This window comes from Eptatretus burgeri, chromosome 10 (assembly GCF_056783735.1).
Source record: "Eptatretus burgeri isolate ZD-2024b chromosome 10, Ebu_testis_v1, whole genome shotgun sequence".
NCBI lineage: Eukaryota > Metazoa > Chordata > Myxini > Myxiniformes > Myxinidae > Eptatretus > Eptatretus burgeri.
Window position 1 is genome coordinate 30,616,918 of NC_140970.1, and position 71,445 is coordinate 30,688,362.

The following is a 71,445-nucleotide window of genomic DNA, read 5'->3' on the forward strand; positions in this document are numbered from 1 at the left end:
TAGCAATTCAATGGTGGTAAATTGTCTAGTAAATGTCCATTTCTTTAAGGGGGATAATGATAATTGTCACGTAATTAGATAGGGAGACGGGTTAAGACAAGTAAGACAAGTGACAAGGAAAAGAAAAAAGCAATCTGATTGGGAGAGGAAGCAAGAATGAGTGAGAAAGGAAAAGCTCTTGTCGAGGTGGCACCACAGAGCTCTCTCTGGTTGCGCTTGTTAGTTCCTCGATTTGTCGCGTCTCGTGGCCTTGCTGTGCCTCGTCTCGGTTGGCCCTCGGGTTCTGCTGGCTCGGAGTACGGGACCGAATGGCGGGTGGACCTGCCTCCCTCTCCTGCACACATCTTGGCGCTAGAATTGGCTCCCTGGCGGCTGTGAGCGGTCTTGGGCCAACACGAGGTCGACACCACCAGGAACCGCAACACGGTGGCTGGTTGGAGCCCACAGGCCGGAAATCGCGGTTCTGCGCAGGAGGGCTGACGGAACCTCGGCACCACCGTGTCTCCTGCCCCTGATGGGTGCAACGCCAACTCGTCCGAAACCAATCCAGTGACTTTTATGTCGATACCATGGGCAAGCCTGACTACGAGCTACATTTTGCGTGTGTGCGCGTGTGCGCGTGTGCGCGTGTACCTGGCGCCTTAGAGGGTTTGAGATTTGTTTATCCATTGGAATTGTTTGTTTCCCCCCCACGCCCGAACCCACACCACCTCCCATCGAATCGCCCCCGGATCCCTCCTCTTATTATCGTTCTGGTTTGAGAAATAAACATTATTAACTCAGTGAAAAGCGACTCGTGCCACCTTCCTTGTCCCGTTTGCTGGAGAGCGATTAAAACCGCTATCCTTGGGTTATAAAAAAATAAACCCCCTCCATAGTTTCGGCTCATTCTACGTTGGCGGGACTGTTCAAGTCCCGTGGACGTCACAATATATATATATATATATATATATATATATATATATATATATATATATATATATATATATATATATTGTGGTTGACCAAGTTCGCAAACCACCATTCAGGTCCCTAAGGTGAGGTATCTCGGTAAGTATACGTGTAGTTAGGCCCAAACCCGTTGTCTAGAGGGAATAAATGTCATTCATGCGTGCTGCGACTTCAGGATAGCCGTTTTTCTTTTGTTATCTTTATTTTGGACCAACCGCTATTGTTACCTCCACCAACCACGTCTCAACAGTCATCACAACATCAACCACCCACCACAGCGCCGCTTCACCACAACAGCCGCGACCTTTGCCGTCACACCTCGCAACCGTCGCATCGCCACCGTTCTTGCGCCGCTTGTGGGTACCAGTATTGGACTCGTGCAGGGCGCGCGCCGAACAGCGTGTACAAAACCACGGACTTTCCGCAGAAAAACGGATCAAAAACGACTCACGCCCACTTTTGTTCCGTCCAATCGGTGAGCGAGGGGCGATTTGGCCCCGCCTCCAGGGCGTTGGAGGGCGGTCGCTATATGCAAATTCATGGATCAAAATGCATTCACGCCCACTTTTTCTCGGGCCAATGGGGAGCGAGGTGAAAGGTCGAAGGCAGGGGGTCAAAGGCGAAGCCACGGGGCTTATATAAGCGGCTGCGTTCGTCAGAAAAGTGTCGTCGTGTGCGTTGTCGTCGTCGTGTGCGTTGGAGTTGAGTGCAGTTGGGAAGTTCGCAGGAGGAAGAGTTCGGAGTTGGAGTCGGAGCGAAGAGGACGGAGCTGTGGAGAGGCGGCGGCGGCGAAGGCAGACGAGGGGGTGCTCGCGTCGGTGCCAGGAGCTGCACACCAGGGAGGCCGACGGCACGACGCTCGTCGCGGGACCCGAGACAGAGTAAAAATCCTCCTTTCCCCGAGCATCAGCAACCCCCTCCTGTTTCCCCCCGCGCCGAGATAGTGCGACCAAGGGGGCCCCCTTCCCACCCCCTACCAGACACTGTCCGCGAGGCCCGCGGAGTTGAGGCACCACCGCCGCTCCGCGTCTCATCACCAGACGGGTAGGCCCGACACGGTCTCGGCCCCAGGCCCGCCTACCCCCTCATCCTGGAGGGTGGTTCTCTTTTCTTTTGCTTTGGGAATGTGTGTTGTCGGCACCGTCTGTGAAGTAAAATTGTATAAGTGTTGCCGTGTGCTCGCGTAGTCGGTATGATATCTGCATTGTCGCATTTGCTTTTTGTCTTCTTCTTTTCTATGTGCTTTTGGTGGAATTGTATATGTGTGCTTTCCGTTCATCGCGAATAAATGTGCTTTATGTTGAACTGTTTTCCCCGCTTCACTTCGTCATTTCTTTCATTGAATCCTCATCTTGCTTCACGTAAAGGGTTGGTAGTGGGCTGAATACGCCCGATAATTAATCGAACCGTCGAGGCCGACGATAACACCGCTCGGTTATCCCGATAGTACGGAACGGGTCGCTTAAGTGGCCCGTGTCCGAAGTCGACCTGCGGCGAGGTGCGACCGCCCGGTCTACCCTCCGTGTGGGTACTTAGGTAGGTCGAATTTGGCGAGCAACCCTATCCCACGCGGGGGCTGATTGGCTCGATCGCGGTGAGACCGAAAGGTCCACCCGTGACTGGTTCCCGGCGTTAGTCCGAGAGGGTCACGACTGGATTGTCCGTCCGGTGGGCGACGTGCCGCGATTCGAGTTACGTGGCCGTCAGCACGCCGGCGGGCGCGAATTCGCGACACTGGTGTCAGGACGTGCGATACAAATCCATCGCCCTCCTCGCGGCACTGGTATCGGAGAACAGGAAAACGGGCTCTCCTGTCTCCAGCTAAATTCACGGGAATCGGTCCAGGGGTGAGAGAAGCGACCCCCGATTCCCTCCAAATTACGAGCGAGCTAAATTAACCCTTTAAGAGAAGCAAGATGGCGTCTCAAGGCGAGCGGGAGCCGGGGGTATTAGGTATGTGTCGTCATGTAGGATCCATGGCCCAGGTCGGTTCTTTTTATAATTATAACCCCACCACTAACTGTGGTCAGTGGGAGCGGCTTGAGCACGAACTTTGCCGGCAAACGGAGTCGCACAATGGCAGCACGGAGCGGGCTGATATTAATGGCACAGCACGAGGCGTGAGCTCCCAGTCACCGGTTCAAGGCACGTGGTCACGGCATGTGCCATGGCAGGCGTGGCAGGATGACTATGCGAGCATTGGCAGGCTTCAGGCACAATTGGGGGATGTCTTGGAAAAGGTGAAGCGTTATGAAGAATATATCGAGGAGGTGCAACGTGGAGTGGACGAGTCACAACGGCACGCAGATGCGCTTCAGAAAAAATTACGTGTACGGGGGGACACAGCGATTGGACGATTTACTGGAACGAATTCGGTGGCAAAAACATGACTTGGCCAATAGAGTCGACAAATTATGTGGGAAAAAGAATTTGGTAGTGTTTTATACCCATCAGTTGGAATATGCGAAGAGCAAACTGAACAAAAGAATAGAGGAACAGCAGATTGGTATCTCCCAGGAAAGGAAACAATGGGAGGAAGAATGGAAAACCGAGCTCGAAAAGAAACAAAAGGAGCACGACTTGGAAGTAAAACAATTAATGGAAAAATTATTGGAGCAAGCAAGGCGGTTCAAAGAACTGGAGGAGAGAGTAAGGGAAATACTGTTGGAAGAGAAAAAATGTGAACACGATGGGGAGTTGGAACAATTGAAGGAAGAGATAAGAACAGGCAATCAGGAAAGAGAAAGCCTAGAATGGAAGATAAAAAGAGGAGAGAGACAGCTCGCGGAAAGGTCGGAGGAATTGCTGGAAAAGTCAGAACAGTTCGAAGAACTGCAGGGAGAATTGAGGGAGGAAGGAGAAAGGAAAACAAAGCTCGAAAAGGAAAAACGCGAACAAGATGGAGAATTGGAACGACTGAAGCGAGAGGTAAGGGCAAGCCAGTTCAAAAGAGAAATCCTGGAAGGGGAGATTAGAATGGGAAAGGAATGGCAGAAAAAACTAAATGAATACAGTAAAAAAAAGGGACGAATTGAGGAGGGAAGCGGTGGAAAGGAGAGATGAAATGAGTGAAGAAGCACGCAAATTGAGAAAGGAATTGGAAACAAAAACTTCTGAGATACTGAAACACGAAAACAAAGAAAGAGGATTACAAGACGAACTGAGGATGTTAAAAGAGGAAAGGAAGAGAACAGAGAATGAAACGTTAAGGAACCACACTGAGCAGATTGAACAATTAGAAGCCAAAGCAAAGTCGGAGTGTGCAGAGATGAGAAAGGAATTGGAAAAGAGTTTGAGTTACAGAAACACCAGAACAAAGAGAGGGAACTACAAAACGAACTGAGAGTGTTAAAAGAGGAAAGGAAGAGAACGGAAAATGAAACTTTAAGAAACCACACTGTACAGAGTGAACAGCTGGAAGCGAAGGTCAGATTAAAGAATGAGGAACAAGAAAGAGTACTGAAAGAACAAGGAATGAGACAGGAGAAGGAAATCAGCGAACTGAAGGAAACCACGAGATTGCAGAATGAGATGCAAGAAAGAGTAATGATGGAAGAACGAATCAGACAGGAGAAGGAAGTCAGCCAACTGAAAGAAATAACGAGATTGCAGAATGAGGAACAAGAAAGGGTACTGAAAGAACAAGGAATGAGACAGAAGGAAATCAGCCAACTGAAGGAAACCACGAGATTGCAGAATGAGATGCAAAAAGGAGTAATGAAGGAAGAACAAATCAGACAGGAGAAGGAAGTCAGCCAACTGAAAGAAATAACGAGATTGCAGAACGAGGAACAAGAGAGACAGTGGAATAAAAAACTGAAAGTATGAATTTGAAACTGAACGACAAAAGGAAAAAAATAGGTTGGAATACGAGGAGAAGTTGAAGGAGCAAGGAATGAAGCAGGAAGGAGAAATCAGGAGATTGAAGGACACAAGGAGATTGGAGAGGGAAGAACGAGAGGAACAATGGAATAGAAAACAAAAAGAACATGAATCTGAGGTTGACCAATTGAAAGAAAAGCTGAGGCTGGAGTACGAGGAGATAGACAAAGAACAGCGAATGAAACACAAAATGGAGATGAACCAAATGAAGAAAACCATGAAACTGGATAAGGAAAGACAGGAGAGGAAACGAGGAAGAGTAATTAGACAGCAGCAAATGAAACACAAAAAGGAGATTAACCAAATGAAGAAAACCATGAAACTGGATAAGGAAAGACAGGAGAGGAAACGAGGAAGAGTAATTAGACAGCAGCAAATGAAACACAAAAAGGAGATTAACCAAATGAAGAAAACCATGAAACTGGAGAAGGAAGGACAGGAGAGGAAACGAGGAAGAGTAGTGAGAGAACAGCGAATGAAACACAGGAAGGAAATGAGCCAATTGAAAGAAACAATGAGATTGGAAAACAAAGAGCAGGAGGAACAGTGGGAGAGAAAACAACTATACGAGTGTGAAATTGAACAACTAAAACGGAGAGCGAGACTGGAGTCAACGGAGATTGAGGAGCTACGGAGGGAGAACGAACAGCTAATGGGGCTCAGAGAGAAAGAACGACTCAGATGGGAAGGAAAAAGGAACCAGGAAGAGACAGAAATAAGGAACAAGGAGAGAAAATGTATAGAGACACGGGAGACAAGAGACGAGGTGAAAGGAATTGCGAGGGAGAGAAGAGAACAATTAAGACGGAAAGCAAGGATGAGGGACGCGGAGATCGTGAAAGAGCAAGGAGTGAAAAACATGGAAGGACGGGAGCGACTTAAAGAGAAAGCAAGGTTGACCTACATAAAGATAAGGGAAAGACGCCAGAAAGAAGCAGAGACCAATAGACAAGAGGAGACGACAGAAACTTATAAATGTATAGAGACACGGGAGACAGAAAAAATAGAGGAGAGACTACACGATGAAGACGGGGTAAGTGACGCACACACACACACGGAGGTAGTGGAGGATAATGGGGGTGAGCTGGCGGACCGTGCAGGGACCCGGTGCGAGCAGCGGGATGGCCTCCTCCAGGAACGAGGGGAGGGAGTATGCCCCCTTGAGGCGAGTCACGACCAGGTGAGTTCGGTCGTGCTTTGCGAGGTTGAGGGGACGGGTGCTGTGGACAGGTGCACGGAGAGCTTGGGGGGTATAGAGGCCCCGGAGACCCTTGTGGGGACACGAATCCCCAGTGTAGTTGTCCCTGTGTGTGTGGTGCAAGGTGTGAGTGTGTCCCCGTGTGTGGAAGCGACCCCGTGTGCGAGTGGTGTGGTGGCGATGGTGCCGGAGTACGTGCTTCCCAGCACGCCGTGTGTGGATGAGGCACCGTGTGTGGAAGAGGCCGTGTGTGTGGATGAAACGGCCAGTGTGGATGAGGCACCGCGGGTGAGTGCCCCCGCGTGTGTGAGTGAGGCACGGAGTGTGGATGAGGCACCGCGGGTGAGTGCCCCCGCGTGTGTAAGTAGTATGGTTTGTGTGAGTAGTGAGGCACGCGTGAGTGAACGGCCGAATGCAAGGGAGACCGTGTGTGTGAGAGCGGTATGTGAGGGAGATGTCGGTTGGCATGCGGGAGCACGCAGCCGCGTCTCCCGGTGTGAATGTGATGGAGTGGAGTGTGTGCGTCGTAACATGCAGGTGTGCGTGGGTCGAATGGCGACGACGGCGACATGGGAGAAATGAAAGCCGAGTAGCGGCTGTAGTTGTTTCGGGGACCGTGCCGGGTTCACCCAGCAGTGAGCACGAGGTTCGTGCTGTGCAACGCACGAGACCGCCACGTGCTCGCTTGCGAGAGTGAAGTCCCGGTCCGGAAACGCCAGCGGTGGATTTCCCCATCCCGCGGACGGACAAAGTTTAGGCAGGATTTCGGATTTGGACCGGACGGGTTCTCCACGCGATCGTGTGTGTTAAGCTCCAACGGGCAAAGCACACGTGTTCGCGTGGGGAACCCCTCGAGACGTGGGGCTTGTGTTTTTTTTATGCGCACGGTGACGCCATGGCTGCACGTGGGGTTGGAATCCGGCAGGAGGGGTATCCCTGCCGGATGGTACCGTCCAAGGAGGGACGAGGAACACGTGCAGCTGCATGACGTCACGGGCAGGTGCAAAGTGCGCGAGTTGCCGCGCTGGTGCTGCGCATGAAAAAAAAAAAAAAGAAGCAAGCCTCACTTTCGGGTGCACAGGATTCCTGGGCAAGGGGTGGAAGACCCCCTTACCCTGGGCACAGGATGGAAACTAGTTAGGGGGAAGGGTTAGCTTAGTTAGACCGACTTCATGGGGCAGGGGTAAGTCCTCATGGAGTCCGTGGAATGGATTAGGTAGAGGGATTGTAGCGAGATTTAGGTTGGGAAATTAATTTTTGGGACATTTGGAGACAGTGACAGACTTGTGAATGTGTAGAGGGGACGTAGTTTAGCTACGTAGTGTTAAATGGAACGTGCTATAGTTTAAGGGACGACGTGGGAGCACGAGTTAGTTAGGGGAGGTAGTTCGGAGGATGGCAGAGTTCAGCGGTGTGTGTGTTGGCGAGTTGTGAGGTGAGTACTTTTTGAGTGAGTGAGGCCAGCGGGTCTGTGTGAGTGGAGCGAATGGGGAATGCATGGTGCGATGAGTGATGAGTGATTGGGGGGAGGAGTGACTCCCGCGGTCAGTATAAAGTGAGTTAGGGGGTTAGTCAAATTGAAAAATAGAGGTCGTTTTGTTGTTGGTGGGTGTGTAGGCTTGAAACCCGTTTGGAGGGGTGCAGGAGCCCTGTTGACGGGCTTGGGAGCGTGGCTGCGAAAGGTGAGTATCGCTGAGTGGGTACCCCGGGCACCAGGCTAGTCGGCCACGGTAGGCCATGGGCCCATGGGGGGCCGGGATAGAGTAGTGGGCACGGGTGTGCCTGCTTGGTGCGGGGGCCTGGGGCGCCATTAGCCGCGTGGGCAGTGTTGTGGGCACAGGTGACCCTCGGAAAGGGGCCCGGGAAGCCAGCCTGCCACATGTGCGTTTCAGGGGAGGTGCCATGGGGGGCACTCCCCGGTGTTAGGGAGCTGGTAGGCTCGGAGGCAGTGTAGTGCCCAGGGGGTGCCATAGCGGGAGATTCGGCAGAGGGTCGTGCCTGCCAAAGGGAGCCACGTGTCCCAGCCATGAGACCGTGTGAGGGCACGGAGAGAAAATTGGGGGGCGAGGCCCGAAATTGTGAGGACACCAACACAGGCGACGGGAATCTGGGTTGTTAGAACCAATAGTTTAAGCGAGAGGCGCTTGTTGAAAGCCCCGGGGTAGTTTAACAGTTAAATGGTTAGGGTAGATTAGGAGATGTACCCCTCCGCACCATCCATCCCCTCGCTGTCGTTGTGGGCCGCTGGACCCACTTTGGTTATAGATCGCTGAACTCTGGGGAGGCCATTCTGAGGCTTCGTTGGGCCTCGACACAGGACGTTAGCTCTCCCTTATTCCCCTCCGGTAAGGGAACGTAGGGGTTGGGAGTAGGCTAGGTGACAGAATAGGTTAGCCGAACAAGGACGATAAAGGGGGTTAGGGGACGATTTATAGTGGGGAAGTAAACAAAAAAAAAAAAATAATAAGTTGGGGCTAAATTGGGGTTTGACAAATTAAGGGAGTGGGTATGTACAGTGACAGGCAAAGGCGATAGGTTGGGAGGGAGACAGGTAGGTAGGTCCGAGCGGCCAGCACCACCGCACTCCCTCCACCAACCTCCACTGAATGGCAAAGGCCGGCCCACTTCATCTGCAGCTGCTGTGCTGCAAGGCCTGTGCCGGCTGGATCGTCTGCAGCTGCTGTGCTGCAAGGCCTGTGCCGGCCGGATCGTCTGCTGGCTGTTTTTCTTCAAGGCCTGTGCCGGCCAGTTCATCTGCCGGCTGTGTTTGCCTGCAGCGGCCTTCTTCGGCGGGCTGTGTTTGCCTGCTACCTTTGCCATGCCATGCCCACTGCCCCTGTTCACCAGCCCCGTTCAATTTTTGCTTTGCCCCCCCCCCCCCTGTTCATTGCCATGTGCGCCAGGATCAAGGCAACAGTTTGCAAGCTGCAAGAACTGCCCCGTTAGCAGCTACAACACGGGCCTACAGTGGCGGCCCGTGCACCGTGTTTGTGTCCATCCATCCATTCGTTGTGTTCATTGCGTGTGCCACTTGAGCTGGCACGGAGACTACGTTTGTGCAGCCCGTGCACCATTGTGGTTCACTGCGTCCAGTTCAAAAAGGAAGGCCTTGGACTGCGTGTGAGCAGCCAGCCACGTTCCCTGTCACCGGCATTGTTTTGAGCCAGAGACTGCATGCGAGCAGCCTGGCTCCCTGCTAACTGCTTTTCTTTTGCAGAGTTCATTGATCCTGGGCCATGGTTTAGTGTAAAATTTGTAAGTTCAGGTTAAGATGTACTGTAAATATGAGTGCGCCCCCGGCATGTCTGTCCTACGCCGGCAATTTTATTTAAGTCGTCCGTGTGAGTGAGTTTGTTTAGGTAGTTACGCAGCCCTCACGTTATTTATTTTGGGGACACGAATACCATGAATGTCGCACTCAGGGATCCGTCGGTAAGATGTACTAGGGGAAAACTACACATGATGGCACACGAAAATTTGACGACTCGGGACGAGTCTGTAAAAAGGGGAGGGGGTAGTGTTGTGGTTGACCAAATTCGCAAACCACCATTCAGGTCCCTTAGGTGAGGTATCTCGGTAAGTATATGTGTAGTTAGGCCCAAACCCGTTGTCTAGAGGGAATAAATGTCATTCATGTGTGCTGCGACTCTTCAGGATAGCCGTTTTTCTTTTGTTATCTTTATTTTGGACCAACCGCTATTGTTACCTCCACCAACCACGTCTCAACATCAACCACCCACCACAGCGCCGCTTCACCACAACAGCCGCGACCTTTGCCGTCACACCTCGCAACCGTCGCATCGCCACCATTCTTGCGCCGCTTGTGGGTACCAGTATTGGACTCGTGCAGGGCGCGCGCCGAACAGCGTGTACAAAACCACGGACTTTCCGCAGAAAAACGGATCAAAAACGACTCACGCCCACTTTTGTTCCGTCCAATCGGTGAGCGAGGGGAGATTTGGCCCCGCCTCCAGGGCGTTGGAGGGCGGTCGCTATATGCAAATTCATGGATCAAAATGCATTCACGCCCACTTTTTCTCGGGCCAATGGGGAGCGAGGTGAAAGGTCGAAGGCAGGGGGTCAAAGGCGAAGCCACGGGGCTTATATAAGCGGCTGCGTTCGTCAGAAAAGTGTCGTCGTGTGCGTTGTCGTCGTCGTGTGCGTTGGAGTTGAGTGCAGTTGGGAAGTTCGCAGGAGGAAGAGTTCGGAGTTGGAGTCGGAGCGAAGAGGACGGAGCTGTGGAGAGGCGGCGGCGGCGAAGGCAGACGAGGGGGTGCTCGCGTCGGTGCCGGGAGCTGCACACCAGGGAGGCCGACGGCGCGACCTGGTCGAGGTGGAGACGCTCGTCGCGGGACCCGAGACAGTAAAAATCCTCCTTTCCCCGAGCATCAGCAACCCCCTCCTGTTTCCCCCCGCGCCGAGATAGTGCGACCAAGGGGGCCCCCTTCCCACCCCCTACCAGACACTGTCCGCGAGGCCCGCGGAGTTGAGGCACCACCGCCGCTCCGCGTCTCATCACCAGACGGGTAGGCCCGACACGGTCTCGGCCCCAGGCCCGCCTACCCCCTCATCCTGGAGGGTGGTTCTCTTTTCTTTTGCTTTGGGAATGTGTGTTGTCGGCGCCGTCTGTGAAGTAAAATTGTATAAGTGTTGCCGTGTGCTCGCGTAGTCGGTATTATATCTGCATTGTCGCATTTGCTTTTTGTCTTCTTCTTTTCTATGTGCTTTTGGTGGAATTGTGTATGTGTGCTTTCCGTTCATCGCGAATAAATGTGCTTTATGTTGAACTGTTTTCCCCGCTTCGCTTCGTCATTTCTTTCATTGAATCCTCATCTTGCTTCACGTAAAGGGTTGGTAGTGGGCTGAATACGCCCGATAATTAATCGAACCGTCGAGGCCGACGATAACACCGCTCGGTTATCCCGATAGTACGGAACGGGTCGCTTAAGTGGCCCGTGTCCGAAGTCGACCTGCGGCGAGGTGCGACCGCCCGGTCTACCCTCCGTGTGGGTACTTAGGTAGGTCGAATTTGGCGAGCAACCCTATCCCACGCGGGGGCTGATTGGCTCGATCGCGGTGAGACCGAAAGGTCCACCCGTGACTGGTTCCCGGCGTTAGTCCGAGAGGGTCACGACTGGATTGTCCGTCCGGTGGGCGACGTGCCGCGATTCGAGTTACGTGGCCGTCAGCACGCCGGCGGGCGCGAATCCGTAACAATATATATATATGTATACATATACATATACATATATGGGGTGGTCCAAAAAAGTCGAAAAAAAATAGAATGTTGCTCCACAAGCTTAAAATTATTCTAATATGATCCAATAACGCGCATAAATTTTTTTAGCTTGGTCGGAGGTGATTTAGAGGTCGCTCCATATGACGACTTTTAGTCTCATGACTTGAAAAAATTAGGGATTGGTCAGGTACGATTGCGGGTACTTCTGGATGTCCGAGGTGGAAATGGAGTGCATTTTCGAACTCTATGGGGTCGATTTACTCTAAGAAATGTTTAGACGGACAACAAATTAATCATAGATTAGAAAATATCGAAATGAGTAGGATTAGTTACTCAACTCCAGTAATGATAAATCTTGTTTTCGGTCATATTTTCGAAATGGGAGTGAATTCAATGTCAGTGCAGTCATTTCTTAGAGTAAATCGACCCCATAGAGTTCGAAAATGCACTCCATTTCCACCTCGGACATCCAGAAGGACCCGCAATCGTACCTGACCATGCCCAAACTTAACCAGCTGATGAAACTAAAAGTCGTCATATGGAGCGACCTCTAAATCACCTCCGATCAACTTATTTTTTTTATGTGCGTTATTGAATCATAGTGGAACAATTTAAGGCTTGTGGAGACATCTGAATTTTTTTATATTTTTTTGGACCACCCTAATATACACACACACACACACACACACACACACACACACACACACACACACACACACACACACACACACACACACACACACACACACACACACACACACACACACACACACACACACACACACACACACACACACACACACACACACACACACACACACACACACACACACACACACACACACACACACACACACACACACACACACACACACACACACACACACACACACACACGGTTGTGGAAAAATCACAGAACACCATTGAGGTTCCCCGAAGATCAGTTATGTAGATAAGTGTGTCCAGATAGATTTCCCCACCGATGTCTAACGGGACTTATTCGTGAGCCGGGCTGTGCATCTTTGAGGTAGGGTTATTCTTTCCTATCGTTATTTTAAACATCTTCTCACCACCTTCGCCACAACGAACATCTCACCTTCATCTCCACAAACGCCGCCATCTTTGCCAGCAACGGCATTCCGGAGAAGAGCGGCATCTCCGCCGACAGACACGGGGACCGACAGACGTTGGGGCGAAAGCTGGTGATTTCTACCACGTCTGCGTTGAACGGCAAGATCGGATCAGAATTGACAAAAGGGGCAGAGCCAGCGGGGGGGGGTGAAGGGTCAGAGGTGAAAGACCAAACACCCCCCCCCCCAACCCAATAAAAGGCAGGACGAGGCCCCGGGAGTTCAGTTCGTCTGGAGTCTGGGTTCGTGGTCCAGTTTGGGTTCGGAGTGGAAGTCGGGGCCTGGAGTCCAGCCAAGCCTGCAGTGCGGAATTGTGGGTCGGTGGTGGCAGACGGAGAGAAGTCGCCAGCCAGCGGCATAACGGTCCGAACGACACTGAGGAATGAGCGGGTTCTAAAGAGCATCAACTCTAAAAGAGCAAGGCCCATTCACTCCTCTGAGGCGTCGTCTGCTCGGCCCGATCGACCAGGCCGCACGACTGGGCCTGGACCAACCGAGCTGCCGCCATGTTGACGAGACATAGAGGGTCGCCCAGCGAGTCACCACGAGGGTGGCAGGTAACCAGTACGGTCTCGCAGAGCTCCTTCGGTCTCTACAGCTCCGCGGAACATTAAAGGCCTACGGGCCCTGTTCTCCCTGTTCTTTTCTTTCTGGGTTTTTGCATGGAAGTCTGTGGCGCCTTGTCCGCTAAGTATAACTACTAAGTGCCTGTACAGTACGTAGTAAATAGACAACGGCTGTAGGTCTTTTTGCTCGTGCGTGTCTTGTTCCTTACCCCCAATGCTTCATTGACTGCATGCGTGTGAAATAAGTGTCATGGTTTGAATATTCACCTGCTCGTTGCGTCCCTTCCTCCATTGAGCTGCCGTAATTGCGTTCGGAATAATAGTCGATAAGATAATAGTCAGACGGGTTTGGCGATAATAAACCGCTCGGCAATCGCAAACGACTCGAACTGCTTAAAGCGGCTCGTGTCCGTACGGGTCCCGTCAAGGTGTAAATCCCCGGCATTTTTGTCTGCGCCAATAATTAGGTAAATCGACAATTCGGCGATCAACCCTGTCGCGCGTGAACAGAAGAGTTGACCGATTTACGGTGTGGTTAAAAAACACCCGTAGTTGGATTTCGGCGTTGACCCGAAAGCTGCGACTAGGATTGCCATGGTCGGTGGGCGCGCGGCCGCAATTAGTTAAAAGCGGTGAGAATCCACAACGAGAGAGAAGAGGAGAGAAGAAGAAGAAGAGAGAAGAAGAAGAAAGGAGAGAGAAGAAGAAGAGAGAAAGAAGAGAGAAAGAAGAGAGAAGAAGAGAGAAGAAGAGAGAAGAAGAGAGAGAGAGAGAGAGAGAGAGAGAGAGAAGAGAGAAGAGAGAAGAAGAGAGAGAGAGAAGAGAGAGAAAGAGCGTAAAATAAATTCAGAACTATATAGCCATTGATGCACCATCTTTAGTATGTTAAATTATTTATCCATTTGCATTTGTGTCCTTCAGGACCTCCCGAAAAAACAGCAAGTTTCCTGTGTGGAATGTTTTTCAATGTTGTTGGACTGCAAGCCTTCTTTTTTTTTTAAGCTTAGTAATATAATTAAATTTACTCCTCCATATGTGCAAACAATTTCAAAGCCAGAGTGCTACTCAAACTGCATGTTCATATTCTACAGTATGTAGTCAACATACAAGATTCAATCGAAATAAAGTACAGTAGCTCCTCGATCATAGACTGCAAAATTGCTGAACGTAAACGAACATTTATTGAATACTATCAACTTGGCTTGCTTGCTTGCTCATACACATCACAGCACAATAGACTGACTGCAAACATTATGTTAATCAACACTTATACAGGCAACCAGCCACAAATCTGGGATCCTGAAATCTGGTTTTACCTGTCATTTTTTCAAGCAAAAACTATTGTTACAGTTGTGGGAGGTAGATGGAGAAATTTAAGAGGAAAGTTAGGATTGAATAGAGTTGTTTGGTCCGTGGACATCTCGATGTAATCAAGTAGGGAAACACTGAGCCAAGTGTTACGTGTCACCACACGGGCGATGGTGCCGTGTTAATTAGGTAGGGTTTAAGACCAATTGCCCCAGTACGTAATCACCCTCTGTGAATTTTTTCTATGTTTTGAATTCCAAGATTGGCAATAAAGGTGGGGAACACGTCCATAAACTACACGCAGGCAGAAGCCCCGCCTTCCCGCTTTTGTGCGAGTAGGCCACACCCCGGAGGTGGAGGATTGATGGGTGTGACGTAAGGCGCATGAAGAGGGCGTGGGAGCAAGCAGATTGAATAGGTCAATCAGAGACAAGGGATTGGGAGAGCGCACACCAAGGTCAATGTGAAGAGGAACAGTTGAGTGAGAACGTAGCTTGGAAATGGCCTGCAAGAACAGGGCTTTACGGCTGGCTTTCCTTCAACGCATGTAGACTGCATGATTCTTGTATTCGTGTTGAGGCAAGACACTGGCCCTTGCTTGGGTCGTGAGGAACGGACAATGAGCCTCATACGTCAAATAGCGTGTCAATGAGGATGATCAACGCACAAAGCAGCTGCAAGGAGTCCGAGCCTTGTGTTGAATACCGCTCACGAATTGCCCGATGAACATTCCTGCTGCGAGAGAGCAGCTTGGCACAATTTTGTGTCTGCATGTGCAAATATAAGCATAAAAGTGCCTCAATTCCAAGTTCCACAAAGACCATCTCTGGGCCAAGCTAAGTACCAGAATAAAGGAAGGGTTTTCATTTATTTTGTTCCCCCTTGTCTATGTTGAGGTGCCTCGATTTAGACTTTAGGAATAATTTACCTCACGTATGATTATATTCTGATTATTGTCCTTTGTAAATATCTGTATTTTTACCTCCGCCATCGAAGGTGAAGGAGGTTATGTTTTCACCCCTCTGTCTATTAGTTTGTTTCTCTGTGTCTGTGCAGGATACCTCAAAAAGTTGTGGATGGATCCAGATTAAATTTGGTGGACAAGTTGGGTGTGTGACAAGGCCAAACCAATTCAATTTTGAAGATCCAAATCCGGTTCTGGGCCTGATAAAAATTTTTAAGGTGATTGTTCACCTTTGAGAGATAGGGCTGAACCGATATAAAAACACGATATCTCAAAAAGTTGTGGATGGATTCGGACGAAACTTGGACAGGTTAAGTGCATGGCAAGGCCAAATTGATTCAATTTGGGTGAAGATCCGAATCCGGATAAGAGATTTAATTTTTAAAGTGATTCTTCACCATTGAGAGAGATGAGCCCAATACATTTTTGAAATATCATGCTACACAACACTATATGGTTTTTGGCCCTGATGTGTTCTTGTGGATCAGGAAATACGTGGCGGAAGTATGTGCAAATATCACAGCTCTCAAATTTAAAAAAAAACTAATCCTGTAATACCGCAATTTTCCAATTATAAACGATGGCTTATTCAGAAATTTGTGGTGAAAATCATCCATTGCAGTTAATAAATGAGTATATTTCGTCTGGTGTCAATTTGTTCCATTTCTCTATCACTATGCCACAATGGAATCATTGCTATCCAAACATGTCATCGACACTAGATAGTCTATCAGCATTTTCTCTTCACTTAAATGCGACAAGTAAACAAAGTATCCAATCAAGAGGAAGTCTTTTCCAGGAGTTTTTTTTGAATATCAAAAGTGATGGAGTGCAGCTGAAACGTGATGGTTTTACAACTGGAAAATTACAGTACACATGTTCTGAGAATCAACATTTTGGGTCATAAACATACCAAAAGCTTTTCTCTTAGCCTTATTTTTGTGGAATATATCACTATAAAAACTTGTGCACTTTTCAAAAATTTTCATATTTAAAAGACAATAATGCAGAGCAATCCTAAAAACTCACTCACCTGAGCAGCCTGAGAATAAGCTTGTGATCCGTAGGTCCCATACCTGAAGAATATAATACATGTACAAAATTATTGGATAGAATATTTACATTTTAATCATATGAATGGACAGAGTTCTGGAATCAGCTTGTGGTCAGTGTAAATCGGTAAAAGGAGGGGGAGGGGGAGGGAAGCAATGTCATGTGTCGTGTGAATATTTATATATATATATATATATATATATATATACACATATATACACATATATCAAGATGTCAACTGCTTACGCTTGCGTCTGAGACTGCTGAGAGGGAGGTTGGCTGTAACTGCTGTAATCTGGAGGATTAAAAAATATATAAACATGTATTAATAAACAACAATCAAATCAGCAACAATTATCAGGAGAATTTCAAGTGCAGCATTGAAACGAATTTCATTCGGCTTTGCGATCCAACATTAAAATGAGATCATCCATCAGTAATGGCCTTGAAATGTTAATCCAGCTCAAAACAAAAAACAACCAAAACATCGCATTCACACAAAAACCTCAGTGGATATTCAACTGAACTCTTACATGACTTCAACGACTAAATTCCTATACATCTTCCACAGTTTCAAGATCACCATTAAGGCTCTCATCCCTCCCTTTGTTAGTCCAATGGCATTTGCTAGGAACCCACACCACCTCTTGGGATCTTATTGCGAGTCCTCTTATGGCATTTTCACAAAAAGTGTGGGGCATGTGGATGGGTGTCGAGCTACTTGGGGATTGTGAAGAGTTAGGATTATTGAGGATGTGAGAATACAATGATGGAGGGGGGGCGAGGAGGGGCGCGAGGAGGGGGGGCACGCACCTTCAATACCTCAAAACTCAAAGCAAAAGGAAACTAGATACAGGTGAAGGCCATTCAGCCCATCAACACCACACCAATAAGAAAATGTAAAAAAAAAAATTTTTTTAATGTTCTTCTCCCCCCCCCCCACTTCTTTTCATAGAAGGGGCATGGGCTCGATTAAAAATAAAATAAAATAAAAAACCCTTGACAAGACCCCCACCAACAGCACCCCGTCCACGTGCACACAATCACCCATCAATGCTCAAACTACCTAAAAGTCACATCAACATCCCCATACCCCTCCATCTCCACAACTTCCAGGTACCTATCCAATTCCAACTCATCCACCTTTTCTGCTGCCACTACCTTTCCAGAGAGACCATTCCATGCAGTAACTCCTCTGAGTGAAAGTCCCCTGCCTTGCTTCCTTAACTCTCCTCCTATGGCTCCTGGTCCTTTCACTATCTACTGATCTACTCTGTTGAATAATTCATCTGCACTTATTTTATCTCTACCTTTCATTATCTTAAACATCTCGATCATATCGCCTCGTAACCACCTCCTTTCTCGTGTACAAAGCCCCATCTCCACATAGTTGGGTTTAGCTAGGCCCGAAACCAATCTCGTCGCCCTGCGCTGAACCCTCTCTATGACATCTTTGTCCTTCCTGAATTGTGGTGACCAGAACTGCACACAACATTCTACTAGATGTGACCCTCACTAAATTCCAGTACAATGTTAAAACCTCTTTTGATTTAAAAATGACGCCCCTCCGAATAAAACCTAAAACCCTAATTACTCGTTTGCCTTATGAAGAATAAAACGCTTCGTTCTTCCCCCATTACCATAATCGGACAATCTTAAGCCTCCAGAAAGACAACGAAAAAATTTTTTTTTTAAATATAAAGAATAATATTCCACAACCATGCTGCTGAAGAACTCCGCACGAGAACCAGAAGATGGCGGAGCCGCCATTTTGCGTGACAAAATAAAATAAATAATACCGCCAATTCGACTTCTTCAAAACTCTCAACAACAAGCCAAGCAACCAATATCATCCAAATCCACACACATTACACAAAGGAGCGTCACACGAAGAGAACACATCGCTTACACGCAAACAAGACACCACAGCGTCCTTATATCGAGGTACAAAGCTCCATTTTAAAACAATATTTATATATTTCTCGTTTCTACTCGCAAAACATTTATTTTTCCAACAAAACAGTCTCGGTAAGAGTAGAATAAGCAAAACGACCTTACCAAATAACAATAATAATAATAATAATAAAGCCAAAGGTGGTTAACAACCTTTAACAATCATCCTTTTTTTTTTTAAATTTACTTCATAAATAAGAGGAAATTTAAAGTCGATTGCTTTGATTAGCAACAAAATGACAAATATCGCGTCAGATTAGTGACAAAAACAAATGCGTGTCGTACAACAAAAGAGAAGGAAAGGACGCCCTTACCAGTGGAAGCCATTGCAAGAACTCGAAGGAATCACGTCGAGAGAATCGCGCACGCGCACTAACAGCCGAATAATCTACGCACGCGCACTAACAGCCGAATAATCTACGCACGCGCACCAACAGCCAATGAGAGATGCGCACCGAAGGATCTTTTTTGGCGAGGCACCCGCGCACCAACAGCCAATGAGAGATGCGCACCGACCGATCTATTTGGCGACGCACCCGCGCACCAACAGCCAATGAGAGATGCGCACCAACAGCCAATGAGAGATGCGCACCAACAGCCAATGAGAGATGCGCACCAACAGCCAATGAGAGATACGCATGCGCACCGACGGCCCAACTGGAAGTGAACTCAGCACGTGCGTGAACTGAAACACGTGATTACTGATGACTGATGCAAGGCGGGTCCTTCTTGTTCGAATGCTTCTTTTTACGAGGAGATTTTACAAGAAAATCCAACACAGATGGAGGCCATTCAGCCCATCATTCCCGTACGAACACCGTACTCGTTTATCCACACAAGATTAATTGATTTCATTTAATCTGAAAATTTAATTCATTATTTTTTTTATTACATTTCTTTCTTGGATCTTGTGAAGATGGGTTGGTGTAGTGTTCGCACAGTCGTGGTGGGCTGAATGGCCTCCATCTGTGTTGGATTTCCTTGTTATTCCTTGTTGGAAGATCCAAGGAAGAAAATGCAAAAAAAAAGGTTTTTAATTAATGAAATACAAAAATGTTTGTCTGGGTTTTTTGTTTGTTTGTTTTGTTTGTTGTTTTGTTTTGTTTTAGTTTTTTTTTTTTTTCTTCTCAGGGAAGGGGGCATGGGCTTGGTTAAAAACACACATCAAGCACATAACCTCCCTTTACTTGACAAGACCCCCACCAACAACATTCCGTACACAACCACCCATCAATGCTAAAACTACCTAAAATCCCTGTCAACAACCCGACACCCCTCTACCTCCATAACTTCCAGGTACCTATGTAATTCTAATTTAAACTTATCCACTTTTTCTGCTGCCACTACCTTTCCAGGGAGACCGTTCCATGCATTAACTACTCTCTGAGTAAAAGTCCCCAACCTTGCTTACCATCTTAACTCTCTTCTTTACTCTCAAGCTATGGCCCCTGGTTCTGGCCCCTGGTCCTATGACTGTCTACGCTGTTGAATAATTCATCTGCACTTATTTTATCTACACCTTTCATTATCTTAAACATCTCTATCGTATCTCCTCGTAACCACCTCCTTTCTGGTGTATAAAGCCTTGTCTCCTTCATCTGCTCGTCATAGCTGAGTCTTGCTCGGCCCGGAATCGATCTAATAGCCCTGCGCTGAACCCTCTCTTTGGCATCTATGACCTTCCTGAGTTGTGGTGACCAGAAGTGCACACAATATTCTAGATGTGACCCTCACTAAATTCCTGTACACTGTTAACACCACCTCTTTTGATTTATAAATGATCCCCTCCTTATACAGCCTAAAACCCCATTTGTTTTACCTCGAGTTGCCTGGCACTGTGCTGCCTGCTTACCTCCCATATCGATTACCACCCCCAGATCCTTCTCCTGTGTGACACGCTCCAAAATTACTCCTTGCATCCTGTAATCTCTGTTTTCATTGTTCTTCCCCATCCCCAACACCTTATACTTGATCAGGTTAAATTACATCTGCTAGTATTTTGCCCAATCTACACAAGTATCAATACTTTCCTGAATCTGATCACCACCCCCTCTGCCATCCACCTCACCTCCAAGCTTTGTGTCATCTGTAAATTTGGAAAGGTTACTCTTTACCCCATTATTCAAATCGTTGATGTAAATAATGAATAGTAATGGTCCGAGTACTGATCCCTGAGGTGCCCCGCTACTTACATCTTCCCAGCAAGACATCCTCCCACTCACAGCCACTCTTTGCTTCCCATCACTAAGCCAGTTTTCAATCCAATTATCTACCTGACCAGCCACTCCACAAGCCCTCACTTTGGCTAACAACCTCCGATGTGGTATCTTATCAAATGCCTTCTTAAAGTCTAGATATACTATGTCCACTGCCTTTCCCTCATCCACCCAACCAGACACTGCCTCCTAGAACTTTAAAAGATTTGTTAAACAGGAACTACCTTTGGTAAACCCATGCTGACTACCTTTAATTAACTTGTCCGATGTTAACCTAATGACTTAATTTCATTGGGAGGAAAGATAAACTTGGTGTTGGTTTAACCGTTAAGGTGGCTAGCTCAAGATCATATCGGGTCTTGAGTTCGAACCCCTGTCCGCCGTTGAAATAACACCAGGTGGTTTCACTCAACCAGTCATCCTTCCGAGTTCGGCAAAACGAGTACCAGCTGACTGTTAACAGGGGCACTGCAGCAGCATCACAGTCGTGTTTCCAGAAAATAATGCAACCAGCAGGCACAAACATATTGCATAATCTATCTATGAGTAAATCTCAATGAGGATGAAAAATACAGCAAAACGCCCGAAAAACGGACCTGTAGTAGTAGTTGTAGTAGTAGCAGTCGTAGTAGTAGTAGTAGTAGTAGTAGTAGTAGTAGTAGAAGTAGTAGTAGTAGTAGTAGTGGTCGTAGTTGCTGTTGTGCTTCTTCTGTGTACTATTACATATTTTTGTCTTTCTTCGATGTTTCCCACTTGAAACAATGAGCTGTATAACTAAAAACTCCTTCATCGACACTTACCCAAAAGTACACACGTGGCTCTGAGGGTCTTCCTGGCGATGTCGGTAACTGCTACATCTGGAGAACGTGCTATTTGTAAAAACTGAAGCTCATAAAGAGTTTCGTTGAGGAATAGCACCGGGAGAGTGGTTAGTGATGAAAGTGAGATGGCAGGCTAATTAAACATGTATTTTTCTTCAACTTTTACACAAGAACAGTCAGGAGAATTGCCAATAGCTGAGAGTATTTATCGAGGAGGTGAGGAAGGGCTTTTACAGAAGATCCAGGTTGGAGTGGAGGAAGTAAAGGAACAGACAGGTAATCTAAGAGAAGATAAGGCTCCGGGTCCAGATAATATGCAACCGAGAGTATTGATGGAGGTGGTTGAGCAGATAAGCAAGATGTTAACGGATATTTTCAATAGTTACCTGGAGTCAGGACAGGTACCGGAGGATTGGAGAATAGTAAGCGTAACACCATTATTTAAGAAAGGATCCAGAGAAGGGCACTCGGTAGAGCGCACACCTCCGCCACGTCATGCCTGATCCGCAAGTACGTATTGGGCCCACTACAGTTTTTGAGATATCGTGCGATATTTCTTTTTTGGCTCTATCTCTCAATGGTGAAGAATCACTTTAAATTACTCGGATTCAGATCCAGATTCGGATCTTCACCAAAATTGAATCAATTTGTCATGGTCACACAGCCAACGTGTCCACCAAGTTTCGTCCGGATCCGTTCACAACTTTTTGAGATATCCTGCACACAGACAGACAAACAGACAAATAAACCAATGTCACCCGCAGGGTGACCCGTATCTTGCCAAAAGGTGACCACGTGTGACTTCTTTAAGGTCACACTGAGGTGATCAGAGCTGCCATCCACCAGGAGCGACTCCTTGAGGAATATCTGCCTACGAGAGATTCCGATGAGAATCGTTCTACAGAGTAACCATGAAAAATATGTGTTTGCCTCATAACGTCACCAAATGACATCATAATGTTTCAAGCTTGACATATCTAGAAAGCACTCATCGAGGTGTTCAATTTGAGGTACTACACGATATGGTTCCTAAAGCTTGAAAATTTGACCTTGGGGTCAAATATGTTTGACCTCAGGCACTAACCATGAAGGTCAAGGCCAATTGCCACCAAAAACTAATCAGCTGAGTGCCAGACCATATACTACATTCCCATAAAGTTTGGAGATGATTCGATTAAAATTACTCAAAAAATAAGGGTGTCGTCGACTCCTCTGATTTGCGACAAAGTGACCTTGACCTTTGACCTTGACCTTCAAAATTTTGTGCGCTGAAAGGGACCTCTATAGGCCTCTGATATGCGAAGTTACAAAAATTTCGAATGATAACTGTGCTCTGCAGAGTGATTTATACGTGATTACAGACAAAAAAAAAACAAACAAAAAAAAAAAACATCTGAAGGTCAAGGCCAATCGCCACCAAAAATTAATCAGCTGAGCGCCAGACCATGAACTATATTCCCATGAAGTTTGAAGACGATCCGATCAAAATTACTCAAAAAATAAGGGTTTCGTGAACTCCCCTGATTTGCGACAAAGTGACCTTGACCTTTGACCTTTTAACTTCAACATTTTGTGCGCTGAAAGGGACCTCTATAGGCCTCTGATATGCGAAGTTACAAAAATTTCCAATGATAACTGTGCTGTGCAGCATTTTTTATACGTGATTACAGACAAACAAAAAAAATAAAAAATAAAAAAACATACAAGCTGACTAACATATCTTGCAAAAACTTCGTTTTGGCAAGATAACAAGCCGGTTGGCGGCGATGGGTCGCCGAGCATGGAAATTATAAGATATAGAGCAAAATGGATGTAATATAGCGGATGGGGAATCACCTTAAGATTATGCATATCAAATCTTATCCAGTTCCATCTACTGATAACTACTCGGTATCCATTTGAATGAAAAGTACCGAAAATGCGGTTTGAAATCGGAAATCCCCAAAGTTCGAGGGGGTGCTGTGGGTGAACAAAGATCTAAATGGAAAACCTGGCTCGATTGTTTGTGCACAATGTATTCCAGACGATTAGTGTGAATTTTCATGACCATCCGACCATAACCCTAGGAGGAGTAGCATTTGGCGCGAAGGCACCACCAGCTCTCGAATATTATCGATTTTTGCACTAATTGACCTTTGACCCCTGACCTAAGCGAAATCGGTCAATAGGTCCTGAGGCAAAGTTGTAGTACTCATTGAGTACCATGAACCGGCAAAGTTTCATTCGTATCGATGCACTCACCTGGTCGCTAGGGGGCCTTCGAATTTCACCAATTTTCGCGCATACCCTAATTGTAGGGGGCGCTGCGGGTAAAGTATTCCATATATCACAAAAACCGGAATATATTTGATAGAGCATCACCTGTAGATCATTCGTACCAAATTTCATAACCCTACATGGGATAATGGCTTTCGGAATTGATTTCGCGTGAACGGTACCGATTTTGAAGGTTTTTCGGTTGCTGCTAGGGAACCAAAGCGTCCCTAGCAACCATCACATAAGATGTACCTACCACCCGAGTTTGGTCAAAATCCGCCCACGTTTACCACCAATTATGCTGATGACAAATGAACAAACATCCAAATAAACAGACAGAATTACTGACAATAAGGGTCACCTATTTTGGCGACCCAACAAACAAACAAACAAGAAAAGGACGTCATGCATAGCATGATACCTGCAAAATCTATAAAACAAATTTGATCTCAACAATAATAATTGGTGATTCAATTCAGTGACCTGAAATATAAATCCTCTTCAAATTTCAAGTCCATCCATCCATTCGGATCATACTCTGTGCAGAGAGTTGGTGATGCCCAAGCAGTCTCCTCAGCTATTTGGCACAATCCTGGACGGGTCGCTACTGCGACACAAGATACCAGCAAGCTGGCACTCATTTTGCCGACCTCGTAAGGATGACAGGCAGAGTCAACCCCACCTGGTATTAATTCAACAGCCGAGTGGGATTTGAACTCAGGATCCTAGGATCCCAAGCCTACCACCCTAACCCTTAAGCCAACACCAGGCATGTCTTCATCTTTCTTGCCCTTTAACTCTTCTGTCAGTGTTTCCCCCTTCTCTCTGCTATTCATTTTGTCCTGCTACATCCTGACCTGTTCAGTCTATCAATACGAGATCTTCCACGAGCCTCGACTATAAACACCAAAAAAATATTGGAATTAGAAGCACAGGGTGTTTCAAAAAGAGTGATGCAACTTTAAATGTTTATTTACAAAGAAACAGAAACCCAGGAACGTGAACCAAACATTTCTTGAAAGCTTATGACGTGGTATTTTCTATCACTGATTGCTATTGAAGCAAGTCACTGCTTGAGTTAGTGAGAGCCCAAGGTCTGAAATTGGTATTTACGCAAAATCCTTGTAATTGACGTTCTCGACGTGTGCCCCTCCGCGGTTCGGACAGGCATTGATCTTGACTCCAAAGTTTTGTCTAACTTTCCTTTGGGTCTCATGTGGCACTGCCTGGAGGTAGTTTGACACCTCCTGCCTCAGACCATCCAGTGTGGCAGGGCGGTTGGCATAGACAGAGCCCTTGGCAGCCCCCCAGAACCAGTAGTCCGGAGGGTTCAAGTCTGGGCTATGGGGTGTCCAGTCATGAGCGGTACCCAGGGCAACGAGGCAGTTTCTGAAGAGCTGCCACAGGAAAGTGATGGTATCACCAACTGTATGTGGGAGTGCACCAACCTGCATAAACCAGGTCATGCTGAGCTGGTTTGGGGTGACCTTTAGGGCTAGATCATGATGGAACTTCTGGAGCATGGCACGGTAGTGCTCACCGTTGATTGTCACTCTCCTGCTGTTGTCATTCTCAAACCATTGAGGCACCAGCATTCCCCATCTGGCATTGAAGGTGCAGAAGCATGTGCCTTCGGCCCTTTCAGGTACCTCTCAGTGATCTCCTCAGGTGGTTCTGCCCCCCAGAAAATGTTGTTGTGGTTGTTGATGGCACCTTTCAAGTGGAAATGGGCTTCATCGCTGAACCAGATCAGGTTGATACAGTTTTGGTACAACTCCATCCTGTCACTGAGCCAATTGCACATATCAAGTTTCCTTCTCATGTCATCTTGACTCAGTTTATGCCTAATAGAGATGAAGTATGGGAAAAGCTTCAGTTCCTGAGTGAGGATACGCCTGACTGATGTTGGTTTGATGCCTAGCTCCCGGAAGTGCCAGCGGTAAGACATTTTAGGACTGTCCACTGCAGAACCCCGCACAGCGTCGACGTTGGCTTGGCTCTTGGTTGCTGATGCTGGCCTGCCACTGTTGCCCTTGCTCTGGTTGTGCACTGTACCCTTGTGCTCAAAATGTTTCACAATACGTTCAATGGCACAATGTGTTGGTCCATCATGTGTTCTTAGGTTGTATTTCTGGCAGAACCTCCAGCGGGTGTCTACATATATTTTAGTCTCATACCACAGAGCCACCACTTTTGTGTTCTGTTTGACAGTCAATGTCATAGTTGAGCTAAGGATCTAGAAATCCCAGGGAACAAATACCACAAAAACACCACCAAACCCTGAAAAAGAAAACGGTATAGGTGAAAAAAACAAAGAAATGGCAGGAAGTCAAAGTTGTATCAATCTTTTTAAACACCCTGTAGGTACCTTTAGAAGAAGCATTGGAGATAGAGTGACACAGGGAATAAGGATGGGTGTGTAGCGATTGTAATCTCTGTGAGATCAAGGGATAGTGTTCTCGGTCAGTTGTACATTCTTCACGCTAAAACCGCGTTGGCCACCAATCCCACACTCTCCCCAAAAAAGAAAACTACAAAAAGTGAACAAACATATAACATACGGTAAACACCCTGGTGATGTCCCTGAGCCGACCAGACCTTTCTCACCCAATACTCCACAATTCCTGTAATGGAGGCGGTTATGAGGTGATATGATAGAGATGAAAGGAGGCGGTTATGAGGAGATATGATGGAGATGTTTAAGTTAATGAAGGGTATCGACAAAATAAGTACAGATTAATTATTCAGCAGAGTAGACAGTGATAGGACGAGGGGCCATAGCCTGAGAGTTAAGATGGTAGTAAGGCGGGAGTCTTTCACTCAGAGTAGTTAATGCATGGAATGGTCTCCCTGGAAAGGTAGTGGCAGCAGAAAGAGTAGATAAGTTTAAATTGGAATTAGATAGGTACCTAGCAGTTCTGGAGATAGAGGGGTATAGGGCTGTTGGCAGGACTTTTAGGACCATTGATGGGTGATTGTATGTATGTGTGTGGGGTGTTGTTTGTTGGGGGACTCCTCAAGGGGTGTTGTGTTTTGATGTTGTGTGTTTTTTACCCATGAACTGTCTTAATCCATGTCCCCTCACCTGGAAAGAAAGAAAAAACTACAAGAAAATTTACAGAAAAAAACTGTAAAAAAACCCCCAAAAACACAAAAAAAATTTCTTTTTTTCATCTGCTGTTGATAATTGGTCTGGTGTTGATCAATTGGTTTGGTGTTGATAATTGGTCTGGTGTTGATAAATTGGTTTGGTGTTGATAACTTCATCTTGTGTTGAAAAATTGGTCTGGTGTTGATAATCGGTTTGGTGTTGATAATTGATCTGGTGTTGATAAATTGGTCTGGTATTGAAAATGGTCCGGTGTTGATAAATTAGTCTGGTGTTGATAATTGATCTGGTGTTGATAAATTGGTCTGGTGTTGATAATTGGTCTGCTGTTGATAAATTGGTCTGGTATTGATAATTGATCCGGTGTTGATAAATTGGTCTGGTGTTGATAATTGGTCTGGTGTTGATAAATGCGTCTGGTGTTAATTGATCTGGTGTTGATAAATTGGTCTGGTGTTGATAATTGGTCTGCTGTTGATAAATTCGTCTGGTGTTGATAATTGGTCTACTGTTGATAAATTGGTCTGGTCTTGATAAATTGGTCTGCTGTTGATAATTGGTCTGGTGTTGACAACTTGGTCTGGTGTTGATAAATTGGTCTGGTGTTGATAATTATCTGGTGTTGATCATTAGTCTTGTGTTGATAAATTGATCTGTTGTTGATAAATTGGTCTGGTGTTGATAATTGATCTGGTGTTGATAAATTGGTCTTGTGTTGATAATTGATCTGGTGTTGATAAATTGGTCTGGTGTTGATAATTATCTGGTGTTGATCATTAGTCTTGTGTTGATAAATTGATCTGTTGTTGATAAATTGGTCTGGTGTTGATAATTGATCTGGTGTTGATAAATTGGTCTTGTGTTGATAATTGATCTGGTGTTGATAAATTGGTCTGGTGTTGATAATTGGTCTGGTGTTGATAATTGATCTGGTGTTGATAAATTGGTCTCGTGTTGATAAATTGGTGTTGATAATTGGTTTGGTGTTGATAATTGGTCTGGTGTTGATAATTGATCTGGTGTTGGTAATTGGTCTGGTGTTGGTAATTGGTCTGGTGTTGATAATTGGTGTTGATAATTGGTTTGGTGTTGATAATTGGTCTGGTGTTGATAATTGGTCTGGTGTTGATAATTGATCTGGTGTTGGTAATTGGTCTGGTGTTGATAATTGCTCTGGTATTGATAATAGATCTGGTGTTGGTAATTGGTCTGGTGTTGATAATTGGTCTGGTGTTGATAATAGATCTGGTGTTGGTAATTGGTGTGGTGTTGGTAATTGGTCTGGTGTTGATAATTGGTCTGGTGTTGATAATAGATCTGGTGTTGGTAATTGGTCTGGTGTTGGTAATTGGTCTGGTGTTGATAATTGCTCTGGTATTGATAATAGATCTGGTGTTGGTAATTGGTCTGGTCTTGATAATTGGTCTGGTGTTGGTAATTGGTCTGGGCTTGATGTGGCGCAGGCATGATGGGCCGAATGGCCTCCTCCTGCGTGTGCTCCGTCGCCCAATTTCTGGGTTCCATTTGAATGGTCCCTCTGGAGTGGACTAATTCAGCGGGATACAGCTTCACATCGTGTTGGTAGGCAGGTCGTTGACATAAACGACAAGGACTGACGGGCCATCACTGACGGGCCCAAAACGTTACCTTGGGAGATGATTCCGCTTCGAACTCTTCTCTCGCCAGATTTCTCGCCCCATTGACGATGACGCGCGAACGTGGAGAATACGTCAAAATTCCATATTATTATTTAGAATTGAAGAAAGAATTGTAAAAATACGTCGCACTTTGTTTTATCGTGAGAGAAAATAAAACCTTAAATAGAGAATGTGTGAGGAATTTTGGAATACTGACGTCATCGAGCTGCACACAAAAGGGGTCTCCTCCTCCTCCTCCCCCTCCTCTTCTTCATTCATTTATTCGTGAAAATGGCGGCGATTACCGCACTCAACCCCAAGGCCGAAGTGGCCCGTGCTCGAGCTGCTTTAGCTGTGAATATGAGTGCAGCTCGTGGTTTACAAGATGTACTTCGAACCAACTTGGGGCCCAAAGGAACGATGAAGATGTAAGGCGGTTTGGTGCTCGCGCTGTTTCTCACAGGCCGTGTTCCGATGAACCATGTGCTGTGTGTTGTTTTTCGAGAATGTTCGAGAAGCCTCCGAATAACGGCCGGGAGATAGTATTGATGACCTGCCGAGTGACCGGACGGGCGGTTTGAGGGACCAGGTCGCCGGATGGATGGTTTGAGGGACCAGGTGACCGGACGGGTGGTTTGAAGGACCAGGTGGCCGGATGGATGGTTTGAGGGACCAGGTGACCGGACGGGTGGTTTGAGGGACCAGGTGACCGGAAGGATGGTTTGAGGGACCAGGTGACCGGACGGGTGGTTTGAGGGACCAGGTGACCGGACGGGTGGTTTGAGGGACCAGGTGACCGGACGGGTGGTTTGAGGGACCAGGTGGCCAGACGGGTGGTTTGGTTAATCGACGGTGGACCTGACCGTGTGACTGGACAGGTTGGGATCGGGTGAATGGACGTGGGGACTGGGAGACCATACGGGCGATCCTGGGGACTGGGTGACCGGACCGTGTGGATTGGATGGGCGATTTGAGGGACCAGGTGACCAGACGAGTGGTTTGAGGGACGAGGTGACCGGAAGGATGGTTTGAGGGACCAGGTGGCCAGACGGGTGGTTTGGTTAATCGACGGTGGACCTGACCGTGTGACTGGACAGGTTGGGATCGGGTGAATGGACGTGGGGACTGGGAGACCATACGGGCGATCCTGGGGACTGGGTGACCGGACCGTGTGGATTGGATGGGCGATTTGAGGGACCAGGTGACCAGACGAGTGGTTTGAGGGACTAGGTGACCGGAAGGATGGTTTGAGGGACCAGGTGGCCAGACGGGTGGTTTGGTTAATCGACGGTGGACCTGACCGTGTGACTGGACAGGTTGGGATCGGGTGAATGGACGTGGGGACTGGGAGACCATACGGGCGATCCTGGGGACTGGGTGACCGGACCGTGTGGATTGGATGGGCGATTTGAGGGACCAGGTGACCAGACGAGTGGTTTGAGGGACCAGGTGACCGGACGGGCGGTTTGAGGGACCAGGTCGCCGGACGGGCGGTTTGAGGGACCAGGTCGCCGGATGGGTGGTTTGAAGGACCAGGTGGCCGGATGGATGGTTTGAGGGACCAGGTGACCGGACGGGTGGTTTGAGGGACCAGGTGACCGGAAGGATGGTTTGAGGGACCAGGTGACCGGACGGGTGGTTTGAGGGACCAGGTGACCGGACGGGTGGTTTGAGGGACCAGGTGACCGGACGGGTGGTTTGAGGGACCAGGTGACCGGACGGGTGGTTTGAGGGACCAGGTGACCGGACGGGTGGTTTGAGGGACCAGGTGGCCAGACGGGTGGTTTGGTTAATCGACGGTGGACCTGACCGTGTGACTGGACAGGTTGGGATCGGGTGAATGGACGTGGGGACTGGGAGACCATACGGGCGATCCTGGGGACTGGGTGACCGGACCGTGTGGATTGGATGGGCGATTTGAGGGACCAGGTGACCAGACGAGTGGTTTGAGGGACTAGGTGACCGGAAGGATGGTTTGAGGGACCAGGTGGCCAGACGGGTGGTTTGGTTAATCGACGGTGGACCTGACCGTGTGACTGGACAGGTTGGGATCGGGTGAATGGACGTGGGGACTGGGAGACCATACGGGCGATCCTGGGGACTGGGTGACCGGACCGTGTGGATTGGATGGGCGGACCAAGAGACTCATGGAAAGATTTTTTTTGCTCATCGTCACGTTCACGTCATCACGTCTACGTCATCGCGTCTACGTCATCGCGTCTACGTCATCGCGTCTACGTCATCGCGTCTACGTCATCACGTCTACGTCATCACGTCTACGTCATCACGTCTACGTCATCACCTAGTCTGCTCTAAAATGTATAAACAGCTCATATTGATGATCCATGAGCACAGTTTGCATTGTTCTGATATTGAGAAAGAAGGTGTGTTGTATTTTCTCGTGTGTTTGTGCCGCTAGGCTGGTATCCGGTGCTGGGGACATAAAGATAACGAAGGATGGAAATATTCTTCTCCATGAAATGGTTGGTGATGATGTCACAAACCTCATTTTGCACACCCCTGTACTTGCCACCATTGTAAACGTTAAGGCTTCATTGATCATTTGGTTCTGTCCCATCGATTTACGATATAGTATTGGTTGAAGCTCCTCTGTACGATCCAACCCTAATCCCTTGTGCCCAGCAAATCCAGCACCCGACCGCCTCTCTTATCGCGAAAGCTGCAACAGCCCAAGATGACATTACCGGAGATGGCACCACTTCAAGTGTCCTGATGATCGGAGAGCTACTCAAGCAAGCAGATCTTTACATCTCTGAGGTACGTCATGGTGTGCCGAAGCCTTCACGACGCGTGCGCTGATCCTTCGTTAAGGACTCGCATCTTAGAGTACCTCACGGAACACGTGCTCAGAGAGGCCTCGAGGAAGCTGTCGACCCCATTTACACTTGCCGTGGAAGTGTGCAGGGTTTTTATTAATTTATTTAATGTTAACCTGTATTTTGTTTGCATTGTCCCCATCAATCTCTTCTCTGCTCTCTCCAAACCAGGGTGTGCACCCGAGGGTGTTGACTGAAGGGTTTGAGATTGCCCAGCGACATGCTGTTTCAGTCTTGGATCGAATGGCCGATCATCGAGAGATGGATCGTTCTACGCTCTCTGCTGTGGTGCATACGGCATTACAAACCAAACTTCATTCTCGCCTCGCCGATGTCCTCACCGAGGTATTTCGGGCCTTTTGGTCTGTGGCCCATTCGGTGGCCTGTGCATGGCTTGCTACATGCTGGTGTAATGGTGAGTTTCACTGATGTTGGTCGAGATTCGAAATGTTGCTCATGTGCGGCAGGCCATTGTGGATGCCGTGATGGCGGTGAAGGTATCTGGCAAACCTCTTGATCTTTTCATGGTGGAGATTATGGAAATGAAACACCGCAGTGATTGCGATTCCACGTAAGTGGCTTCGGTCATCCCGTGCTTTGCTTTGAAAGGGTCCATTCTCCGAGTTGTCATCTTGAGTTGTCATGTTTTTCGCAGGCTGATTCGCGGCCTGGTCCTGGACCATGGAGCACGGCACCCTGACATGAAGCGTAGAGTAGATAATGCTTACATCCTTACCTGTAACGTCTCGTTGGAGTACGAGAAAAGGTAGGTAGGCCGATATTTGGTGTGTTCGTGTTAAAGTCTTTAATACTGGTGTTGCAAGACTGTCGAGTGTGTTGTGACATTGCTGTTTCGTTCCAGCGAAGTCAATGCTGGATTTTTCTACAAGTCCTCCAAAGAACGTGAGCGCCTGGTTGAGGCAGAACGAGCCTTCACCACTGACAAGGTTCAAAAGATCATCGCTCTCAAACGTCAAGTTTGCAAAGGAAACGACAAGGGTTTTGTGGTGATTAACCAAAAGGTAACTATGTTCAATCGCATGTTTCTTTGGAATTGGAATCCAGTATTGCAAGAGTTTCAGGCTTAACTGGTGGTCTACTTCACCCCCTCCCATCCCCCCCCAACTCCCCAACCTTAGGGTATTGACCCTATTTCTTTGGACCTCTTAGCAAAGGAAGGCATTGTGGCAATACGTCGGGCCAAACGTCGCAACATGGAGAGGTAATGATTGGTAATTTAATTTTTATAACAAATTAAAAACTGTAACAATTGAGTCTTTAAAACTGGTGATCACTATGTGAATGATGTATTCTGTCCTTAAAAAAAAAAATAAACTGTTTATGACCTATTGTTACACCTGCCCAACACCTTTAATCACTGCTTCCTCATTGTCCAACTGCTGTTTTTGCCACCGTTTCCCTGTCTATCCTAGACTGACTTTGGCTTGTGGAGGAATAGCCATGAACTCCGTGGATGATTTAACACCCGCCAGCCTTGGCTATGCTGGCCTTGTCTATGAATACACATTGGTGTGTTATGTTCAATTTTTATTTGTTTCTTCACCACATCTGCTCCCCCTAACAACCCAGTTTTTATTTATTTATTTATTTATTAATTAATTAATTAATGTCACTGTCTTTCCAACATTCATACCAGGGAGAAGAGAAATACACGTTCATAGAGGAGTGTGCTGCACCGCAATCTGTCACTCTGCTGCTCCGTGGACCGAACAAGCACACGCTTTTGCAACTCAAAGACGCTGCTCGGGATGGACTGCGCGCTGCCAGGAATGCCATTGAGGATGGTAATGGCCTCAGATGCTGTCGTGCATTCCAGTTTGTTTGAAGCTTCATCGATTCGATCTTTGGATTGTTGTGTTGATCGAGTCACATATTCTCCCTTTCTATTCTGCGTATCATCCTTGATGTGTCATGTGGACCTTTCTTTCCTTGTGGCAGAGAAGTACTTGTATTCTTTTTAAAAAGGTAGCGAGAGGTTATCGAGTGCCCGCTGTGTTCAGGAGCTGTGGTACCTGGTGCTGGGGCCTTTGAAGTGGCTGCATCGGATGCATTGAGGGAACTCAGGAATGAAACCAAAGGTCGTGCCCAGCTCGGAATTCAGGCCTTCGCTGATGCTATTCTCATCGTTCCAAAGGTTCACTTACCTATTGCGTCATTTTGGTGCTGATCCGTTGCATTTAGTTTGCTAGATCTTTTCCCATTTTATCATGACGAGCAGAGTACCTGCCCTATGGGTGATCTTGTTCCAAGCATGCAACAAGTTCTTCTGACGCCTACCTTTATTTGGGCGGTGTATAGGTAGCTGACGGCTTTCTGTGGGCAAAAAAAAACAAAACCCATGAAGTTAAGTGCATGAAGCAAAAACATACCAACTGCTTGTAATTAAAAACACCTCACTGCACTAGAAAATGTGGGGACAGGAATACTGCACTGTAAATGGTGAAGACTTGTCACACCCTCTCCCACCTGAAGGCGGTGCTACACGATACACATTGATATAGAAAATTTGTGTCCCTCTCTCTCTATCTCCCCCAAGACCACCGGCAAAGATTAAAAAAAACAGAACCGTTATACATTAATTGGGATCATGCTGATCCTCTGTAGCAAGTCTGGATGGAATCGGCCCACAACTGAAGGAGTAGGAGCGCAACAAACAAACACTGGTCCATGAATTATAATGAGGATAAGAGAAGAAAGGGGGAAGTGATTGTCAATTTAACGTTACATCTTTATTTACTTTTAACATTGTTCTTAACAAACGGGAACATGAACAATGCAGGCATGATGGGCCAAAGTTCCCTGTGTATACTTGTGTAACGTCGTTATGAACACAAAGAAATGCAGAGGGGAGGACAGAGTTGGGGGAGAGGGTGCATGGAGTTGGAGTTTGAAGGAGAATTGAGTACTTGGGGGTTGGGGCAGTTGAGGACTTGAAGAAGAAAGGGGGAGGGGATGACAGTTTGCTTGGGGAAGGGAGGGCAGAAATGGCACAGAGTTGGGATCGAGGGATTTGAGGATTTGAAGAAAGGGGGAGGGGAGCACAGAGTTTGGGTGTGGTGGGAGGGGGGGTTTAAGGACATGGGATTGTGTGTGGGTGTGGGGGGTTAGGACCTGAAGTCACATTTTTGTGGGCTTTGGGGTCTTACTTTAGGTATTTTGGGTCTTTTAGGTTTTTGGGGTCTTGGTCTTTTGGGGTCTCTGGCATCTCTGGGGTCTTGGAAGTCTCCAGCATCTCTGGGGTCTTGGAAGTCTTTGGGTTCTTTTGAGTCTTTGGGATCTTCAGGGCCTTTTGGGTCTTCAGGGTCTTTTAGGTGTTTGGAGTATTTTGGGCTTTTTAAGGTTTTTGGGGTACACACACGCACTGCCATTTAGTAGTCGATTTCAAAAGTTGTGGTCGATTTATGACAACTTGGTGGATGAGTTGGTGAGGTGATGAGAACAAGCCAATTCGATTTTGGTTCAGGTCTGAATCCAGATCCAGCCTATCAGTGGGATACAAAACAAACTGTTCCGCCTGGCAGGGGTATGTGCTCTGAGTGCCGTTCTAGTTATATAATCTGTTGTCATTTATTGCTATGGTCAGTCTGAATATCCGCATCCGTTGGTACAAAAAGGTTATTCAAATCGTCATTATGACCAGGTGTTGGCACAGAACGCGGGGTTGGAGCAGCAGGAAACTCTGCTGAAGCTGCAGGCGGAGCGCGCTTCCTCCGGGCGGGCCGTTGGGCTGGACCTTGACACTGGTACGGCTGATCTGATTTGCAAAGAAAAAGTTCCAATGGTTGTTTGTGTGTTTGTCCTTTACAGTTAAAATAGTGTCATATGTTTGAGCAGATGATGGTTTAAATCTGACTAAAGCTTGTGTAACTGTCTTATCTGTTGGCCCTTGCAGCCATTGCTATTTATGTCACATAATGTTCTCCATTCTGCATTGAATGTCTGATTTTGAGCAGATGCAGAAATGTTTCCCTCAGTTTTATCCCTTCTTCCTAATGCTTCCACCAACCACCTTGAAGACGATCAATCGTGCGGTGACATTCGGAACGCGAACCTGATGGCCCATTGTAACGGTAACGTGTGATGCATTTTTGATGTGCAGGAGAGCCAATGATTCCTGCCGAGGTTGGTGTTTGGGATAATGTCAGTGTGAAGAAACAAATGCTCCACTCGTGGTGAGGATGAGGTCACTGTGATGAATCTGGTTGATATGTATTTACTTTTGTGTCGTCATGTGACCTGGTGGTAATTTTGTTTCCTTTTCTCCCCCAGCACTGTCATTGCCAGCAATCTTCTGCTTGTTGATGAGATAATGAGGGCTGGCATGTCATCCCTGAAAGGCTAACTTAATCAAACTTTCACCTTTCCACTTTCTCTTTGTTTTCCCCTCTGCACCTACTCACCCATAAACAACTCCAATGTCCCTTTCTAATCATCCCCTTGTGTATTGCGCACACAGTTCAAAATAAATCTTTTGTTGAAAACGGTCGTTCTTTATTCGATTATCATTCCAGACCTCTGCTTCATCAAACAAGAAGGATGGTTCAAAGCAAGATTTTTACTTAAACGTTTATTTGATGCAAAGCACCTGTTGGTCTGAATGCATGCAAATTAACACAACTCCGTTCAGGGTTGAGTCCTTGGATGTGGACAGCTGGCACTTGTTCGGGTATTGTTTATTCCTCTTTCTCTTCGCCATGTGTGATCACGTAGCAAAGGTTCTTGTAGTCCAAATTTCCCGCCACGTCTGGTGGAAAAGCCTCGAACATCTGCTTGCACTGGAAAGGGGGGTGAATGTTGACATTTTTGAATTTGGCACAAATCTCAAAACATCATTGACTTAACTAAATATGTGCAGGAAATTTACTAACATTGCAAACTCTGCTGGGGTTAGTTGGTTAAAAGGAGTAAACACTGCTCGTGTGCCACCCAATCAGCTTCCTGAGCAAGGGTTATACTCGGTGGTTTGCCATTGTCTCCCCAGCAGTAGTTATGGCAAGAATTTGTAATTTGTTCATGGTGCCAGCAATGGCTTGCCTACTTTTCGAAAGGACACTGGCATCTTTAATGCCAGCGGATGGGTCTTCCAGTTTAACGTCCATCCGAAGAATGGCACACTGAATCATCCTGCCTGTGAAACACTGGATGACAATTTATACCTGGTTCAGGATTCAAACCCATGCTCGACAGCTTAGAGGTGATTGTGCATACTGAAGGCCATCCTGCCAGCCCAATAATCACTGGAGTTGCAGTTTTTGTCTAAAATATCCTGCTTCCTATGCTTTTTCTAAAAAGGAATTGCAATCAACACCAAATTTGAGTTTGTGTGGTTTGGGGTTAAAGGCCAACTCAAAGAGCCTTGATCTCGAGATTTTCTTTATTTGAATGTCTGTTCTTGACTTCTTGCCATGTGCAATTTGCTGCTTCTTGAGTGTGCTGCACAAAATAGAATCTTCAGGCAAATACGGAGATGTCCTGGTTAGCTAAGGCATCTCCAATCCAAATGGCTTTTGCACCATTGTGTGACAACAAACCTCTAGGAGATCCAGAAACAGGTGACAATTTCCCATCCGTGCATGGTGAGTACTCTGTTGGTACGTTGGATAGTTCTTTTATTATGCAATGTGTTTCAGAAAGAACAAGTTACCTCTTCTGGAGTAAACCTATCTGCTTGAGTTTTCAACATCTTGGAAATTCTGGAGGGGAAATAGACACATTCAGATGAAATTGGACTGGATGGTTAGATCAATGTGCTACCAAATTACTGTATTTGTAAATTGTGATGAGCTGATGCTCCAACACTGAAAAGTGAATGACATGGTGAACATGGATGAGATTATTTGAGACCAATAAACAGGGAAAGGGTGGTGGGAGAGGGTCGGGGTGGTGGGGCGGCCGAGGAGCAGGGGGTGTGGTGACCAAGGGGCAGGGTCAGGGTGGCGGGTAACTGAAGGACATGGTTTTGGGTGGGGTGAGACAACCAATATGCTGATAATACTATAACTTACTCTTCTGCATTAACAATTCCTTTGTCTTCAGGGTCGAATATTTTGAAGGCATTCATGATGGTCTCCTCTGGGTCCGAACCTGGGTCAAGTGGGATGCAAGGTCAATGAGTTAACGATTCAGACGAAACAAGTCGATAATGAAGTTGGAAACTAATGGAATGATGACACCTTGTCCTCCATCCTCAGACAGTATTATACCAATGGGTCAAAATCCAGTAGGGAACAAAATGATCCCTACCTTTAAGTTTTTCACCAAACATGGTGAGGAAAACGGTGAAGTTGATGGGAGCTGGAGATTCCTTTATCATTTCATCAAGCTCTTCAGTGTTCACATTCACTCTGCCTGCATATAATTACAATACTTTAATAATACCAAAAGTTTTGGGACAGTGCACCCAAACTTATATGTGCATACATTTCCCGCAATGTAAATAGCACCTGCTTTATGAAGGTATCGGCTTGTGACATTTTTAGATTATAAGGGCACTCGGAAGAGCGCATACTTCAACCAACCTGATTAATTTAAGTTTTGTGGCCCACTAATAGGCTGGATCTGGATTCGGACCTTAACTAATTTAGTCTGAATCCCTCCAAAGCGTTTTGAGATATTTTCTTCACAAACAGAGACAGGTCGGGGTGAAAACATAACCTCCGTCCACTTTTGGTTGATGGAGGTAATAGCACTACATTTTGTTGTTGAGCCCTTTGCAATAAACCCATCATTTACCAGGGTGAACATCTGCGATCATGCACCATACACCACCGATTGCATGGTAAATGCATAAGATTATTATGTGGAACTTAGTTATGAGCCATCTATGTATTATGTACTTCAAAGCAATTCTTTTTATCACATTCCCCTTCCCACAACCCCCATCCCTCCCCTTCTTTTCTCCTATATTATCTTTTCTAATAAGTGTAATTCATATAACAATTTGTATTAAAAAAAAAATATGCTGCAGTCTCAGATCTTCCCTTGTTCAGGTCTAATCAAAATGTTCTCTTCTAGTACACTTTTTTGGTGCATGTGGAATATAATTTTTGGTGCAACATCACTACTTATTCCTTGTGGGATGGGGGAAAGGGGGGAATTCCCCTCCTTTCACTGCAAAATAGATGCCTGGGGTGATAACTGCATATCAGGCAGACCCACCAAGGGCTGCAAACGTGCCCCGCAGGTCATCCTTGTTGATGAAGCCATCTCGATTCTGGTCCATGATGGTGAACGCCTGACAAGGAACACGAAACGTGCTGGGTGAATGCACATGATACCTACATTGAAGGAAAGAAGCTGTACACAAAGGAGCTTGGTTCCTTGTATTTGCATCACACGATTTAAAAACTAAACCAGTCGTAGTGATTGAAAAGGATGGCAGTACAAAGAAATGGACGTTGGGCCCATCGTGCCTGTGAAGTATCCACACCCCCTTCATCTTTATTGATTACTCACAATTCACATCCCTTTCGATTAATTCACTTATTGCACGTCCCATGAAGCAGTCTTGCTCGCTTTCCAGATTAAACGCAATGCAAGTCCTGCGGAGAAAGGCAGAAACCCTCTTTGCGCATTCTCGTTAATTTTTAAATTCCTGGATTGATGTGATGCACCGATCCACAATTGCTTTTTAACCCAGTTTTGGTTGAAAAGGATGGCAGTATGAAGAAGAGAGGGTGGGGGAGTGAAGGGAGAGAAGAGGGGTGGGGAATAAAGGAGGGGGGAGCAAGGAAGGGTGGGGGAAGAGAAGGAAGTGTGAGAGGAGGGGAAAGGGTTGGCAGCATGAGGGGAGAGGAAGGGAGTGTGAGGGGAGGGGAGGGAAGGCAGCGTGAGGGGAGAGGATGGGAGTGTGAGGGGAGGGGAGGGAAGGCAGCGTGAGGGGAGGGTCCATCTGGATACATCTGGAGATAACCACTGTCCCGAGACAGAGGTGTGGGAGGAGGGTGCTGCACTATTAGGATTGGGTGGAGTGAAGATGGGACATGGAGTGAGGGGTAGAGGAGTTAGAGAGAATATTGTCGTGTCCAGGGGGTTTAACCCCGACCTGGACGGATGGCCAAATTTCTCCCTTGGAGGCTTACAGCAGAGACTCTCGGAGATTAATGCGCGTGCACGGTAAAACAGTTAAGTGCTGCACCAGAATGGCACAAATACACGGATGCAAGCAAATTGAATTAATTAAATAATAATTTAATAACAATAATCAAATATGTACAATGACAATTCAAATCTATCTATAATTCCAGCAATCTCTGTTTGTGTGTCCGTCTGTCTGTAACCACCGTTTCTCGACAACCGCCGGTCCGATCTGATTGAAACTTGCCAGGAATATTGCTGGGGACCCGTGGATCTGCCTTTTCGAGGTTTGATATTAATCGGACGAGCGGTTCCCAAGTTACGGCCATTTATCCGTCGACCAATGACAAGACACGGTGCTATGACGTCACAATTAATGTTTATTTATTTACTTATTTTTCCACGATTGACGTCACAATTCTTCGTTTGGTATGACGTCACAATCGACGCTGGGGACCTGAGTATGTGCCTTTTCAAGGTTTGATATTAATCGGACAAGCGGTGCCCAAGTTATGGCCATTTATTTACCAAACCAATGACAGGATACGGTGCTATGACATCACAATTAATGTTTAATTATTTATTTATTTATTTTTTGTGAATACATTTACAGAGAGAGGGGGACAGGAGAGGGGGGTGAGAGTGGGGGCGAGAGAGAGGAGGGAGGAGAGAGGAGGGGCGAAAATAGGGGGGAGAGAGGGGAGGCGAGAGAGAGGGGCGTCACAATTCTTCTTCTTCTTCTTCGTTTGATATGATGTCACAATTGACGCTGGGGACCTGAGTATGTTTCCCAGGTGATGGCCATTTATGATACGGTTGGTCCGATCGAATTGAAACAATGCCCCAATTCAGTCGTCGTTTATGAGAGCGAAGGAACGAAGCTGCACCTACGGGCCCGCACCTATGGGCCTGCACTAGTTATAACTGGAGGGGGAGCACTCGGTGAAGTGCAAAACCTCCGCCGCCAATACAGCTGGGTCACTAAAGTGAACCTGATATCCTATTCATTGTAGGTCAAAACGGATCAGACTCTACTGAACCACGATTGAATAAACTAAACTAGATTGATGCGCATGTAGGAATGCCAAAAAAATAAAAAATCGAAATTTTTTTGAAAAAAAAAGTTGCAAAATTGTTTTTTTTTCTCCAACAAATTTTTTTTTTGGGGGGGGGGGTTGGAAATCACTTAAAACATGTAGAAATGCAAAAACAAAAATTCAAATATTTTTTTCAAAATGGACGCCATAACGGCCATATTGGACTTTGGACCAAGTCCAAAATCTAATGGCACGATTCTTGGACCATACCTAATCCCCCCACCAAGTTTCGTCAAAATCCGTCCAGGAGTTTTTCCGTAATACTGTTCACAAACAAACAAACAGACAGGGGTGAAAACAGTAACCTCCGTCCATCTTCGATGGCGGAGGTTAACTAGAGGGGGAGCACTCGGGAGAGTGCAAAACCTCCGCCGCCAATACTGCTGGGTCACTCAAGTGAACCTTATATCTTATTCATTAAATATGATGTCAACAGTGCTGACAGTTATAGTTCTTTTCTCCAACATTTTTTTTGGGGGGTGGGGGGGGGGGGTTGGAAATCACTTAAAACATGTAAAAAAAAAAATTTTCTCTAACAATTTTTTTTGGGGGGGGGACAAACTCCAAAATCTAATGGCATGATCCTTGGACCATACCTAACCCCCCCCCCCACCAAGTTTCGTAGAAATCCGTCGAGGAGTTTTTCCATAATACTGTTTACAAACAAACAAATAAACCAATGTCACCCACAAGGTGACCCGTATCTTGCCAAAAGGTGACCACGTGTGACTTCTTTATGGTCACACTGAGGTAAACAGAGCTGCTATCCACCAGGAGCGACTCCTTGAGGAATATCTGCCTACGAGAGATTCCGATGAGAATAGTTCTACAGAGTAACCATGAAAAATATGCGTTTGCCTCATAACGTCACCAAATGACGTCATAATGTCTCAAGCTTGACATATCTAGAAAGCACTCATCGAGGTGTTCAATTTGAGGAACTACACAATATGGTTCCTAAAACTTGAAAATTTGACCTTGGGGTCAAATATGTTTGACCTTAGGCGCTAACCATGAAGGTCAAGGCCAATCGCCACCAAAAATTAATCAGCTGAGCGCCAGACCATGAACTATATTCCCATGAAGTTTGAAGACGATCCGATCAAAATTACTCAAAAAACAAGGGTTTCGTCGACTCCCCTGATTTGCGCCAAAGTGACCTTGACCTTTGACCTTGACCTTCAAAATTCTGTGCACTGAAAGGGACCTCTATAGGCCTCTGATATGCGAAGTTACAAAAATTTCCGATGATAACTGCTCTGCAGAATTTTTTATATGTGATTACAGACAAACAAACAAACAAACAAACAAACAAAAAAAAAACATACAAGCTGACTAACATATCTTGCAAAAACTTCGTTTTAGCAAGATAACAAACAAACAAACAGAAAGGAGGTGAAAACAGTCACCTCCGATCTTCGATGGCGGAGGTTAACAAACAAACAAACAAACAGAAAGGGGCGAAAACAGTAACCTCCATCCATCTTTGATGGCGGAGGTTAATAATGAAAGGAAAATGTGAGGTAAATCTAAATGTAATTGAGGTGCCTCCACAGGTTTAAACACAGACAAGGGGAAAATGAACCAAATAAATACCCCCCCCCCCTTTGTCCTGGCACTTAGCTGTGTGACAGAGATGGTCTTGAGGGAGCTTGGAATCGAGGCGCTTCGTAACGTGCCCAACAAAATGGCACCAAGCCACCTTCTTGTTCTGAGAAGAACGTATGTCAAGCAATTCGTGAGCGGTAATCAACACCAAGGCTCGGAGACCGCCGTGCAGCTTCTTTTCACGAGCAAATATGCCAAGCGTTCCTCTCTTGCACCCACTCTGTTCACAACGATGGCCCGGCGACGAGACGATTTCTGAGGCCCCGTGAGGAGGCCACGAGACACGCTCTCCTTCCCTCCTCAGAAACGTATACACTTCACGGCTCAGCCGAACCGCCAATGGCTCGCGTCTTGTTCAGCACGCTGCAAATTCACACAGCACGAACACGAGAATCGTGCAGCCTTCGTCGTGCCGAGAGCAACAACGAGATCCTCTGTGTCCTCTGACTAACGTCCTCTCCCGACCGTGTGTGTCCCTTGGGTACTCCTCTGCCACCTTCCTATCCGATCTGCTCCTCCCACGCCCTCTTCCACTTCATGCCTCTCACGTCACGCCCATCAAACCCCCGCCTCCGGGGCATGGCCTGCTCGCACGACACCCCGGAAGACACCTCTGCTCCCTCGGCACGTTTTGTTCATTTGTTATAAAAACATAGGGAATAGTCACAGGGGGCAATTACATACTGGGGAAGTTATCCTTCATACCAACCTAACGAACACGGCACCACTCCCTGTGTGGTGATAAGTAACACTTAAAGGTCCCCCGACACGCAAAAGTACTGAAATTTCATTTATACATGTCCTGTAGGAGTTTTTCATCGTGATTTCAGATCTGACAATGTGTTTTTCACAATACTCATTCTGTAAAATGTAAAAGTAAAAAAACAAACCTCTTAGGGAAGGCCCCTAAAAATTCTCCTGAAAGGGGCGTAACCCACATGACATCAACTACAGGATGACAAAGGCTGCACGTAAGTTACTCGGGTTGGTGGTCTACGTGATTCTATTGGTTTCCTGTGTGTTTCCACATTTGATTGGTCGACTCAATCGCTTCGTTCATTTCTGCTTTAAAAAAAAAAAAAAAAATTCGAACATTTGGTTTTGAATAATGGATGGCATGGACTTCGATTTGTCTAGTAACGACAGTGAGTGTGAGAGAAATGAAGGATTTTGGTCTGAATCACTTGGAGAATTGTCGGATAACGTAGTCGCGGGAGGTGAAGTTCAGGCAGCTGGAAATGAAATACGGCCTTAGCAGTTCGAGCCCGAAGCAGGACAAGCAGAGGAAAATGGCGATGAAATTCCCGGAGTTAATTATGAGCGGGAGGACATCGAAGGAAGACTTGGCAATAACAACTGGTTAGACTAAATCCTATTCATAATTCAATAATGTAAATTCGACTTGCATACTGCTCGATATCAGAAATATTTTAGTGAGGTGACGTGAACAGCGCAGCGGACATGTTGCACCGTGGCGAATGAATCGCAAGGCCGGCGCATGTCATCGGCCGTATCTCTCCGCGCATAAAACGAAGCAATCTCGCTGTTCGGATACGATGAAAACTTGTGTGCAGAACACACCTTGTGACACAATTGTCTCGAGTAGTCCGATAAATCTGACGTTCTGTTGCATTTTTATTTATTTTATTCCTACTGTTGTCATGTAGCATCAGTAGAAAACAATAAGCCTGGTGTTGGCTTAGTGGTGAGGGTGGCGGCTTGGGATCCTTGGGTCCTGAGTTCAAGCCTCGTTGGCCGCTGAATTAAAATACACCAGGAGGTTGACTCAGCCTGTCATCCTTCCGAGGTTGGCAAAATGAGCACCAGTGTACTGGTAAGTGGGACACTGCATCAGCGGCATAGCCGCGTCCCAACCAATGATGCAACCAGCAGCCACAGGCTGCACTCAAAAGAGAGAATAGAGAAGAGAGAAGAAAACAATGAAGAAAACAATGAAGAAAAGAGAATAATAAAAGAAAGCTACAGCACGTCAGATTTATCGGCCTAGTCGGACGGACGACGGATTTATCGGACTAATCTAGAATCTAGATTCTAGAGATCGAGTCAATCCACTCTGTGCGAGTTTCTCTATGTGACGTCAAGGCTGCGATTCGCTGAAGCAACTTTTTAAAGGGGCGGGGCATAGCAAGTTGTGAAAAGCACCAGAAATGATCGAAATATTGGTCTAATTATCCCATCTTCGATTTAAAAAAAAACATGGGTAATTTCTTCACTAGGAAGGTCAAGTTAATATATAAATAACCAGAAAGTTTTGAGTGTCATGGGACCTTTAAGCTCACAGTTTCCCAACTTAATTACATAGTGATGTCTCCTACACGTCCACGGACCAAACCTCTATACAATCCTCTCTTTCTTATGAAATCCCTTCATCTACCCCACAAACATAACAATATGTTATGCTTTATGAACACACACACACACACACACACACACACACACACACACACACACACACACACACACACACACACACACACACACACACACACACACACACAATTTTTGGGTAATCGGCTGATTGGAGTCTGTTTTGGAGTCCAAAGCTACCCATCTATGCTCCGTCTGTGTGCTGTCTACGTACCTTAGTGATTGTAGCAAACTGAAACTCTGGATCGGAACACAAACTGTGTGACATACTGCTATCTATACGATTGGGCACCCACCAAGTGGCTTAAGCACTCAAGCAAGCACTCCAATTAAATGGTTAACGAACGGCTGGCTTGGCAAGCAACAGAAAGCTTATTGGTAATGGCATGTACCCGCAAAAACCAAATAAACCGCCGATTTCTTACCATTTTCAGATTTCACTCCAGATTTCGAATTATTTAGTGCACGTGATCTGATCCTCAAAACAAAATTACATCTCGATTATATACTTTAATTATTCAGTGAGAGTAGATCGTGGAAAATTGCATCATGTAATGCATGAAATTGCTCCAAGCTCCTAATTTGAAAACTATAACACTTACAAAAGGGATGTAAACAGCGATTTGTAAGAATGAAGATCAGGCATTCAATAATATGGGCGAGGAAAGTGGAAAAAAAACAAACAAACATTTGATTGCTTTATCGTTAAGAAACCGTTGCGGCCTTTTCCAAATCGAGTCAAGCCATTGTTCGGCCAAAACAAATATGGCGAATTAAAGACCTCAACGAGGGGGAGCGAGGCTAAGCAAGGATGAGCCTTGATAAAGGATAGTTAAATAAGGCTGTTAATTATCTTCAAAAGGGGTGTTTTAATTAACTCAAACACCCAATTTTCATTCATGCACTACCTTGGACTTCCCTTGGTATACATGCAAAGTTTCAGGCTGTTCGGTTTCATGGCTTTGGAGTTATGGAGGAGACACACACTGACGGACTGACGGACACACTGACATGTATTCGTATATAAAACACAATGGGTGTTTGTGTATTTGTCTGTCCCCCTTCATAAGGACGATTCAAGAATGGTTTTAAAGACCAATCTTTTAACAATACTATGTGTTCACTGCGGTGTTTTTTTTTGAGGATAAAAATAACTCCAAAAATCATTTTTCATAAAAGAGTAATTACATCTCTTCTATTAGAAATGTAGACCAGAGAGTTGGTGTCAAAGCCACCCAATGCTCGCCTGTTTATACATTTATCGTTTTTAAAAGACTCGTCTAATAATATTTTTTATAAAGCATTGCAGTGAAGTCTGATCCAAATAATTTTAAAGCAATATATGTATTTGTATATTGTAATCAGTAAAAAAATAGTGTGGTAGGTAAAAACATTAGAAAGGAAATAACTTGCACCAAAAACTTTAACATTTTCACGCTGCGCTCACGCCGGGGGTATTGCTATAGCTCTCTGTTCTTCGAACAGGCGAGCTAATGATGACTTGCAACCAGGCCTCAATGGCGGGGTACAGAAGCATTTCAAAAAAATAATAAAAGGCACAGGGAGGTGAAATTCGCTGCGCATGATGTGCAATGCGTGGAGAGTGAAACGAACGTTCATTTATGTCTGTAGGATGTCCAATAAATAAAGAAGATACGAGCACATCTGACGCTAGGCCGAGGCTTCAGACTTTGGCATGCTCACGAAGCTGTGCCGTCGAAACGAAACGTCCCAGAAGGTAAAGAAAATCATCACATTTGTACGTGTGGTGTTTTAAAACAACGCTTCTTGCTACGAAACATCATATCTTCCAGTCTGCTTGAATATTTCTCATAAAATAATTCCAAACTGTCATTTTTGACGGTCTTTTATACTCGTAGTATGATAATGCAAATGTACAATGTATGTTAATGTACATTCATCACAATGATTAGGTAATTATCACATGCAATGTTCACCAAATAGAAGTTTAATGGTTTTAATTGCATTTTAATTCATTTAGTTACCACAAAGCTCCAGTGGGGTAGCAATGTTAAAGACAATACATAAAGATGTACATTTTCCACAATTCACTAATATTTATACAAAATAATTCTTGAAATCCTGCCATATAAATATTTATATATATATACATACTAAAGAGAAGATGCTTGTTTTGTGTTGATTACCTCTTTAAACTCCTGGATCTGTGACTGTTCAAAGATGGAAAACACGTTCGAGCTGCCGCTATCCAACTTCTTCTTAGCACGTTTTGGGGCCTGCAGGTAAACCGTGGGACACATGGCATGAACCGAAGTAAACGATGACACGTCACAATGGGAAGATCGAATGGGTGATTTGTAAACGAAGGGATATCACAATGGGAGGATTAAACAAATCAAAGAGGAGAAACAAACAAATTGAATACCGCGTCACAATTGCTTACCATGCTGCTGCTGCTGCTGCAGTTAGAAGCTTGGTATGACTCTCTCCGTTTGTCCAAATATAAAGAGGATTTATATAAAGGGGACATAGGAGCTGCAATCCCAAACCAACCCTAATATGGTCCCATTCCGTGGCCGACGTGCTTTGTGTGCCGTGGTGTGGAGTTACACAATGCCTATTCTGGCTGTCCATCTACCATTGTCTCTTTCTGTGTCCGCAGCATCACAATCACCGTGAGGATTTATCATCATGTGCAGTTAGTAAAGCAAAGTAAAGTAAAGTTAGACAACTAGTGTGGATGGAATTGTACAACTGATCTATTATATAACAAATAAGCCGGAGATTCAGCGAGACAAGAGGTTCAGGTATTTGTACCGACAAGGAAATACGAGACGAAGTTGAAGAATTGAACGATTTTACCATGGAGGGTAGGTAGACATTACAAGGTGGACAAATCGGGTTTCAATGTGAATAGAGGGACAAGGAAAATAAAGGATATTATAATCAATGGGAATGTTTGCGATAGGAAAGACAAAATCCGCTGCACACAAAACTACGGTTGGAGTCTCGCTTGTCGAAAACGTCGTTTTGCCAACACCTGAGAACCCACCTGGTGTGTTCACCTGATTGTCGAAGTACGGATCACTTTTCAGTTCTCGAGACAATGGGAAAAGCGTGTGGGATGTTCCTATTCCAAAAAGCAAAAGAACTGAGGTCGGTCAAAACCAGAAAAATCTTCTTCTCGATCAAAATAATAATTGATAATAATTTTTTCAGACGGCATATTTCCGAGCTGCCTCTATCAAGGGCAATGGTTCGAGTGCCATCCCAGAGTTTTAGCTCGTGCATCGTCCTTTGGTTTTGTCATTCTAACAGCTTGAAAGGATTCCACGAAACGTACGCAAAACGATATTCCTTTGGAAAAGAATCGGCAGGGATCCGAGGGGTGGGCGGGACTGTACGACTGTCAATCATCCGACACATTTGCCTGAGGGCCAATCAGACCTTTATGGGTGTGGTTAACGGTGGAATCTCAACAGGAAGTCGACGACAGAAACAACCCACATTTTCTGTAAAGTACGGACTATTTAGAATGTTAGATTGACTATAAAGTTTGTCCTACTATATATATATATATATATATATATATATATATATATATATATATATATATATATATATATATATATATATATATATATATATATATGTACAGAAACAAAGAAGTATTTTTTTTTAATGCAAAAGGATGTTGCGATGTTCCTCCAAAAAGTATGTAAACAATGTGAGATGGTCACAACAAAATGATCATGTGAAACCATCCGCACATGTTTCATTGAAGCATAGCTGTCTCGAGAAAAGTCACAGTTGTACCCAACACACGCACACACGCACGCACACAATTTTTTTCTCGTGAATTAAATGGGCGTAGTGTGGGGTAGCACACTACGTGACTGAACTGTGTACGTAATACCTCGTCATCCACTTGACCTTACCAAGTCGCTCACTCAGCACTGCCGCGTCGTAAAAACACGTGTATGAACACCGTGGGGCCGCACCGCAGGTCTCTGTCAAAATACACCTGTCACCAGCAAATTCCACCCATCAAGCGATGGAGAATATGGATAATGTGGGATCTTATTCTTCTTTTTAGGTTTTACAGCGTTTTCAGAATTGCGATGCTCCATATACACCACATGGCCACACATAACAGTGGTGAGATAAGGAGCTTTTTGGTAATCTATAATTAGGTAATCTTTATTACCTTGAGGTAATCCTTAGGTTTGCCTTTAAGTAATCTAGGTGATTAGGATTACCTTTAGGTAATCATAAAAACTTTTTTTTTTTAAATGAAAAAAGGATGTAGAGATGTGACTGCAAAAAGTATGTAACAAGGTGGGGATGGTCACAAGAAATGATCCTGTGAATCCATCCCAACATCTTTCTTTGAATAATGGTTGTCCCAAGAAAATACACTGTGTGTGTTTGTGTGTTCGGTCAGCCCTGCGCTATGGTACAATGGTACTTCACTGGCAAAAAAAGAAGTGTGTGTGTGTGTGTGTGTGTTTGTTCGTTCAGTCACTTGCGCTATCCCACACTACGGTATGCAGTTCACTCTGTACGCACTGTCATTCTGATAAACACAACAAAAAATGCATCCTTTGTAATTGGTCAGTGGGTCAAAGTACAAAGTGTGGGCCCCGCCGTATTGTGCGGTGCCTCGGTGTCATCTGGTGCGATTTTCTTTTTATAACATGAGATTTCGTTTCCCCTTTTTGTGTGATCTGCTTTCATTGATGATGTTATTTAATTTAATTCGTAGCTTGGAGCGAAGTTATCTTCAATATGAAAGTGAATGAGCCATTTGTTTGCTCACACGGTTAATCTCAACAAAACTTTATTTGATTTATTAAATTTTTTTGAACCACAATATACCTTACTCGGGTTTTAAACTCATTTTATTATGTCATAACTTACCTGTCATGGAGAGGCAGTGGGAGGAGGGACGGAAAGGGGTGAGAGGAGTCAGGGAGGGGAAAGGGGTGGGGTGGGATTCTGGAGAGAGGGGAGTGAGATGGGAGGAGGTGGGAGGAGGTGGGAGGGAAAGTGGTGGGGTGGGAGTCCAGAAGGAGGGGGAGGATGAGAGAGGGGAGGGGAAGGGGTAAGAGGAGAGAGCGGAAGGGGTGGTCGGAAGAACTTGGCGTTGCCCAACAATGCCGGGTACCTTTGCTAATATAGTAATAAAGAGAATAAAATCAATAAGGTAACAGCCAGAATTACATGGTACCCTAATAACATAAACCTTGAAGGAAAGGTAGACAGCAGGAGAGGGAGGTGATAATATTGAGTAAAGTGGAGATACTTTAATGGATTGTGAAGATTGGCAGAAGCAGATTAACCTGAACAAGTGTAAGAAGTGTAAGGTGTTGGGGATGGGGAATAATAATGAAAATAGAGATTACATGATGCAAGGGGCAGTCATGGAGTATGTCACACAGGAGAAGGATCTGGGGGTGGTAATAGATCGGGGCAGGAGTAAGCTGGGAAAGCAAACAAGGTTTTCGGTTGTATTTAGAAGGGGATGATTCATAAACCTTATTTTAAGCCGTTTAAACTTTGTACATGAATTTAGTGAGGGCCACATCTAGAATATTGTGTGCAATTTTTGTCACCACCACAACTCAGGAAGGATATAGATGCCATGGAGAGGGTTCAGCGCAGGGCGACTCGATTGATTCCGGGCCTTGCTCGACTCAGCTATGAGGAGCGGCTAAAGGGGACAGGGCTTTATACACGTGAAAGGAGGTGGTTACGAGGAGATATGATAGAGATGTTTAAGATAATGAAAGGTCTTTCACTCAGAGTCGTAAATGCATGGAAGTCTCCCTGGAAAGGTAGTAGCAGCAGAAACTCTTCGGTCATGTGGAGCACAAGGATGCAGAGTAGCATCATTGGCAGAGGGCACGGCCATGCCACTGATGGAATGCCCTCTGCAGGTTAGGGCGGGGCAGGAATTTGTCTGCTGTGCCGGCGATAGCTCATCTATTGTGCGCTAAGGACACTATGGGATCTTTTAAATCCACAAACGAATTGCAGCAGATGCACATTCGCCCGTTTAACATCCATCCACATTTATGAATCAGGATTCGAACCCAGGCTAGACAGCTTAGAGACGAGTTCCATTCTCCATCACTTAGAGACCTCCACTTCATCCCATCAGCCCTGCAGGAGAAATGGTAAATAGGTTTAAATTGAAGTTTGGCACCGAGAAACATTATGGGGCGAGAAGTGTAAATGCATGTTGGACAAAGTGCACGATGGGGCCTGATGGCCTCCCCCTGCATTTAAGTTGCCTGTACATGTATTTCAGTGATGAACGGTAAATCTCCAACACCGGGCGAGGTTACACACGAGGTGCTAAATTCGAGAGGCACAGCTGGAGACTGCCAATTGTGACTGAAATGCTTGAGAAGGTTGAAGTGTCGAGTCACCGGCTCGAAGAGGTCTGCGCTGTTGGTTCGTACATTGAGCGAGCGTTCACAGAAGTGATCGTTCGGTCCTTGATCTTGACTCGGTGGAGACACTTCAATCTTCCCAGGTATACAGGAATTGATTTTTCGAAATACAAGTTTTACCTTAAAAAAACTAATTGGTGGTTGAATTCGGTGACCTGATATGCAAACGTTCTTCAAATTTCAAGTCAATCGGAGGAAAACTGACGATTTTAGAAATTTTGCCTACGTATGTGTTTAAGTGACGATTGATCATTGAGAGACGGGGCGAAAAACGACATGTAGCATGACATCTCAAAATGTTACGGACGGATTACGACAAAACTTGGTGGATTCATTGGTTAGGTGACAAGAACAAGCCAATTATGGCTTAGTTCTGGTGCAGATCCAGATCAGACCTATCAGTGGGATACAAAACGTGAACTGTTCAGCTTGGCGGAGGTACGTGCTCTACCGAGTGCCGCTCGAGTTAACCATGCGTTGGGGAAGGAGGGTGGGTAGGGGTGGGGGTTAACCGGGCCATTTAAATATAATGGGTAGCTGCAGAAGACTGTAGGACAGTGGCGTGGTATCCTCCTGAAGCTCTTGAGCGAAGAGATGAACTTGCATATCTCAATACTAGTTACTTTGGCTATCTCGAAAGCCTTTGATGAAGTGTGGCACAAGGGTCTGCTCCACAAGCTTCAGTCGTTTGGTGTATCTGGAGTGATACATTCAATCATTTTGGCTTTCCTTGCAAATTCCAGGATGAAGGTGGTACTTGAGGGTCAATCTTCTCCTACTTGCTCCATCAATTCTGGTGTTCCACAGGGCTCTGTCCTTGGTCCCACTTTGTTCCTTGTTTACATCAATGATCTTCCTGATAATGTTCTGTCTCAGTCAGCCATGCATACTGATGACTCCTCACTTTACTTCAGATCTGCTTATTCACTCAACATGACTCGTAATGAGGTTGGAGTTTTGCTGGACAATGGTTTTGAGAATGCGTTGAAGTGGGGGAGGACTGGGGGATGGCTGGCTGGTAAACTTCAATGCAAAGAAAACTAAATTGTTCTCCATGTCTTGCTCCAGAAACAGGATATTCAATTCTGTGCACGAGGTCTTCAACCATAACAGAATCATCCGAGCTTCGGCTTCTTGGTCTGGATATCTCTAACCTCCGTTTAGATAAATACATTTCTGGTATTGCGAAGAGTGCTTCCAAGCGAGTTGGTTGTTTTGATCGAGCACAGGGGTATTTACCTCCTGATGCTGTTTTGTACCTGTATAAGACAACTATACGTCCCCTCATGGAGTACTGTCTCCACATTTGGGCTGGAACACCAGCTTGTCACTTATCTTTACGTGATAGCTCCACAAACGTATAGTGAACCTGGTTGGTGCGGAGATGAGTTTAACTCTTCAACTGCTCTCTCACCGTAGGTCAGTTGCCACTCTTGGTTTGTTCTACAGATATTTTCATGGCAAATGTTCTGCTGGACTTTCTAACTTGGTTCCTCCTGTACAAGTGTTTGGACGCAAGACTCGATTTGCCATCTCTACAAACTCATGCACGAAAGCTGATCCAAAGTACAGAATGAAAAGCCATGTGGATAGTTTTATCTCTCATACTGTCTCGCTTTGGAATTCACTACCTGTTACCTGCTTCCCATTATCCTATGATCTACCCTCCTTTAAGGGGAATGTCAATTCCAACTTCCTACATCTTTAAGATTACATTGCATTTCACCTGACTTTTGCAACTTCCTGTGTCTTGGATGTTTTTTTTTGTTATTTTTCTTTCTTTTATTTTGCTTTGTGCTTATCTTTATCGAACCTACCCTTAGCCCCTTACCTAGAAGTGGGTTTATGCCTTGTTTGGAGCAATTTCCATAAAAATAAACGGACCGTTTGGTCTAATGAGTGGTTCAAGACGTGCTTCTTTCTCCAATGACCTGCGTGGGTGTTTGATTCCCACCTGGCCAGTGTGACAAGTTTGTCGAATACCCCTCACCACAAACTGATGGAAGTCTTTGTCCTGCAATGGCAGGAATCAGCTATTTTTGAGGTTTCTAATCATAATCAGTTTTAAAGTTGGTTTCACTTCAAGAATATCACAAAATAAAGTGAAGGATGGAATGCTTTCTGTCATTCATTCATCTTAGATAGGCATGACATACCAAAAAACCTCTTCCCAAGCAAGTTATATTTTGAGCAATGTGTCTAATGGTCCAGTTCCGTCAAGTCGTGTCCGACTTCTGGTGAGATTCAAGATCAGATTTCTCCAAACATCCCGAACCTGCACTGCTTCCCGAAGCTCTGGCAGAGAAAGCTCGGTCGCACCCTTGACCCCATCCATCCAGCAAGGTACTCAATGTGTTTTTTGCGGTGTCCTGGACTAGGCCATGGCATACATGTACTTTGACTACATCCGTTGCCTCATCTGAGTATGTTTAAAGAGCAGGTTGAGGGTCACCAAACATGTTCTGAAAATTTATCAATATGATTATATGTGCATTAAATAGTTCGATGCAAACTATTGTGGTTGCCTAACTATTGGGAGAATAAATTAAATTTAACTCCGAAGTTGTTATTTCTCGAGGCCGTTGAAAAAAACATCCGCGTGCCATATATGGATGGTGACATCACGTTCTCCAAAACAAAGCGGACGCTCACTCGCTCATTGAAGAAGTGTCCAGTTCAGCGGGCTGTTCTTTCGCTTTTTTTGACGTTGCAACTGTCTATATTATCCTTTTTTATTTTGAATTATTGTAGAACAAAGTTATTTGGATATTTGTACATCATGTCTCGTACGTGTGTCATCATGTTTTGCGAAAATGGCTGGAAAACGTGTAATTGCTCCCGATTCCCAAAGGAATCAAACATTCGCCGGCAGTGAATAAGATTTGTACAAACAAAACGGGCTAATTTTTCCCCAAAGAAAACGGGTAAAGAGGACCCTTTGGATAGACTTGTCATTTGTGGTGACCATTTCACAGCCGAGGATTATGAAAGCATAAACACATCTGATCACCACTCTGTGAATACGAGTTGTTGTTTGACAAGTTCTCCAGATACTGCTCTGTCACAGAATCACTTGTTGAGTTTAAGTGAGAAAAACCTTGAAATGAATTCTTAAAGAGTATATGGAATAACACATAAATAAACTTTCTGAAAAACACAAACATGAAACAATTTCTCAACAAATCAACTTATTGTTTAAATTACTTTTTTAACAGCATCAGCAAACTGGGCTATTTCATTTCAATTGTAAAAAATTGATCAATTTTCCACTTTTTTTTCTAAATTTGGTAGAATATTGTGACGTCCACAGGACTTGAACAGTCCCGCCAACGTAGAATGAGCCGAAACGATGGAGGCGGTTTATTTTTAATAACCCAAAGATGGCGGTTTTAATCGCTCTACAGCAAACGGGACGAGGAAGGTGGCACGAGTTGCTTTTCACTGAGTTAATAATGTTTATTTCTCTAACCAGAAATAATAATAAGACTCGGCAAGAGGAGGGATCCGGGGCGATTCGACGGGATTGTGGTGTGGGTTTGGGCGTAGGGAAAACACAAACAATTCCGATGGATATACAAATCTCAAACCCTCTAAGGCGCCAGGTACACACACACACACACACACACACACACACACACACACACACACACACACACACACACACACACACACACACACACACACACACACACACACACACACACACACACACACACACACACACACACACACACCGTAGCTGGTGGTCAGGCTTGCCCGTGGTGTCAACGTAACAGTCACTGGATTGATGCCGGACGAGCTGGCGTTGCGCTCATCAGGGGCAGGAGACACAACGTGGTGCCGAGGTTCCGTCAGCCCTTCCGCGCAGAGCCACGGTTTCCTGCCTGTGAGCTCCAACCAGCCACCGTGGTGCTGTTCCTGGTGGTGTCGACCTCCTGGTGTCGACCCAAGACCGCTCACAGCCGCCAGGGAGCCAGTTCTGGCGCTAAGATGCGAGCAGGAGAGGGAGGCAGGTCCGCCCGCCGTTCGGTCCCGTACTCCGAGCCAGCAGAACTCCAGAGCCAACCGAGGTGAGGCACGAGGCTCAGCAAGGCCACGAGACACGACGAATCGAGGAACGAACCAGCGCAACGAGAGAACACGCTCAGAGACCAACAGCCTCGACCCGACACTTTCTTTTTATGACTCTTCCTCCTCTTCTTTTCCCGAACAGAACCTTTTTATACTCGAGTCCTCGTCACTTCCAATCGAGCCCTTTTATTGGCCCTCTGCGGTCGCCTTCCGCCAATCGTGATCAAGGGGCGGAGCCATCCGCAGCACCTTCCTGTTACGTCACGGCAAGCCGACAGGGAATACTAAAAGGGGATACGCATACACACTTACCCTAACCCATCTCCCTATCTAATTACGTGACAATTATCATTTCCCCCTTAAAGAAATGGACATTTACTAGACAACTTATCACCACTGAATTGCTACTTATTACATCGAGATCCTGGTACAACTCGAACAGCATGGCATACCTAATTAAACATCCTAATTACCCTTTGAACGCATACCCCCCCTCAGACGTAACAATATTTCCCAATGAGGCTAAACATGTTTAGGTATTTATATGTCACAACAGTCTCTTGAAAGTTGGGGTTTGTTCTAACTGTTCACTTTTGCTGGGGTCAAGCTCAGCTGTTAGAAAGACTTCAACGCCAAGGCTACGGTGCATAATATTGTTACGAATTCGCGCCCGCTGGCATGCGATCGGCCGCTTTCCACTAATAGCAACCGCGTCGCCCACCGGACGGACAATTCAGTCGAGACCTTCCGGAGCCAACGCCGGAACCCTGTCACGGGTGGGTCTTCAACCCCACCACGGCCGTGCCAATTGTCTACCCGCGCAAGATAGGGTCGCTCGCCGAACTCGATATACCTAAGTACTTGCGCGGGCAGTCGACCGGGCGACCGTACCTCGACGCAGGTCGGCTTGGGACACGAACCGCTGAAGCGGTCCGTTCCGTTCTGCAGTGATAACCGAGCGGGTATTATCGCCGACCTCGCCGGATCCGATTCTATTTAACGGGTGTTTAAAACCCAGCTATTTATTCCGCGATGCAAGATGGCATTTCAATGGGGTGAAAAGGAGGATGCGACGAACGGGGTACCTTTAGACCAGCACATTTATCATACAACACGTACACAGGCAAATAGAAACAACAGGCAAGCACGTTTCCAGGCAAATATAAACAAAAGCAGGCAAACAAAAGCAAGGGAAAGCACTACGACCGACTATAATTAATAAATGCACAGTCACTTAGCAGCTTTACTTGACAGACGGCACCACGACAACATTCATTCAAAAACCCAAAAGAAACACAAGAAAAGACCCCCTCACAGACAAGGGGGTCAGGCTGGACTACTTGGGTCTTTATGACACGGGACCTGGGAGACCGTAGCAGGTTACCTGCACCCTCAAGGTGCCTCGATGGTCGGCGAGCTCTTTCTGGCACTCTCCTCCATGGATGCGCAGGTTCGCACCCCACAGCTGGCAGAGCTGCGCCTCCCGTCCACGTCTCCGGTACGTCGCCCGGACTCTCCACCGACCCACGCCTCTGGTGTACGGGTCGCTCCAGAGACCAAGAGACCAAGACAAGACCAGACCAGGAGAAGAGCGCCAACGAAGAGAGGAGACCAGACTAGAAGAGCGCCAACGAAGAGAGAGAGAGCCCAAGGCAGCTGTCCGCCTTATATAGCCTGGGGCTCCACCCTTCGCCCCTCCCCGTTTTCGGCTCCACCTCCTTTCGAGAAGCTTCTTGAAAAGGGGAGTTTCTCAACTCCCAGCGCCTCACCCCTCGTATCCACCAATCGTGAGCTAGCCACCTCGCCCTTCCCGTCACACCAGCCTCAGAGAAAAAAGGCGGGAAGAACCCACACTCACCATTGGAGGTTTCTTTTCCTCGTTCTTTTACGCCCGCGTTCTCGGACCCCTTTTGAACGTGGAAAGGGTCGTAGCGTGGTCTGTGGAGGATGGCGTTTGCAAGCTGGCGTAGTGGCGAAGATGGTTAAATGGTGGTGGTGTTGTGGAGATCGTATCGTGGTTGGCGTTGTGGCGTAGTTGGGGGTGGTTGTGTTGTTGGTGTCGTGGTTTGTTGTAATGGTGGGCGAGATATGTCGGTTCAAAATAACGATAGAGAAAGAAAAACACTATCTCAAAGGGTCACAGCCCGATGAGCACGAAGAATTCCCTCTAAACAACGGTGGGGAAACCTATCTGTACACTCACTTACTGGGAAAACTGATCGAAGGAACCTTTATGGTGTTCTGCGAATTTCCACAGCCATAACAATATATTTGGGTCCATTATTGATTCGTTCTATTTCTGATGCTTGAGTGACTCGAGGGTTAAAAATTATTATATCAAGTCACAGACGAATCAAACTTTACGTTATTTTATGCATCGAACAAGAAAATGAAAATCTACAAACCAATCTGTCTGGTGGCGTCTGTCAGTGTGAAATGCCGGGCCGGGGTACACGAAATAGGCCGTTTTCTGGCCCTTGCAAATGGCTCAAATTTATATGGCTCAGGGCCAGAAACTCCATGGTATAAATTCCCATCATCCTCCGACTCGTCCTCGGCAATATAGGAATGAAAACGCTCAATTTCATCGCCGATGAAATCACTCTCTGATTCGCATCTCGCCATTGTTCACACGCTGTTTCCGAATGTTCATGAAGTTTTCGGAGAACGTGATGTCATAGCATATTCGGTAAATTCTGGTCTGTTTTTCGATCACTGACAAAAGTTTTGACCTAAAAGTTAATTTTAGCATATTGTTAATGGCCGGGGGTCGGCCGCCAACTGACCGCTCTGGATGGAGCTGCAAGTCGAGTCGGCGCGACCGATCGCCCGGAATATAGATCGCCGCCCGGATAAGTCCGAGCGATGGGTCCTTGTACAAGAACCGAAATACACCAATCGGCACATCACGTGGGGTAGGGTCGATTGCCAATCTTCAATGCACCTAAATACCCACGTGATCCAACTACCGGGGTATTCCACCGCCGAGGCGAGCTTGTCTGTGCGCGATTCCGAGAACCGTCGGTCCAAATGTCCCCCTATTACGACAAACCAACGGCTTTCTAACTCCCAACACACGAAATGTTCAGTCAATGAGGGAATGGACGCAACGAGCAGGTTTACATTCACACAAGGACATTTATTATAATGAAACACGTATGCAATTAAACAAGCAACAAAAGCACGACAACCGTCTACAAGCAATTATTAATGTACAGTCACTTACACAGTTTTACTTACGGGACTCGACGCCACAACATTCATTCGAAAGAAAAGCAGGAAAAAGACCCCATCAAAGGCAATGGGGTCAGACTGGACCTCTTGGGTCTTTATGGCGTGGGACTTGGCAGACAGAACGAGTCCCACGAGACCGTTGCAGGTTACCTGCACCCTCGTGGTGTCTGGCTTGGGCGACCCGCGACGTCCCGTCCCCACAGCAGCTAGCGTAGCCGCGGTCGAGCTCAGGCCTTCCGTGTGGCAGGCGAGCTCTCTCCGGCTCTCTCCACACGAACGCGCTTGGGCGACCCGCGATACTCCTTCCCACGGCAGCTAGCGTAGCCGCGGTCGAGCTCGGGCCTTCCGTGTGGCGGGCGAGCTCTCTCTGGCTCTCTCCACACGAACGCACGGTTTGCGCGACACAGCAGGCAAGGCTGCGCCTCCAGCTCGCGTCTCCTTCGCGACGCCCGGACTTCCATGCAGCTCCTTGGCTTCTGGGTTCCTCCCGACTCCCCGAACTGCCGAAACAAAAAGCTTACTCCTCCCACGGGACTCAGCACACGAACTCAGCCCTAGCACGGGACTCCCACGGGACTCTTTATGAACTCAGAAAAGATGTCCTCTTTATCCTTTGCACCCCCTCCCCCCGCACCTGGCGTGACTCATGCCCTGGTGATCCACCCTCCCCCCCCCCCGCTCAACCACGGGTGGGAGGGAGTTGTTGACGTCACCGCAGGGTTCTTCTTCCTCTTCGCAGAAGAGGGGGAGGGACGTCTCCATTGTTTCGTTCCCTAACTATTAAATCGATCCGCAGCACATCTAATCGATTTCAAAACATTTAAACAATGGAAGGTGAGCTATCTAGGGAACATGCACTTATCGACATAGCTGACTAAGGGAACCTGTACGTTGTGTGCGATTGAATTCCAAATTCGTAACAATATTTTGAGTTTCAAATGTAAGAAAATAATTGCCCAACGATTATTATTAATGTGATTACAACCTTCGAATCACGCGGTCATCAGCGACCCAAAACCTGCTCTTGAAATAAACAAACAAGTTTGGATAATTATTGACTGAAAACGTGACAATTGCAGCACGTCAGGTCAGGTCAGGTATGGGAGCATGTGCCAGAACAGCGCGTCGCTGCGTCCACTTTCCGCCGGTACTCCAGGGGCCTCCGTCTGGCCATCCCCCAGGCAGATGCCAGGCCCATCCCCATCTCCTTGAGATGATGGTCAACCTGTTGCAACCATGAGGCACGTGGTCGACCCACTGGCCTCCTCCACTCATGAGACTCCCTCGCTGAGAGAATCTGGTGAGCAGGATCAGAGTCAGGAAAACGAGCCACATGTCCATACAGCCGCAACTGACGCTCACGGACTATGCAGGTAACAAATCTCATTCGAGTCTCTCTCAGCAACCGCTCGTTGGACACAAAATCCGACCAGCGATAGCCAAGGATTCTCCGAAGAGACCTGGTACCAAAGAAATTAAGTCTCCGTCTCAGATCCTTGGTCAGAGTCCAAGTCTCGCACCCATAGAGCAAGACTGGAAGTACCAAGGACCTGAAGACTCGGACTTTCGTCCTCCCGCACAGGTACCGGCAGCGCCACACCCCATGATCCAGTGAATCCATGACTCCCCAGGCCCGACCCAGACGTCTATTGACCTCTGACTTGCAGCCAGCAGAGACATGAATATCACTGCCAAGGTAAGTGAATCTCTCCACGACCTCAACATCCTCACCACAAACAGACACAGACAGGACAGCAGCATCCAAGATGTCACCGAAAGCCTGGATCTTAGTTTTGACCCAAGAAACCCGTAATCCCAACGGCTCCGACTCCTCATTCAGCACCTCGAGGGCCCCCAAGAGGATGTCTAAAGTCTCCGCAAAGATGACTGCATCATCTGCAAAGTCAAGGTCCGAGATCTTGACATTCCCAAATGACGCACCGCAACTTGATCTCTCCGACATCCTCCCTAGAATCCAGTCCATACAAGTGCTGAAAAGTGTGGGGGCAAGTACACATCCCTGACGAACTCCAGTAACTACTGGAAATGAGTCAGAGATGGTACCACCACACTTCACAGCACTCTCAGTACCAGAGTAGAGTTCAGACATCAGATCGATGAGTTTTGGTGGCACCCCACGAAGACCAAGAATCCTCCAGAGGACATCCCGATTCACTGAATCGAACGCTTTACAGAGATCAACATACGCTGCAAGCAGCCCCTGCCGAAACTCTCGTCTGCGTTCGGTGAGGACACGAAGTGCAAGGATACGGTCAATCGTTGACCTCTTTGGTGTAAAGCCTGACTGCTCTGGACGCTGGTGCTCAAGCAGATGGTGGCGAACCCTATCGAGAATTATCCGAGCAAAGACCTTGCCCGGCACTGAGAGCAGCGTCACCCCTCGGTAATTGTTGCAGTCTTGGCGATCACCCTTCCCTTTCCAGAGAGGGACAACAAGGCCCCTCTTCCAGTCAGTTGGGATGATGCCTGTGTTCCAGGCAGAGCACAAAACTGCATGCAACGACACGAGTGCAGCATTTCCACCAGCCTTGAGAAGTTCAGCATGGATGCCACAGATCCCTGGAGCTTTGCCCCGTTTCAACTGGTTCACCGCAGCCCGTGTTTCCACAAACGTAGGTGGACCACAGTTGATTCGAGGGTCAGCAACAGGGATTGTAACACCCTTGACGTCCAACTCGACAGCTGGAGGATCAGCCTGGTACAACCGCTCAAAGTAACCGGCCCAGCGGGCATTCACTTCAGACTCCTCTGTCAGGAGCCTACCACTCTCTGCTCGAACTGTAGTGCTCCGAGGGATGGGCTTGGATGAACGTAATGCGTGAATTCCCCTGTAAGCGGGACGAGAATCACCTGTCCACAGGTGATGCTCTACCCCCTCACAGATTCCTCGCACATAGGCCTCCTTGTCCACCCTCAGTGCACGTACAGTTTTACGCCTCAGCTCCCTGAACAGCTCAGCTCTGCCATTCAGCCTGGCCCTGCGACTCTGGTCAATGGTATCCAGTGTCCCTTGAGAGACAAAATTCTTCTTTGCCCTGCGGTGAGTTCCAAGACATCCACCGGCAACATCAAGGACGGTGGTCTTGAAGGCGCTCCACAACTCTTCAGGACCCCTCAAAGCACCCAGACCCCCCAAGTGTCCACTCAGCCTGTTCGCAAACTCCTCAGCTACTCTCTCATCCCTGAGCTTGGCAACATACAGCCAAGTCTGGGATGGTACCATTCTCCAGGATTTAAGGTGCAGCTTTAGAGTTGCTACAACAAGCCTGTGGTCAGTATTGAGGAACTGAGCACTCCGGTAGACCCTGCAGTTCTGGATCATCCTCCAACGACCGTCAATGAGGACATGGTCAATCTCCTTTGCCACACCGCCAGCAGCACGTGGAGCGTGGAAATTCCAATATCAGGGCAGAGGGAGAAGGAATATGGAGACAGACAAGCAAGGGATGCAGGTAACGATGAGAGGTGGAGGAGAACAAAAGGGGTGGACAAGATGGATAGGTAAGTAAAATTTTGGGAGGGTTTTAACAGGTGGAGAAAAGATCATGGCTTTGGATGGGGGATGACCTGAGTGGTGGTGAACAGCTGTCTTGAAGAGTGTGGAGGGGCTGTTTCACGAGTTGGGGGGGGGGCGGTGGTTGGAAGAGGAATAAATGAGTGGAGGTGAGCAGTGGTTCTGACTTGAGGCAGTTTCACTAGGAGGTTGACCACGTGCGTCTTACGGATACTTGGAGGGGACAGAGCATGGAGAAGGCAGAGGGTGCAAGACCAGAAAGAAATGAGACGGAAGATGGCAGACCACTGCGATGGTGAACTGATCAGCCATTATTCCCATTTTTTTTCCCCAAGTTTTGTTTCCATTATTTCCCACAGACTTACTGATGACCCGATGTGAATGCACTGGGAAAAAAAAAGTCACAAAGCAAACGGTATTGAAGTTTATTTGAAAATTGAGAATTTGCCAAAGCACAAATCACTGAAGGAAACAGTTCAAGTAGAAAATGAAGAAATGTCCATAAAAGGTATTTTTGAAATGATATTTACAAGTAATGTCAGGCCAACAGCTCAGGAGATGAACGGCGCGAACGTGTACAGCACACGTCTTAATAAAAATTAAAGTTTCACTAACACACTTTGACAGGATCAGGCCTGACGATTCAACCAGCAACTGCTATCCCATCTGAGACGTACCCAACATTACAAATGATACACAACATTTATTTGGTCAGATCTGCTCATGTGGAGATTCCCCCGGCTCCGGGGTGAGGGTGAAGGGGGTACTCAATCTTGTTCGGGGTTGTGTTCGTCTTCCATGGGAACCTGCTCACCTGGCTCGAGTGAGCACTCTCCCGCAGCTGACTGCGAAAAAGCTTCTTGTGAGAAGTTTGGTGCAGGAGGTTTCCAAGGGGCCATCAAACCAGCCACCGTCTCTGGAATTTCACTTTTCTGCAAATATACACAAATAATCAATTCATTAATAAAATAACCCACACGAACGTTAACGCCAAAGTGATGTGAAGGCTTCCCAAGGAATTAATAGGCAACCGTTTTCATTTCCATTCACATTATGATCTTGAAGATCAAGTACGTTCAGGATGTAAATAGAAACGGTGTGAAGTCGGAATCTTTCAGGTCCAGAACAACAACAACAAAAAATTGGACACAAAGGGTTGGGCACATTCACGGTCTCGCTCCGTCAATAATCCTCCAGCCCACATGGGTCGTATGTGTTCCACATTTCCAAGCTTGAAGTTCCCCTCCATTGCTTCATCCTTCTATTCTCTTGTCATTGTCTGTTGTATTGAGCCTCTCCCTTCAGTCCTTCAATGCTTTCTCCCAACACACCCCCCCCCCCATTCTCTTCCACTCGACTTCACCCCCCCCACTCCTCCTTTTATGTCTGCTCCTCACTCACTCATGTGCAGTGTCTGTATCTCCCTGTTCCTTATGGTACGAACTGCCATTTTGTTCTTGTTACCCTCGCCGAAGGATTCAGAGAGGGTATTGCATTTGGGTCCGTTTGTCTGTCTGTCTGCACAGAACTTTCATGTTTTTCTCCGCAACTTGTCGGATCGAGACGAAATTTTCACCATTGGTGCGACTACTCATGTAGAATGTTTCAATGATAATTATGACGTCATAGATCATGTAGTATGGCATCCAGATTGGAAAAACGGAAAAACTTTGGACCTCTATCTCTGAAACTGCACCAAGGAAAAAAAGTGAAACTTGACACGGCAAGTACTCCTCATGGGGAACGAGTGCAATTTTTTATGACGTCATAATTGCATATGTAGAACGCCACATCTGATCAGTATGAAAATTTTTGAGGGTCATCTTTGGATAAAATGATCCACAGAAAAAAAAAAAATCATGACATTATCGATCAAGTGATTCGGCAGCCATATTGTTTGAAAATAAATAAATAAAACCTTAAAAAAAAATCTTCTTCTCTGCAGTGGCAAAACAGATCGAGGTGAAACTTTGCACGTATGACCGCCTATCCATGAGGAACAAAATAGGTCACATGGTTTGACAGCCATATTGGATTTACCTGAAAACCTATAAAAATACAGCACTCAAAAGAAGTCCTGGCGAGGGTTTGCAATCTCCGATTGCTCTTTTTCTTGTTGCAACTTGTCAATCAGTTCATCTTGTCGGCCAGACTTCATTTTGCAAACTCTCAATCATGTCGCATGGATTTCTCCACATATCAGCCTAATTATCTCTGCCACCGAAGGTGGATGGAGGTTATGTTTTCACTCCTGTCTGCCTGTGAACAGGATATCTCAAAAGGTTGTGGACGGATTAGGACGACATGTGGTGGACAGGTTGGGTGTGTGACAAGGACGAATCGATTAGGTGAAGATCCGGATACGATAATTTTACAATTTTTATCTGCGATTCTTCACCATTGAGAAATGGGGCCAAAAACAATATCTCAAAAAGTTGTGGATGTATGATGACAAAACTTGGTGGATGAGTTGGTTAGATGACAAGAACAAGCTCATTAGATTTTGGTTCAGGTTCGCAGATCCGGCCCATCAGTGGGATACAAAACGTAAACTGTTCAGCCAGGCAGAGGGATGCACTCCACCGAGTGCTGTTGTAGTTGAAGGCCTGGATTACAATATCTACCGTATTGGATTGCATCCATCAATTCCAATCTCATTGACAAACCCTCCTGTGATTCTCAAACATTCCCAATAATTGGATACAGTGAGACCTGATAAATTGAGAAAAGCCTCAGCACCAATTCAAAGGCTTGACGCAACCCCCAAAAAGAGTAAAACTGTTCGCGAAAGAGGGGATAACGGACAGCAAGGCCGTGGATTCCGATTTGCGCATCTCGGGGGTGAAGAGCTGTACGGAATCACGGTGTACAGCATGAAAGACAATACGAGCCAGGAGAAACTCAAAAGGACGTACCTGGAGCCAGCAGTGAGCGAGTGCATCCGTTGATGTAAGTCTGTTATCAGGATTGACAACCAACAACTTTGATAAGAGATCTAGAGCTGCAGGGAGAAATACAAATGAGACACATCTTGGGATTTAAAATAAACAATGGTTTGCATTACAGAAGCAAACAACAAAAGTCATGTACAAATACAATTAGAGACAGAGGGGAGGGGAAAACCCGTATCCTACTACACTGTATATAATTACTCGGTGGACGGAGGTGATGTTTTCACCTGTCTGTCCATCTGTGAGCAGGATATCTCAGAGTGATGAATGAATTCGGACAAAACTTGGTGGACAGGTTGGGTGGGTGACAAGGACGAATTGGTGAGATTTTGGTGAAGATGAAGATGAAGTGAAGGACACAGAACATAACAAGAATTGTTGGTAATTCTTCACCCTTGAGATATTGAGCCAAAAAACGATCGATATAGCATGATATTTCAAAACGTTGTGGATGGATTGAGACGAAGCTTGGTGGAAGAGTTGGGTCGGTATCAAGAACAAGGCAATTCGATTTTGGTTCCTGGCCAGATGCAGATCCATCCTCTCAGTGGGATACAAAATGTAAACCGTCTTTCGATCTTTCAATATGTTCCCAATACTTTCTCTCTCTGTCTCTGTGCGTCTCAGCTCCTCCTTTTGTCCTGATCTGTTCAGTGTACCAATTCTAGCTCTTCCATGAACCTCGACTATGTAAACAACAACAAAAAGAGACTGTTTCGCCTGGTGAAGGTATGCACCCCACCGAGTGCCATTCCAGTTTGTTTGTGGGTTTTTTTGTCCGACACACACTTGAACCACTGGACGGAAAGAGTTGAAAACTGCTGGTTGTATTTGGGGTGTGACGGAAATGTTGACAAGGTAAAAACAAAATTCATACTCCTGGAAGCGGAAACATTACGACTCTCTCTATCGAGCGCAGCCTGTGGCTGCTGGTGGCATCATTGGTTGAGACGCGGCTATGCCGCTGATGCAGTGTCCCCCTTACCAGTACACTGGTACTCATTTTGCCGACTTCGGAAGGATGACAGGCTGAGTCAACCTCCTGATGTATTAATTCAGCGGCCAACGGGGCTTGAACTCAGGACACTAGGATCCCAAGCCGCCACCCTAACCACTAAGCCAACACCAGGCTTAACATTACAACTGAACTCCTGTATTGAATGAGTTCAAAACTGGTGGTTTATTCACACAGGGTGCATAATGTTTTAGGGGGTAAAAAAAAAAAAACTGATATAATAGTCCGATTGTGAAATCCCAATTAATACAAACACTCCTGAAGATGAATGGTCCACAAAATGCCTCTGCATGTTTCAACGGAAAGTCACTTGCGCAAAGACTGTAAATAGAAGGGAAACGGATCACAAGAGAAAAGATAGAGGGGACGGGGTGAAAAGTTGGAGAGATAACACGAGATTATGAAAAATGACGAGTTACCATCATCCGATACTTTCGGACCCTCGTTCACCGTCGTCCTGGAAACTCTACTCACTCCATCCCAGCCTTGGTTAATGGCCATGCGTAGCTCTTCTTCTTCTCCCAAAAACGGCAGACGTCCAAACAAACTGGAATGCAAACACGTAGCTCTGCTTTCACTCCCTAGAGTTGAAATATTATCTATTCCTTCAATCAACTTCAACCAAACTCAAAATTCCTTCACCCACTTTCTATCAATTTCCTGCTCTCACAAGGAAAACCAAACTTCATACTTTTTTTTTTAATGCGAGCCTCACCAGGCATAGAGCGTGACCCCGGCTGCCCACAGGTCAACGGGCGAGCTGTACCGAGGGTGTGAACCATTGCCCAGAACCTCAGGCGCCGCGTAAAGAAAAGTTCCGCACAAGGTAGAGAGCCAGTTAGAAGGGCCCAGCACGCGGGAGAGGCCAAAGTCTGACACCTGCGGAGCAGGGAAAGGGACGGAGGACAGTGGGAAGAGGTAAAGCAATCAAACAAGCAAACAAGCAAATGGCATCACACTCCTCACCATCTTCAGGCCGAGAGAAAAAACACAAAAAACAATTAAAAAAAAAAACCACATGCGCAGCTTTCTAATTGATGTACAAATGGAGAGTTCACGATTCACGCGTACCTTTATCAAACAGGCACCCTGCTCGGCAGAGCAAAGTAGTACATTCGCTGGTTTCACATCTCGATGAACTATCCCTTTGTTATGCAGGTACTTGACCGGAAGCAAATGGGGAAGGGACAGACAAATTGAATAATATAAAATCGATCACAAGACAAGTTCTTGCACTTCTTGGTGGTGAGGATGTCCAGCCTCACTTCTGTAATGGCACCCATTCCTGCCATTTCCCAAAACTATTCATCGTACGTAATATGTGGATAGCTTAAACAGCCGATTTTCAGCCTTCATGCTCTTATCGGTCAGTGGTCAATCACCGATCTTCAAATAATCTGTTCCGAGTTCGATTCCAAATCAGACCAGATGATTTCAAGACCGGTATGCGGCGTCTGATGTACGAGGGTGTTGACTGCCCCCGTACCCCTCCACGACAATTTGAAGGCAAAGTGTCCCATCACTGAGTACGGCTTACTTTCTGAGAACGCACAGAATGTTAAGTTGGCCATTCCATGTACGAATAATTTTAAGTATTGTTCAAGTCGTTTTTCCGCAGTTTTACAAAACACTTTTCTGATCAAGTGTAATCTGGAGGACAAAGTAAAATAATTCTGGTTTTCTTTTCAATTGTGCAAGATGTGCCTGCGTTACAGAACAAATGGGGTTGCATTGATGGAGTACACCCGTCCCCCACCTACCCACGCCTCCCTTACAAGAGGTCACCAGCACTCTTTGGGGACTTTGGGAAAAAGTGGGATCACATCTGCAGAACACACTTGGGGCTCAAGGCCCAGTGAGCTATTGTCTTCAGGTATGAAAGGAGAATTGCAAATTCCTGCTACAATTAGTGCCTCCAGGAAGTAATGACACCCTTAAACTTTTGTCACATTTTGTTGTGTTACAGCCTGAATTTAAAATGGATCAAATATAAATTATCTGTCACCGATCTACACTAAAGAACTCATAATGACAAAGTGAAAACATGCTTTTTCAAATTAATTTAAAATAAAAATCTGAAATCTCTTGCGTCAGGAAGTACTCAACTCCTTTGCTATGACACTCCAAATTGATCTCAGGTGCATCAGATTTCCTTTGATCATCCTTGAGATGTCTCTATAACTTGAATTGGCCACAGGTGGACTCCAATCAATTGATTGGACAGGTTTAAGAAAGAAACACATCTTTCTATACGAAGTCCCACAGCTGACAGTGCATGTCAGAGCAGAAACTCCACCAAGAAGTTCAAGGAACTGTCCGGAGAACTCCGAGATAGAATGGTGAGGAGGCGTAGATCTGGGGAAGAGTATAAAACAATTTCTAGAGTGCTGCAAGTTCCCAAGAACAAAGTGAGCTCCATCATTAGGAAATGGAAAGAATATGGAACGACCCAGACTCTTCCTATAGCTGGCGGTCTGATCAAACTGAACTGCGCAAGAATGACCTTGGTCAGGGAGGTGAGCAAGAACCCAATGACCACTCTGACAGAACTACAGAGTTCTTTGGCTGAGATGGGAAAACCTGCCGCAAGGACAACAATCTCTGCAGCACTTCACAAGTTATGGCTTTATGGGAGAGACCCCAAGCATACAGCCAGAGAAACACTGGAATGGCTTCAGAACAAGAACGTGAAAGTCCTTGAGTGATCCAGCCAAAGCTCAGCCTTGAACCCCATTGAGAATCTGTGGAAATACTTGATGATTGCTGTTCACCGATGCTCCCCATCTAATGCGACAGAGCTTGAGCAAATCTGCAAAGAAGATTGGGAGAAAATCCCCAAATCCATATGGACAAAGCTGATATAGACATTGCCAAAGAAGACTCGAAGCTGTAATCACTGCCAAAGGGACTTCGACAAAATGTTTATGCAAGACATTTCAGATTTTCATTTTTGATTATTTTGTAAAAATTTCTAAAAACACGTTTTCACTTCGTCATTGTGGGGTATTTTGTGTCGATTGGTGACAAAAAAAAAATTAAATTTAATCCATTTTTAATTCAAGCTGGACCACAACAAAGGCACTGTTCACCCACAGAGGAAAGAACCCAGTGAAGGGCAAGTGGTCTTCGGAACTCCACAAGACGACCGACCAGTAGACGCTCCATATTAAGAAATCACATTTGAGACTTTGTCTCAATTCAACCCAATCAGATGGAAAATCCATCTGGCACATTTCACATCAGTGCTCCAAAAGGGACACTACCCCTAACTGCACTTACAACCCTCACGCTCTCTCTCTCTCTCTCCCCCCCCCCCTCTCATCATACCTGCAATGCAAGGGCGAGTTGATAGAAAATAATTCCACTCGTGTATTCATCCAACCAGGTCCGCGTTTTAATCAGCTTGAACAAATCTCCACCTGGTACACTGACACACACACACACAAACACACACCTCGACCCGAGAACTGCTTTTTCGTTTCTCAAGATGGTGGCGTCCCTGTACTGTTGACACATGTGCATGCATCACACTCACCAAAAAAAATTAATGGCAATTTTTGGCCTCAGAAAATGAAACATAGACCCACACGATCAGACATGTAAAAGCAAACAAGCTCGTGAACAAACGTATGCACAGATCGATCGTTCAATTTGCAGTGTGCATTCCACACACTCACTGCAACCTTCAAACAACTTCCCACATGCTGGTTCAAACATTTCCGTCCCACCCCTCCTCACTATTCCAAAACGAGATGCACAGCCAAGTCCGTCTCCACCACTCCGTCCAACCGCACAATACAGGGCTGTGGGTGAGAAACAAACATCAGCGACAAAATTGGAACAACTTCTGGGCAAACCACTCAATGGATTGTTCATATTTCTCAATACGGCAATAAATACCATCGGATTATCCTCAAAAGGTAAATAAACATCATATGCCTGAGAGCAAACGCGCACGGAGCGCAAAGCGGGGTCAAGCAATTAGTTCACTCTGTCTGCCTACCAGTCTGATCGTGGAATTGCTCAATTTGAATTGAATTTTATATTTTGAACACTGTAGAACACGAACCTGCAGTTTATCAGTACTTTGGCTCCGGACTAGAATTATTTCTCGAAAAGGGCCCTGGATGAGGCTCGAGAAGCATTTTTTTGGAAAAGTTGGGAACGTGACTTCTTAACATAATTAAGGTATGCTGAATTCGACTCGCCCTGTTCCCAAGCTGAATTTTGAGTTTTTGATCATCTAATTAGCATAAACGAAATGGCTGCTAAATTCACAATTTTTGGGCACTTTCTTGGGACAGGCGCTACTATACCAGCGCAATGCGAATCTATTTTACTTGTGGAACAACTGTTAAGTTGTTAAGGGCTTAGTGTAGGCCTATACTAATGATTCATTCTTGTTTGCAGGCTACAATGGATCCTGTGATTAGCTTGAAGAGGACGTCACCTGTCGACTACAGCCTGTGCATTTTCTGCCAAACGCATAAAGCCAGAAAAAAAAAACCTGAGTGAAGCAACTGAACAGGGACTCACAACACTCAGGAATACAGCCTGTAGCAGAAAGAAGCTGAGGGACTCCAAAAAGATAGACTTAATTGATCGTCTTGAGAATGGATTAGATTCTGCCACAGCCGTATCTCTTGTGTGGCACAGAATTTGTTCTGCCCACTTCGCAGACAAGAGTAAAATAGAACATCTTCAGAGGACTCAGACAGAGTATTCAACAGAGGGAACAGGTTGCAGTTCAGGTGTTCCAGGTGGTAACAGGCGTTCATTGCAAAAAGGTGTGCAGCCAATCAACTGGAGCCTTTGTATTTTCTGTCAACCTGCAAATAAGAAGGCACGACTGATCTCCGTCATGACGAAGCAAATGAGTGATCAAATAATTCAAGCCTCACATCTTGATTACAAAGTTGGCCTTCGACTGGCAGGAGTGATTGACCTAATTGCAGCTGAAGCCAAATATCATCTGCCTCGTCTTAGTGCATTTAACAGGTCTACCTCCAAAACAAAGCAGGAGTCAGCAAATACAGACCTTGCTATGATATGGCTTTGCCAAGAGCTCCGTCAATCGGCTGACAAAGGATGTGCGATTCTTCTGGATGATGTATGGGAAAGGTATAAGGAGCTAGCTGAGGAATCTTCAACCATGATTCAGCCGTCCTATCAAAGCAGAAGAGGAACATTCAAGGAAAAGTTGCAGTCACAGCTTGGGGACATTTTCAATTTCTTTCAACCTCTTGACAGTTGTATATCAGAACGAAAAACCGTATTGATTCCCACAAAGTACCAGCCAACAGGAGATTTGCAGATGAAAGCAGACACAGAGGAGAGTGAGGAAAAGTTAGCCTTTCCTAAGTATGAGCCCCAGGATGACATTTTCCTTTCACTTGTTCATGTAGCTATGAAAGTCCGTGGAGACATGATGGAAACTCCAGGACACAAAGGGTTCTCTGTCAGTGAAGAAGATGCGATAGCATGCATTCCCGAGAGTTTATATATGCTACTGAGACCGATCGTCGGTGGCCAGGTATCCCTTGAAGATGATGTCCGGAGCAGAGTTCTGCGTGTGGCACAAGATCTTATATACTGCGTCAGTGGTGGCAAAAAATGGACTCCAAAATATGTTGGTCTTGCAAGTACTCTTCATCAAGACACGCGGTCAAAAGACCTAGTACGATTGTTCAACAAGGCAGGGCATTGCCTGAGTTATGAACAGGTGTTGCAAGTAGACACCTCCTTGGCTGAGAGCACTCTCAAATCATTGGACAAAGCAACTAGTGCCATCATGCCACCAAACATTGAGGCAAATAAATTCATCCACTACACCCGTGATAACATTGACATCCTTGATGAAACACTTGATGGAAAGAATACCTTCCATGC

The 71,445-nt window shown here is 46.1% G+C and overlaps 4 protein-coding genes across 8 annotated transcripts in view; 1 reads left to right on the forward strand and 3 right to left on the reverse strand.

Annotated features, from left to right (window-relative positions):
* The window catches only part of LOC147018216 (uncharacterized), a 75,877-nt gene extending 57,131 nt beyond the window's left edge, over positions 1-18,746 (reverse strand). For 3 of the 4 annotated variants that reach the window (XM_085897689.1, XM_085897688.1, XM_085897687.1), the window contains exons 1-3: positions 18,559-18,745; positions 16,538-16,586; positions 16,272-16,314 (exon numbers count right to left, since the gene is read on the reverse strand). In XM_085897689.1, the coding sequence (XP_085753815.1) occupies positions 16,272-16,314; positions 16,538-16,586; positions 18,559-18,571 (105 nt within the window). In that variant the 5' untranslated portion in view covers positions 18,572-18,745. Of the gene's footprint in view, positions 1-16,271; positions 16,315-16,537; positions 16,587-18,558 lie in introns of all 4 variants that reach the window. The other variant, XM_085897685.1, reaches the window with a different exon arrangement.
* A 9,750-nt stretch (positions 18,747-28,496) lies between these two features.
* LOC147018217 (T-complex protein 1 subunit zeta-like) lies at positions 28,497-35,622 on the forward strand. Its single transcript, XM_085897697.1, has 14 exons — positions 28,497-28,711; positions 30,703-30,766; positions 30,927-31,061; positions 31,292-31,465; positions 31,588-31,691; positions 31,776-31,886; positions 31,983-32,142; positions 32,260-32,342; positions 32,554-32,650; positions 32,778-32,925; positions 33,142-33,275; positions 34,782-34,884; positions 35,241-35,313; positions 35,411-35,622. Exons 1-14 carry the CDS (start codon positions 28,575-28,577, stop codon positions 35,481-35,483), a joined length of 1,596 nt encoding a protein of 531 aa, XP_085753823.1. The 5' UTR covers positions 28,497-28,574; the 3' UTR covers positions 35,484-35,622.
* A 71-nt stretch (positions 35,623-35,693) lies between these two features.
* On the reverse strand, positions 35,694-46,802 carry LOC147018218 (myosin regulatory light chain 2, ventricular/cardiac muscle isoform-like). Its single transcript, XM_085897706.1, has 7 exons — positions 46,736-46,802; positions 46,479-46,568; positions 38,300-38,375; positions 37,385-37,489; positions 37,147-37,225; positions 36,786-36,834; positions 35,694-35,916 (listed from the first exon to the last, which is right to left on the reverse strand). Exons 1-7 carry the CDS (start codon positions 46,736-46,738, stop codon positions 35,815-35,817), a joined length of 504 nt encoding a protein of 167 aa, XP_085753832.1. The 5' UTR covers positions 46,739-46,802; the 3' UTR covers positions 35,694-35,814.
* Positions 46,803-62,001: 15,199 nt separating this feature from the next.
* LOC147018219 (serine/threonine-protein kinase Chk2-like) overlaps positions 62,002-71,445 on the reverse strand; it is a 21,726-nt gene continuing 12,282 nt past the window's right edge. For both annotated transcript variants that reach the window (XM_085897699.1, XM_085897700.1), the window contains 7 exons: positions 69,295-69,359; positions 68,884-68,983; positions 66,628-66,717; positions 66,272-66,435; positions 65,976-66,103; positions 64,506-64,591; positions 62,002-62,522 (listed from right to left, as the gene is read on the reverse strand). In XM_085897699.1, coding sequence (XP_085753825.1) covers positions 62,358-62,522; positions 64,506-64,591; positions 65,976-66,103; positions 66,272-66,435; positions 66,628-66,717; positions 68,884-68,983; positions 69,295-69,359 — 798 coding nt within the window. In that variant the 3' untranslated portion in view covers positions 62,002-62,357. The remainder of the gene's footprint in view (positions 62,523-64,505; positions 64,592-65,975; positions 66,104-66,271; positions 66,436-66,627; positions 66,718-68,883; positions 68,984-69,294; positions 69,360-71,445) is intronic.

What these genes read in the sequence shown, in the direction of transcription:
- LOC147018217 (XM_085897697.1), top strand. Translation starts at nt 28,575, where the DNA reads ATGGCGGCGATTACCGCACTCAACCCCAAGGCCGAAGTGGCCCGTGCT. An exon ending in TTGTCTATGAATACACATTG is followed by an intron (nt 32,651 to 32,777) that starts GTGTGTTATGTT and finishes CATTCATACCAG; the next exon opens with GGAGAAGAGAAATACACGTT. An exon ending in CAGGAATGCCATTGAGGATG is followed by an intron (nt 32,926 to 33,141) that starts GTAATGGCCTCA and finishes CGCTGTGTTCAG; the next exon opens with GAGCTGTGGTACCTGGTGCT.
- LOC147018218 (XM_085897706.1), bottom strand. An exon ending in GGGCACGTTTGCAGCCCTTG is followed by an intron (nt 37,490 to 38,299) that starts GTGGGTCTGCCT and finishes AATTATATGCAG; the next exon opens with GCAGAGTGAATGTGAACACT. An exon ending in ATAGGTTTACTCCAGAAGAG is followed by an intron (nt 35,917 to 36,785) that starts GTAACTTGTTCT and finishes CCCCCTTTCCAG; the next exon opens with TGCAAGCAGATGTTCGAGGC.